Source organism: Episyrphus balteatus, chromosome 4 (assembly GCF_945859705.1).
Source record: "Episyrphus balteatus chromosome 4, idEpiBalt1.1, whole genome shotgun sequence".
In the NCBI taxonomy this organism is placed as follows: domain Eukaryota; kingdom Metazoa; phylum Arthropoda; class Insecta; order Diptera; family Syrphidae; genus Episyrphus; species Episyrphus balteatus.
The window spans coordinates 54042601-54114689 of NC_079137.1; positions in this window are offsets into that span (position 1 = coordinate 54042601).

Consider the following 72089-nt stretch of genomic DNA (forward strand, 5'->3'; position numbering starts at 1 on the left):
CTGCAAATGCTTCTGCTTTTTCCTGAGATGTTGTTGCTTCTCCATTGTTGGTGTTAATAACTTCCGGCATTGGTGACTTCTGTCCAACAATTCGGTTGATATTCTTGAAGGCATCAGGTCCGGGCTTTATTGACTGCAGTCTCTTCTGGAACTGTGTGTTGTTGAAGTGTTGAATGGCGTTACGGAGCATGATGTTGGTGCACTGCAGCTCACTCCACACTGTCCGGTAGTTGGCATTTGATGTGTTTAAGTCCCGCTTGTGGATCCTTTGGAGGCGTTTTCTTAACCGCTGTCTGTGTGCGTATAAATTTTGCACGTGTACTGGAAGATGTTGGTAGCGGTCCTTTGATGTCTTCGGCTGTTTTTGATTGTCCAGTGCACTTGTGATTGCCGTTTCCAGAGAATCAATAGCAGCATCAATTTCAACATTCTGGAGATTTCTGTTGTGTGGTGGGAAAGTGATGGATTGTTCAACCTCTCTCTGCAGCCTGTCTATATCCAATCTCCTATAGTTGATGAAGTGTTCCGCTGGTTGTGTCACTAAGTTGATGGGCTGATGAAGCTTAATACTGAGCTGAACTGCTTCATGGTCCGAGTCGCTGGATACTGTTGAACAGATAAAGTTGCAGAAATCTGGATGAATATGCACAAAATTTGATGTTACTAAGAAGAAGTCCAATGTTGAAGGTGTTCTTGGGTAGGTTGGTTTCGGTTGAGAAATTACAACTAACGAGTGTTGGGCACTGTTGAAATCCAACCAGTCGGATATTGCCTTCCCTTCAGTGTTGATTGTTGTATCCATCCAAAGGTGATGTCTAGCATTGAAATCACCGCCGATGAGTCCATAAGTGCTTCTCGAGAGTGTGCCGTTGAGGGTCTGTAAGTCGCTCTGGATGTTTTTGGCCGTGGAATTGCATTTGAAGTACACGCTTATTATGGTGAGTGTCTCATCTCTTCCTAGGTTTAAGATTACGGCAGTAGCTTCACTGGTCGAGAGTCCTTTGATGATGGTTTCACTGGTGCTTATATTTTTCCTTACAAAAATTGCAGTCCCTCTTCGGTTCTCGGCTTTGTCCTGTCGGAAGGTGTTAAATCCAACGATGTCAATGTTATTTTTCCGTGTCACGTTGGTCTCGCTGATGAGGGCGATGTCTGGGCTGTTGTTCTTCAAGAACAAGTTGAATGATGTCCTCTTCTCCAGGCTGTACAATGAATTGACATTGTACGTCAGTATGCGGAGCTTCTTTAATGACATAGTGTGTAGATGAAGGTGGCTAAGGCCGCGGACTTATCTTTATCACTCAGAAGCCCATAGTTAGACGGAACGGCACTCCGGGCTTTCTGCATCACTGACAAGAGGTCACTTCCGAAGAGGCGCTCAACTTCGTTGTTGAGATTCATCGGTGGTGGTGCTGATGTAGATGCTGGTTTGGTCGGCTTAGTTGGCCCTGTCTTAACTGGGATGCTCTTTGCTGGAGTCCTGGTTTGCCGTTGTTGTGTTTGGTTCTTCATTGGTGCTATTGGCTTGGGTGTTGCTGCCTTTGGTGGTTGTGCTTTTAGGGCCATTGCTGCATAGCTCACTGCTGGCCGGGTAATGGTACATGCTGACTTAGCAGCAACTGTACATTCACTACAAGCTACATAATGTTAAATTAAAAAACTTGCGAAATACCTCAAAACAATTGTGGAGATCTGTTGATCATGAACATCCACCAGTGTGAGAAGTACCGTAATCTAAGTTTGGAATCTCGACATGGTTGGCTTTAAAAAATTCTAAATTTTTTTCTAGGCATCGCGGAAATAAGATTGAAACGTCGTATGAAATTTGAAATTATAAGCTTTTACATGATATAAAATTTTTAATAGGTTGTCCAAAAAAAAATTGATTCAATAGCGTGAGAACATAAAATTATATGTTTTTTTTTGCTTTTTTTGATGAAAATTGATCGAGTTCAAAAAATTCTAGCTCCTTTTGTAGATGCCTAATAGACATGATCTATATATATATATATTTTTTTGAGCTGAAGCAATAAGCTTTCAGGTGGTATAAAATTTATTATAGGTTGTTATATCAAAATAATGAATTTTTGGGTGATGGAAATGATTTTTTCACTTTTTTCATAAGAAATGATTGTTTTTAATAAATTATTTTATTAATTTTTTCGCATTGTAAAAATTTAAGGGGGGAAATCCCTCTGGACCACGGGTTTTTCAAGAATTTTTTTTGGAAAACTGAAAGCATTAATTAAAGTTTGGAAAAATACATGATGTTATTGACATCATGAAGTGTTAACACAATTTTTTTGAAGTAATAAAAAAACAAAATGGCGGCTCTACAGCCGTTTAAAGTTGATGCCTCGCATTTGCGCCGTGCAATGCCCAGGTCCAGTTAATTATTTATAATCAAAAGAGAATTTTTTTTCCAATAAAATATATTTATACGCATTGCATGAACCTAAATTTAGCAAAAACAAGTGTAAGATAAAAATTAGAGACCAAAAAAACGAAAACACACAATGTTTTTTTATAAAAAAATTGTTAAAAAAAATATTTATTGTGAAAATTATATTAAACTTTTAGGTTCATGAGTAAACGAGTAATTTGCACTTTATTTCAAGTCGATAGCTTCATTAGTTTTTGAGTTACGTTGCACGGCGCGGAAAAAAACGTGTTTCGAGAAAAATTCTTTTAAAGTTTTCATTTTTGTACTGTGGTAGGCTCGGAACCCATGGGTTTCAGGACTATCTGGGGATTTTTGAGGCTTCATTTAAGGCTAAGACCACTAAAATAGTTTTTTCGGTTGATAAATTATTTTTTTAGGCAAAAAATTTTTAATGTAAAAATAAAAAAATTCCAGAGGGTTTTCCCCCCTTAAAAATGGTTTTACATATTATTTAGAAGAAATATTTGGCTTTTGAGAAAAGAAAAAAGGAAATTTTTTCAGCTTTTTCTTGTAAATTATGATTGTTTGAAATAATAATAATAACTCAAAACTCGTGATTTTTGAGTTATGACAGTATTCAAGTAAATGAGCGATATGTAGATGTGCTTGGCAACATAATAAATACCGGACTTGCTGGGAGAATTTGAAGTAAAAAATCGTCAGATAACGCACCAAAAATATCAAATTATGAAGACCAGCAAAAAAAGTACCAAGGGGAAGGGACTACCAAAAATGCCGCCACTGTTAAGCTGGTTTTAACTTCGCGATCAATAAAAAATCGAAGATTTTATAAAAGTATAAACCATCTGCACAAGTGTACCTACACAGCTTCGAATTGAAGCCTATCGTGATTTAACCGAGAATTTGGTACGACCTATGTATGTATGTACGTTAGGGTGTCCGTTATTTCCCAAAATGACGTTTTCGGGGGAGACACCCCCCAGATCGAAAGTTTAGGGCCTACATAAGGGGAAATTAGCAAATTCAAAAATTTGTGTATAAATCAAAAATTTTAATTTTTTAAAATTTTTGCCGTTTTTATACGTTTAAAGATATGTTTACAATATTTTTATTGAATTTTGTTTAAAAATTATTCACCTAAAAAATGACATCAAAAAAGATGCAAACAAGAAAGGGTAAAGTATTTAATAATATTTATTTAATATAGAAACGGCAAAAATTTCAAATAGAAATTCAAAAAAATTAAAATTTTTGATTTATACACAAATTTTTGAATGCAATATTTGAAAAGAATTAAAAATTAATAAAACTGCATTTAAAATTATGTGATAGGTGAAAGCAAAAACTACGAAAACAGCTAATAATTTCAAAAACCGAAATAAAATATAAAACATTTTTTTAACGGGAAATTTTGAATGTAATCTTTTAAAGAAACTATTTTGCAACCAGAATCAACAAACATTTTAAAAATACATGATTTAACTCGAGAGAAAAAAAATTGTATGTATGAGTTAAAAATTTCCCATACAAATTTGTATGGTTAAAGTATGACCTTAGAGGCACGGGTTAATGACCTCCAAAAATTTGTTTTTGCTAAATTCCCCGTGTTTAGGCCCTAAACTTTAGATCTGGGGGGTCTCACCCCCGAAAACATCACTTTGGGAAATAACGGACACCCTAATGTACGTAGACGGTGCTGAGGATATAGAAATAACACTTTTTCAACCTGCTTACCAGCGAAAACAGCTGTATGTGGATGGTTCGATGACTACCGTAAAAATATCCGTTTTCCTGACAAAGTGGAAGAACAGCCATATTATGTTTTGAACTTGGGAACGCCCTAGATTACTTCTAGCATATTGTTCAAAAAGCCATTTGAAAAAACATCCCTTACTTAAAAAAAATGTCACTGAGTTTTTTCATAGATCTGCGTGGATATTTGGTTGATGGTGGTTTATTGCCACACTACCAGGTTGTTTCCCAAAGGCTTCAGACGTTCAGACATAATAACGGCAAAAGGAATCTTATAGACGATCTTAAGCAGACTGCGTCCTCTATAGGTAATTGGAGCAGTTCAGAGGGTCTTTCTTATGGATCGACTATACAATGCTGAGGTTAAATTGGCTACTACCAGGTTGTGATCATAATCAATGTTGGTTCCTCGGAACGTTCGGATATCCATTGTATTATAGGTTAATCTGGTTGACCGTTGATTGATCTTTGGAGATTTCTAATGAATGTTAAGATGCAAGAAACGCTTGCTAGGTGTGATAACATTGGCCACCGCAACAAAGGCGAGTAGCCTCCAGTACAATTTTAATGTCATAACTTGGGATGTGCTCGTAGGTTTTTTCGAGGAGCTCGTAAGTTTTTTTTTTCGATTAGCTCGTTAATATAACAATTCATCATTTAAATTGACATTATTTCTAGATCCCTAGTAAGGATTCCCTCTACACACATTTTGAGGACATCTCCTATTCTCCATCATTCAGGGGATCGTTCGTCTAGTACTTTTTTTCGTGTAAAAGATAGAACTTTGAGCATGGTATTGTAAAGTTGACAAAGGTGAATTCTCAATACTTCGGACCTAGACATTTACTCACCTCCATGATGATGAACCAAATAGCTTAAACAGGTCTGCTTGTAGGATCCTGGTTTCAACTCTTGATATTTCATTTTCCATTTTTGATAAAAAAGTAAACTTAGATATACGTTGAAAATGAAAACGCTTAACATAGCATAATTCACATTGATATTTTCAATACCTGTTCTAAACTGTATCTTCATCATGGCAGGTATCAACGCTTGATATACATTCCTTTTATAACTGTTTCGTTTGCAATGTTGTTTTTCGTATTAACTTGTCCATGCATCATCTTACACACAAGCTGAAAACTGCTTACACACGTAAGTTTTTTTGAGAGCGTTTCATAAAAACCGCAAAGTATAATAATACCTGTACTATATCATCAACATACGAACATACAACAAAATGTTACATGTCACACTTTGTAATATTTGTGACAGTAAAAGAGTTGTATGATGCTTGCTTATACCAAACAACCATCAAGCGGGTAATGTTTCTACTTTTAGTAACTTTTATTTATGTTGTTTTTTTTCTGTACCTGTACTACCCCATCTTTATTTCATTCAGAAAAATATTTTTTATTTTTATAAAGGTAGGTATTTGTATGTGTAGGAAAGTGTGCACATTTAAGATACATGAAGGTACCCTACAATTGTATAATATGTTCGTTGTGTATATCACAAATCTGTCTAGGAATTGTACTCTTTGAGATAAAAATGAAAAAAAAAGAAAGGCTCTTCTTTTCAAAGAACTTTGTGAAAAGATGTATGTTGGAAAAAAAGGAGCAGTCCTTATTGTTGTCTGTATGTAGTAGAGCTAGGATCTACTGCTCGTAAGGAGCAAAAAAAAAAAATAATTTTTATGCAGTTGATTACCTAGAAATGGTTGTAGCTTGTTTTGTAGCACCGGTACCTAGCAGGAAGGTATTGTATTGTTAAAAAATGTTTGAGGGTTTTTTTCCAGTTTCTTCTGTTCTTTTTCTGTTAAGGATTGTATAGTAGTAGATTTTTGTACAGCATAGGTACTAGAGGTATTCTGTATAGCGAATTCTTTAAGAGTGTTAAGTATTATATCAAATCTGATTAAATACTTACTCTATCGGAAGTCCTTATTAAATGTTATTTTTTCTATAGGACCTACACAGTGTTTGCTCTGAAGATTTTTAATGGAATATCATATAGCCTATAACTAACGCAGCGGTAAACACTTCTACCAATAGATATCTCATTTAACAAATCAGTACTTTACAAGTTATAAGGTACATCCCAACTAACACAAAATTTGTAAAAACTTGCTTCAGAAACAAATTGCTTATAGAAGTTCGAACTTGTTTAACAACTTCTTAAAAGGTAACTGTTAAAAAAATTAACCGAATTTTGGATAAGCTTCGGTTAATGTTAAAAAAAGTTTGGTATTCAAAAGACTAAGTTAACCACCTTTTATAATCTAACATTTTCGGTAGAGCTTCGGTAAAGCTTAGTTTGAGTTTCTTAAAGAGCTTATAAGGTAATTGTTATAAAGGGTCCAACTTGTATAACGTTCTCTTTTCCATTCCCAACGACCTTACTTACCAGAAGTTGAAATGTAGCTTCGGTAGGGCATACCTTTACCGATAAAATGTTAGTTGGGATTGGAACGTATACTAGAGTGGCGCTTATTTTGGTACAGTTGGAATTTCTTTGCAACCAAGATACACCTAATTTTACAAACTTTTACTTAGGTACAACTTCCGTAAAACTGTTAAAATCCGTGCAGCGCGCGGCATCGAAGCAAAATAATTTTTTTTTCTCTTAATCAAGTGATTACACCGGCACACAAAAAAAAAAGTGTCAGGAACCAGAAACCAGACCTATCTTTCTATATGTTTTTGGGACCGCTGAATCCGAATTTCAAGTCCGTTTGGCCCTGTCACCCTCCAGTTTTGAGTAATATGCAAAAAACTAAAAAAAAGGTAGTTTTTGGGGTCTTTTTTACACTTTTCTCAAAACTGGAGGGTGACCATGGGCGTAGCTAGAGATTTCATCTAGGGTGGGCCAGATGTTATCATCGACCTGAAGCCATAACCATGAGTGTGCAATTTTTTTTTACTAGGTCTATATAAGGCAAGTATTGGTTTCGTGTCGAGGTGTTAATCAAAACCAACATTACGATGGTGGAGAATTAAGAAAAAGTGGATCTAGGAATTCTGTCCGTGCGTCTGTACGTCCATCTGTACATATTTCCACAGCCATAAGCCAGTGGACTGATTTTCTTCAAAGGAGATGGCACATTTTTGGGCTCAGTGTGTTCACTTACGAAATGGGTATCAAATGAAAGGTGACGGTAAGCACATTACGTGGGTAAAATATTTTCAAATTCGTTAGTGGGGTTTTGGAGATATTTGAGTTTGAAGTTTCGGATTTCAAAATCAAGATTTCAGCTATTTTTGCGATCAATTAATCGTAGAATGCGTAGAAAGGACTTTTTAGATTGGAAATTAGTTAATCTTTCTTTTTGTAGTACATCATTTTTCTCTAGGAGTTATACTTTCAGAGTAACAGAACCGCAAAGTATCTCATTCTCAGTAATTCCGCACTTAACTCTAAGGGTTGTTTAAAATATTTAAAATATCAAAAAACACACAATTTTCGGTAGTGTAACTCTGAAATTATAACTCCTAGAGAAAAATGATGTACTAGAAAAAGAAAGATTAACTAATTTACAATCTAAAAAGTCCTCTCTAGTTTTCTGTCCGACCAGTCGTTCTCGAGATATTGAGACAAATGCGTTTTTCAAAATGGCGGTCGCCCCACAAGACCAAACAATACGCAATCTGAGATTTGTACTTGGGATAAACCCCTCTTCAATACTGCATTCAAACTTAGCTCACGTCATAGCTTTTTCCAGATTTTTCCCCATTGACTGAACTATAGTTTCTATTCTTATTATTTAAAAGGCATATTTCAGCGCGTTTTTGTGTATTTTGCTTATTATAAGGTTTTTGTATGTTTTATAGAACTATTTTATATATAGAATTAAAGGTAACACATTAAGCTATCGAAAAATTACAAAAAAAAAGTGCATGTCACCACTGAATATTTTGATATTTCGATGTGCCAAATGCCTCGCTTAAAAAAATCACCTTTTGAGAAGTAAATACCTAATATGTATTATTTTTTTTAACAAAGAAAAAAACTTTTGATACAGATTTATAGACAAGAGAAATACCTTTTATTTGATACCAATATTATTTCTGTACACCCATTATTACGCATTCTACGATTAATTGTTCGAAAAATTAGCTGAAATCTTGATTGTGAAATCCGAAACTTCAAACTCAAATATCTCCAAAACCCCACTAACGAATTTGAAAATATTTTACCCACGTAATGTGCTTACCGTCACCTTTCATTTGATACCAATTTCGTTAGTGAACACACTGGGCCCAAGCTCCATAGAAAAATGTGCCATCTCCTTTGGTACATCAACAAAATTTCTTTGAAATTTAAATCTGTAAACTAACATAAGTGTTAGTTTACAGCAACTACGTGACACAGTCGTGCATTTTATTTAATTTTCGGCTTTATTTGGCAAATAATTTGCCACTCTCTGTTGTTTTTAATAACTTAAAATTTGCCAAAAGTTTATTTTTAATAATATATTCGATCGGTAAATGCGTTTTTTAAAATAATAGTGGGGTAGCTCATTTTTTTTGAAAAATGTGTGTTTTTTGCTCAATGGTATCGTATGTTAATATCTTTCAATATAAAAAGTTACTGGTTTTTCTTTTTATATTGTGTAGTGTAATATGGTATTCCGTTTTTTAAAAGCTTGATATATCGAAATGCAATTGGATTGAGTTACATCAATTTTATTTTGAGCTACACAAAAGTTGAATTCAGTCGCAATTTATGACAGCGATTGGCTTTAAAAACTAACCTTACCAAGTTTTCAATTTTATTTGCTTTATTTTTTTGTTTAAGGTGCTTTTGAAACTTAAGCCAGAAGTGTATGTATGTACATATAAAAATAAAAATTTGTAAATAAAAGTTGTTGTATGCGGTTGACTATGTGACTCTAAAGCCATATGTTAAATATTTAGCAGAGGATACATTTTTGACATTTGAATGTATGGTGAATAAAACATTATCTTTGGCTCAATTTAGCTGTGTGAATTTGGATACATTTTTAACGTAGATAAATATTTTTTTTTCTGCAAATCGAAAGAAATAATGATTTTAAAAAAAAGTATAATTATTAACAATTTACAAACTTCCAACACGCGTTGTCATGTGAATTTTATTTTTGTGTTGCCATTAATGGGTAACTAACAATTTTTTTCATCATCAATAAAATGAAATATATTGAAAAATATAAATTTTTCCTAATAAACACTCATAATTTTGTACTACTTTTTCAATTTTCTTTCTTTATTTTCAGTTTTTGATTAGATATTGAAAAAAATACTCCAAAAATTCTGCAAAAAATTTATTCTCTGAAAATATCTAAAAATTAAACCGGCTCCTAGAGCAGGATAAATTTTTGACAACTGAAATTATCCTTTCACCTCAAAAGTATCAAAAATATATTCTCGGCTTAGTATTTAACCCGATTCACACACGGTCTAAGGCCGTGTGTGAATTGCGTTAAATAGTTAACACCGTGTAAAATTTTGACACTATTGAGGTTAATTAAAAAAAATTTCAGCTGTATGGATTATTGTTTAGAATTTTGTCTGCCTTTTTTCTGCCATGATACTCCTTTTAAATAAAAAAAAAAGCATCAGCAAAAAAAAATTTAACTCAAATTTAACCCAATAAATTTTTAACAGCTGAAAATTTTTTATTAACCTCAATAGTGTCAAAAATTGTACATGCTGTTTACTATTTAACGCAATTCACACACGGCCTAAATTGAAAAAGCTAATTATTGAATCCGACCTTTTAGACTGCTCATATAAACGGGGTATTTATACATATCGCTGACTAAGAAAAATATACATAAACACAAGGCTGGTTCAAAAAAATCGAATTTTTTTTTTGATTTTATGCTCCGATAGATTGCCAGACATCTCTAGAATATACTCACCAAATATGAAATCTTTGTATTAATGGAAAGGTCCTTCGCTTTGCAATTTTGCATTTTTTATATTATCCTTCTACTAAAAAAAATCATGTTTTTATAAATCGGCTTTTTAGCAGGTTTCTTTACATATTCTTGTATGAAATTGAACGCTCTACAAAAAAGGCCTTGGACACCATTTTCGTTTCTCTAACCGTTTAAAAGATATTTGACGTCCAAAAATCTTAATTTTGTAAAAAATTAAATTTAATTGAAAAATTAATTTTAATTTAAAAACTAATTAAATTTATTAAACATACATACAGCCCTATAATTCTCAGCAAGCGATATTTTAAAAAAAAATGTTATTGGCAGCTAATACCAGACTAAAGGTTCCGTAGAACTTTCTGTTTTTCTAGGGTGGGCCATTGATTTTCTAGGGTGGGCCTGGCCCACCCAGGACCCCCCCTTCCTACGCGCATGAGGGTGACCGGGCAAAACGGACTTGAAATTCGGATTCAGCGGTCCCAAAAACATATAGAAAGATAGGTCTGGTTTCTGGTTCATGACACTTTTTTTTTTGTGTGCCGGTGTTATTATTATATTATTATTTTCAAAAAAGAAGATGATAGGTCTGGTTTCTGGTTCATACAACTTTTTTTTTGTGTGCTAGCACTGTCGCGACATGTCGCTGTCATACCCGGCACACAAAAAAAATAGTTTCATGTACCAGGAAGCAGACCTATCTTTCCATATGTTTTTATGACCGCTGAATCCGATTTTCAAGTCCGTTTTGCCCGGTCACCCTTCAGTTTTGAGAAAAATGCAAAAAACTCCAAAAAAGTCATAAAAATTCAAACAAAATGCATTCACAGCTCAAAACTGGAGGGTGATGGGGCCAAACGGACTTCAAATTCGGATTCAGCGTGCCCAAAAACATATAGAAAGATAGGTCTGGTTTCTGGTTCATGACACTTTTTTTTTTGTGTGCCGGTGTTATTATTATATTATTATTTTCAAAAAAGAAGATGTTAGGGTGGTCAATTTTTTTTTATGGGAAGGGGGTCTATTCCCCTCCCCGTTTAGCCGGGAGGGGCAATTTTCTAAAAAATTTACTTAATTTGAAAAAAAAAAAAATAGTTACAAATCAACGGTTACACCTAAAATGACGTGCTATACCTTTTTGTAAAGCCAAAACCCTCGTCTTTTATCTTGTATTTGAATAAAACTGATTTATATTACAGTTATATATACAGTATAGAGGAGTTTCCACACAACGTAATATATTTCGATGTTTGGTGGGAAAACAACAAAATTCACAAGATTTAAGTCTTAAAATGGCAATGAAGCAATAAATTTGCATAAGACTAAATAAGTTATTAACTATCAAATAATAGATATGACCAAATGAATTCATGTTCTTTACCAGCATTATATCACTTTAGAAAAGAATTTTAAATTAATATGATTTCAAAGGTTCATTATGTAACACCTGCTCTGTTCACCATATCGCTCTGCGTTTCTTTCCAAAATTTAAGTGTCTCTATAAAAATCGAAGACAAAAAAAATGTGCGGTCTTTTGAAAAATCATACATATTTATCCTTTTATATTTTTCACCATAACATATTTTTAATTTAAATCATAAATTATATTTAAATTAAGTAGAAGCTATGAATCCTGACCGCAATTTAACAATCCATTATTGAAACATCATTTCAAAAAAAACCTTCCTTACCTTCCTCTCTCAAAATAGCAAATATGAAAAATTACATTAAAAAAACACACTTATAAAAGGCAGGTAGGTACCCTTAAATAAAAAAAAAGGAGGAAATTTTAATAATTCGAATTATTCCATTATAAAATCTACTTCTCTGGTATACCTTTCGAGTCAGGAAATGTACCTCTATTCTATAACTTTTGTAAATGAGGCAATTCAATTAAATTTTCGAATTGGAAACGAGCATCAGTAATAGCTGCTATAACAGCTGCTCTATGATTTTCAAGGTATTTTCAGTAGTTTTCGCATACTTCAATAAATGAGAGAGAAGAAGAATAAGAAACACCTTGCAGAATCATCGAAACAATAAAAAGGGAATATCCTTGACGAAATTTCAGGAAAAGGTGTTAAAAAACACACCATCGCATGTCCTTGTAAGGCATTGCGTCTCTATTATACCATTATTTTTTCTTTCTTTTGTATAATTCATTCAAAAGATGATGAAAAAAGAAAGACAAAGAAAGGGAGACAAAAAAAACTTTGAAAAAGAATTTCATATCATTCTTTGAGTTCAAAGAAGATATTTTAAATCATTCTTTGTATCAAAAGAATAAGGTTTTCTCTGTTCTTGTATGGAGCCTATAAAACAAGACGATGGCATTTGGCTTATACTTTGACAACTTTAGTCGAGATAGGTAATGCAATGACCTAGAATTCTCTCCCTAAGTAAGAAGGACAATAAACAATTCCTGTCGCTAATGCAGCACTTACATTCTTTACCTACTTAAAAAAAAATTTGCGAAAGAGAAAAAAAGTGCGCATTTTTTTTTTTTCTTATTATCAAAACAATTTTTCTTTTATCATTTAAAGAATTTTAGAATACAGAATTTTGAATTTACAGAAGTTTAAAATAAAAAAAATTCGGAGTACAGAATTTTGGCACATTTAACATTTTGACCCTAACCCAATTCGATATTTCTTGCAACTTGTATCTCAGCTTAGACTAATCAATAGAATAAAACCATTTTAAAATTTTTACAATGCGCAAAAAGTATAAAAATAATTTATTGAAAATAATCATTTTCATCAAAAAAGCAAAAAAAAAAAAAACATGAATTTTTATCTTCTCACGTCATTAATTCCATTTTTTTCCCTTACAACCTATACAAAATTTTATACCATCTGAAAGCTTATTGTCTTAGCTCAATATATATATATATATCGTTGAGGTCTAAGAGACATCTACAAAAAGAGCTAGAATTTTTTGAACTATGGAATACATTTTTTTTGTTTGACAACCTATAAAAAATATATACCAAATGAAAGCTTATTATTTCACCTTTCATATGACGTATCAATCTCATTTCAAAGATGATTACAAGACAAGTTAGAATTTTTTAAAGTCAACCATGTCGAATTTCCAGACTGAGATTACGGTACTTCCCACACTGGTGGCTGTTCGGGGGGCAACAGATCTCCACTGGTGTTTTGAGGTTTTTCGCAAGTTTCTTGATTTAACATTGTGTAGCTTGTAGTTAGTCTAACGTTATGTGTGACATACTAAATGAAAGGTAATTGTATCAGAATACTCATAAAAGTTTAATCAAATTTCTATCTGCTCTTGTTCAAAAGTTATAACCTGTTAAATTCTAAAATTTTATTTTACAGTTATCTCAAAATTGTGTTTACGAAAATGATTGAAACTTCGCACACACATAGTCGTGGTCATGGTCTATCATTACTCCATATACTTACTTTATTAGTGTATCTATTAAAGAAAAAAAGATAAAAATAAAAAACGATGAAAAGAGGTTAAAAACGGTAAAAAAAACGTGTTTTTTAAAAATTTGTTTCTTCCGTTATTCAGTCAAAACTCACTAAATGATTCCAATTTTTTGCACATGTATGCAAAACCTACATGTCCTATAAGTTTGAGATTTTTTGAACGCTCCAAAAAGAAGCTAAAAATCAAAAATACCCCTAAAAACCAAGGTGTTTTTCAAAAAATCATATTTCGAAACGCAGAGTGTTGGAAAAAATCCGTATGAGACCCTAATTTTTGTTCTCTTATCTTTCACCTCATTTGTCAAAAAAAATTTCCCCTACCCAAAATCATCATTTTGTCATAGCCCCTACACGTGTCATTACATTCAAACAAAAAGTTATAGCTTAGTTTCAAAATTTTTTAGAATTTTTTCTGAAATGCAGTTGTTCTTAAATTAGTCTCATCTATCTATAGCAAAAAAAATCAACTCTCTGCAACTGCGCGTTTAGATTTTATCCCAAACTTCATCTCTCCGTTTTACTCCTGTTTACCCTATTAAATGAAGGAATTTTTAAAAATCCTTCATTTGGATTAAGCTTTAGGTTATTATCTTTCAAATAAGCTATAGAAGATTTTTGTATCTCTAATAGTTTTTTTTTTAATTTTGAAGAAATTTTTTGCCGCACTGCGAAAGTGCGAGAGTGTAACGTTAGAAAATGGCGTCACTTTTTTGTGGTGGCTGCTATGGTTCATCGATTTATAAGACGTTATCACGTCAAAAACCTGTACTAAAATGAATATAAAATAGCTTTTCAGTTATATAAGTGATCTTGCAGACTTAAATGATTACATAGTTCTAAAAAATACAGATTTAAAACAAGTTTTATAATCCAAAGTACAAGTATGTACAATGTACCTACATAAGTACATATTTTGTTCTCGAAAAGCAACCAATTTGTTTTTTGTCCATTGAACTAAATGTTTTATTGCTAGGATTAGGAATTTAAAAGTAATTGGGAAGCAAAACATTTTACAGTGCACTGGAAATAAATCTGTTCTGCTGTTTTTCCATTGGATCAGAGCAAACACAAACGATGTTATACCTAACTAACCGGGATGCATTAATCTTTTAAAAGATTTGCTTAAGCGCCGCCATTTTTTTATTCTGCCTGTTTTTTAATGGTAACATCTATCACCTTAAAAAAAACTCACCTCTTTAATCCAGCGCACTTAAATTTAAAAAAAACGAAAACAAACTATGCCACTATAGTGTCACAGATTTTACAAACACACCAATACTCGCTTGCAAATATTTCTTGTTTTCATATAGAGTACAGAACTGTGTGTACTCGTCGTACTTTATCCAGGATACGAAATCAATTTGTAGGTACATTTCACACGCCGACTAAGAGTCTGCAGCACAGGTATTATGTAGGTTTTGGTTTTTTCGCTTTTCTCACAAACCATCCATACACACAGGTATCACACAACCTAGATTGTAGAGATTGGAATATCCTGACTACCGGAGCGCTCTGGTGTGCAATGGTGGTTACCTGCCATAACATTAACATTTCTGTTAGAGCGAAAATTCTAAAAAAAAAGCGCGCGATTAAAGGCGTTGCAAATGGAAATAAAGTTTTAGTATCTCGTACGTAATCATCTTTGGTTCATCTATATATTTTTTTTAAAACATTTTTGTTCAAAGAAAATACCGGCAAAGTTACACCACACCACCGCATCGCTGCGCTTCGCCACCGACCGGTAACGAACTTCTTTGAGTGATAAAGCCACAGGTCTTAGTGGACTCTGCAACTATTCTGATGCATGCATCAGCACTGGGGTGACCATTCGTTGGTAGATATTGTTAAGGAGATATGAAGTTTTTAACTTGAAATAAAAGAGGTCTTAAGGTACTTTTTAGAGCATCTTCCAAGAAGTCATTTTTGAGCTAATAAAACGGTTTTCGAAGACTTCTGAAAGATTCTGGACCATTTTGGACCGCCAAACGTTTTGGACTTCAACATTTTTGAAGAAGACTTCTGAAATTTTCTGGACCATTTTGGACCCCCAAAAGTTTTGGACTCCAAAATTAAAAAAAAATTTTTTTTAATGGTCTAGAAGATTTCAGAAAATCTTCTGGACCATTTTAAAACTCCAAAAGTTTTGAACTTCAAATTTTTTTAGAAGACTTCTGAAATCCTCTGGAAAATTTTAAAACTCCAAAAGTTTTGAACTTCAAATTTTTTTAGAAGACTTCTGAAATCTTCTGGACCATTTTGGACCTCCAAAAGTTTTAAACCTCAAAATTTTTGAAGAAGACTTCTGAAATTTTCTGGACCATTTTGGACCCCCAAAAGTTTTCGACTCCAAAATTTTAAAAAATTTTTTAAGCTATTTTAAAACTCCAAAAGTTTTGGACTCCAAATTTTTTTTAGAAGACTTCTGAACGTTTCTGACGCATTTTGGACCTCTAAACACTTTGGAATTAAACATTTTTGAAGAAGCTTCTGGACCATTTTGGATCTCCACATGTTTTAGACTTCAAATTTTTTTAAGAAGACTTCTGAAAGCTTAGGACCTTAAAATTTTTTAAGAAGACTTCTGAAAGCCATTTTGGACCTCTAAACGTTTTGAACCTCAAGCTTCTAAACCAATTTGGACCTCCAAAAGTTTTGGACTTCAAAACTTTTTTAGAAGACTTCTGAAAGTTTCTGACCCATTAAGGACCTCCAAACACTTTGAAATTCAAAATTTTTGAAGAAGCTTCTGGACCATTTTAAAACTTCCAAAAGCTTAAGACCTCAAAATTTTTTAAAAAGACTTTTGAAATCTTCTGGGCCATTTTGAACCTCCAAAAGTTTTGGACTTCAAAACTTTTTTAGAAGACTTCTGATTGTTTCTGACCCATTTTGGACCTCCAAAAGCTTAAGACATCAAATTTTGTTTAGAAGACTTTCTGACTCATTTTGGACCTCCAAACACTTTGGAATTAAACATTTTTGAAGAATCTTCTGGACCAATTTGGACCTCCTTTCAACTTTTTTTTCATAAAAAATATCAATCTTTTTAGTCTGCATGGTCACCACAATGTTTTCATCAAACGTTATAAAGCAAACCTATCTCACTTCTTAGAGTTTTATTCCTTTTTTTATGTTTCCATAACTTCATTTGGTTCGTCGGCTAAGGTGTAAGGGACATTTGAATTTTAAATTTGTAATGAAGTAAGGCAGAAATAAAATAAAAAAAGTAAAAATAAAAAAAAAACACTTTCATATCGCATGAAAAATTACAAAGCGTGACATGATTTTATCTAACGAGAGAATTTGCACAGAACTCTCTTAACGCAGACCTTCGTCGCCAACACAACTCACATAAAAAAAAAATAGCTCGTCTATTCTTCATATAGCAAAAGATACAAACGACATCACGGAGGTTACGTCTATTGGTCAGTTTAAATTGTTTAATTATATATTTTAACAGTCTTGAAAGATAAAAAGGAGCGATGTATTGAATGAAGAAAAATAAAAAAAAAAAATAGCTCTAATTAATTCACAATTTTCTGTGTTAACATGAATAGGTAAAGGTTTCAAGTTTCGTTTAATAAAAAAAAAAGAATGCCCAAAAATGTTATGGAGAAAAAACTTATCATCAATTAAAACACATATTGCTTGAAAGAATACATCAATCGTATGAATTTTTGAACCGATTTATTAGACAAGTCATATATGACGCCAAATCTAGCTTAAGACAAAATCTACTATAGCTTATTTGAAAGGTAATAACCTGAAAGTCAACATTATAAGAAAGGATTTATAAAAATTCATTAAAAAGGGTAAAGAATAGAAAAAATGAAATGATACCCAAAAATTTATTTTTGAAACGATAATTTGTACAAATATGACTTTTTTTTACTTGTTGGATAAATTTGTTAGAAGAGTGGCAGAAGTGTAGAAAAACTATACTAACATTTCAATACTCAGTTATGAACCGTAAATTTTCCAGCGGTGTATAAAAGAAATGGAACAAAGGTTATTGGAAGTAAAACCTGTGTTTTTTTTTACATAACTGAAATAATAAGCTTCTCGAAGAAAAACAGTTAATTATGTTCGCTTTTTTTATGAAAAAAAAAATAAAGTTTATTATAATTTTTCAGACTTGAATAGTAATAATTTTTTTTTTAATTAGGTATTAGACTTTTAATTGTGTTTTTAAAATGTGTTTTTTTCAACTCTGAAATAGTATTTTTAGAACAAAATTTTCTGCATTAGACATGGAAACGATTTTTCAGAAAGAATAAAAGCTGGGGTAGGTACCACAAGGCAGTGTTTTAAGTCCAATTTTGTTACCTACGTATTTTTTTATGGCCCTATTTATGCACTCTCTATTATATTTAAAGTCTCCATTAATAAAAGAAAGAAATCTGTCAATAAGTATTCAAATTTTAAATTTTTAAGACTTTTTATATAGAAATTTGAGAAATGTAGGTAGGTACAAAAAAAAACATAAAATTCGTTTTTTAAAAGAATAAAACAAAATCTGAAATCGAATTGCCCTCCAAAACAAGTAAGTAATACAGTAAAATAAGGAGAAAAAAGGGGTAAATCTCGGAATGAATGTTAGTAGAAATTTTTTTTGCTCAATATCTTCCTTTTACCATTCTATAACATATCTCAAAAGTCTAGAAAAATCTCATGTCCGCTTGTCGCGATTTCAAGGTCAAATCGCGAAATGGAGATTTTCAAAATTAGCAAAAAAAGGCTATGGTATTATATACACATATGATACATGATTTCAAGGTATTTTTTAATGCTGATTCCAAAAAATCTAAATTCAAGACAATCTGACGTCTCTGGAAAAAGTTATACCTGTTTTTCATCTGTCAACTCATATTATTATAACAGTTGCAAACTTACTGCCAAAAAACCCCTAAAAGTTATGGTAGATGAACCAAATTTTGCATGAAGATTTTAGAATCCATCATTATTAAAAACCAAAACAATCCATTACAAAAAATATATATACCTACGAAATAATGGTATTTTTTGATGGAGGGGCAAATTTTAGGATATGCACTAAAGAAGATTCTTGTTCATCTTAGGAATAAGTGCTAATAGGCTAATTTTTTCATTTTAATCTTTGTTTGGATATTCTTTAACTATCCTCAAAAATCTAAAAAAATCTCATGTCCGCAAGTCCTAATTTTCTTGGTTTGAAGATAAGGTGCAGATTTGAAAAAATTGAAAAACAACTCTTCAGATATTTGTGTCAGATCAGCACGAATAAGGTACATTACTTTTCAGGGATGGTCATATTGATTTGTTTGTGGGTTTTGTTGGAATCAGCGTTAAAAAATACCTTGAAATGATATGGGTTATGTTGGTATACATATAAGAATCTAAAATTTTCTTATTATTTTTTTTAAATCTGCACCTAACTTAGTTTAACCTGGAAAATAAGAACTTGCGGTCATGAGATTTTTTTAGATTTTTGACATAAGTTATAGAATATCCAAACAAAGATAGAAACAAAAAAATTAGCCTATTAGCACTAATTCCAAGATTGTACCAGGATGTTTTTTCAGTGCATATCCCAAAATTTCCCTTTTTCTCAAAAAATACCAATTTTTCATAGATAAATGTTTTTTTGCATTGCATTGTTTTGATTCTTAATGATAATGGATATGAAAACCCTCATGCAAAATATGATTCCGCTACCATTACTTTTAAGGGTTTTTCGGTAGTAAGTTAGCAACTGTTATAATAATATGGGTTGAAAGATGAAAAACAGGTATAACTTTTTTCAGAGACGTCAGATTGCCTTGATTTTAGATTTTTTGGAATCAGCATTAAAAAATACCTTGAAATCATGTATCATATGTGTATATAATACCATAGCCTATTTTTGCTAATTTTGAAAATCTCCATTTCGCGATTTGACCTTGAAATCGCGACAAGCTTACATGAGATTTTTCTAGACTTTTGAGTTATGTTATAGAATGGCAAAAGTAAGATATTGAGCAAAAAAATTTCTACTAACATTCATTCCGAGGTTAAATCCTTATTTGACTGGATTAAAGCAGTTTTATTTGATATATTAAGGGGCATTTTAAGAAAAAAAAATTTCAAAATCGTTTGAGCCGTTTTTTAAAAAACTAATTTTTTTATACCTAAATAATTTTTTGGAAAAAAAGTTAAAAAAAAAAGTTGGTCTTCTACATTGGTTCGTATGGTCGAATAATACATAAAAATATTTTTATTATATTTTTGGAACCCTCCATTTTTTTTTTTTATTTACAAAAATCTGTCAATATCTGAGTCATTTTTTTTAACAATTCTCAATATGTTATATGTTTTTGGAAAGAGGATTCCCAGACCTTTTGAATGATGTATATAAGTCTATTGTTTAAACAAATTAAGTGTAGGTTTTCATCCTATAAATCTTGAAAAGTGATTTTTTTCTCAATTTTTTCAACTTTACCCAATTTTTTTTGCAAAATAAAACAAACAAAAAAATAAAGTTAGGTTTATATAACCTAAAATTTTGTTTTAAATTTTTTGAACAAATGATTTGGCTGGAATATAAAATTGATCGAACTAGGTAATAATTATTAGTAGTTTCAGAGTAAATCGGATTTAAAAAAAAACGTACCGTTAATAATGATTTTCAAAATAAAATTTTTTTATTGAAAGATAGACCTTCTTTTTAAACTTCTACTTGAATTTTTTTTAACAAAATCGTTTGAGCCGTTTTTGAGATATTTCAATTTTACTAAAATCGGTATATGACAACGACAAGTACCGTTTTTTTTTTGGTCCAAAAAAATTAATTCCAAAAACCCCTCTGGAGAGTCGCCAAATGTAGCAAGTTTGACATCAATCGGTCATTCCGTTTAGGCTGTAGCTTTGTTTACAGACAGACAGACTGACAGACGGACGGACTTCCGGGACCCACTTTTTTGGCATTCTCTATCATCATAATGTCATGGAAAAATGTTATCTCAACTTTTTTTTTTGTACGAATGCATAACTTGATATATAGTACCTATATCGCAAGTAAAAATTGGAAAGAAAGAAATGACAAAATGAGAATATGCAAGAATTTTATGACAGTGTCTTTTTGACTTCCTTTTTTTCCAATATTTTCAAGTTCTAAGAAAAAATTCAAACATCTATGTATTTAGAAATATAAAACGTGTAAGTTGAATTCTGTAACGTTGCATATGACACCACTTGTCGTATAGGATAACCACCGACTTTCAAGTACTCTGCGGCAAAGAAAGAATGTGTAGGTACCTACCTGTATTAATTCCATTTACACATATACACATGTACACATGTTAACATTTGTCTGAAAACGTTTCAAGAAGTCGAAGTGAGAAAGGCACATCAAAAATGATGAGTCAGCCGCAATAAAACCTTTTTTTTTAGTCTTTTTTTGATTTTTTTTCGTATCTTCTTTAAAAAGAAAAAAAAGTCAGCATCAGTAATTTTTGCCAAAATATTGATAAAGACTGAAGAATGCAAGTTTTGTTGGATGGAACCTTGAGTTTTTAATTTGACGAAGAAGACGAAAGACGATGATGCTGATGATGATGGTGCAGTTTTTCCTTTTTTGCGTGCTTTAGTGAAATTAATTTTCATTTCACTTTCATACTTGAATACATTATAAATGAAATGATGCGCACTGGGTAAGTATCGGAACAGGTGAATTGCATTTTAAAAGTTCATGTGTCATCACCGTCACAAAGTTAAACTTTAGTGCAGGCACTCTTTTTGAATAAAAGAAGCTCCAAAACTTACACACACTTAGGTATAAACTACTTAGTTCCAAGTTGCGTACCTACTACTTATAATTTGGCTTCCAATCTGGCAAAGATGTCAATATACTATTAAGTCGATGTAAGGCCAAAAAACTAGTTTCCAAATCCATTAGCCAAGAAGACAAGTCTAACGGGTCAGCCAGAGTCAGAGTCACCACCAACTTTAAAACCTACTCTGGTAGAGCATTGAGCTGCTGGCTGCTGCTATTGATGTTGCAAAGGCTGTTTTCTGCTTCCTATATCTTTGCTACCGACATCACCTGAAATTAACAAAGTGCGGTTTGCATCCGTTGTATACTGTCTCATACATAATACAGTGAATCAAATTTTAAATTGAAAGGCTTTAGATTAATTGTCAAGAAGATTCAGCTTTCCTTTTTAGGGCTTGGGTATGGATGATTCTCTAGGATGAAATTAAAAAATTAACGCCAAGACCTAAAAACATAAAGATGGGCCCCAAAACCCGATCCCGCCGTACCACAGCCGCACCACTGCTGTTTTGCGAAAAATTTCACCTCAGTGGGAATGAATTAAGAAGTGTCAAACCAAAATTATGCTATTTTGTGCCGTTTTTCTGTGAATATTCATCAGAATGAAGTTGGGGTCAAAACCCTAGAAACCGAAATCCCGTTAACCCAAAATCACAAAAATCCAGAATACCGATAATCCAGAATCCCGAAAACCAAGAAACCCGAAAACTCAGAATCCTGAAAATCTAGAATCCCAAAAACCCCGAATCCCGAAAATCCAAAATCCCAAAAATCCTAAATCCCGAAAATCCAGAATCCCGAAAATCCAAAATCCTGAAAACCCAAAAACCCGAAAACCCAAAATCCCAAAAATCCAGAATCCCGAAAATCCAAAATCCTGAAAACCCAAAATCCCAAAAACCCAGAAATCCGAAAATCAAAAATCCCGAAAACCCAGAATCCCGAAAATCCATAATCCCGAAAACCAAGAATTTCGAAAATCCAAAATCCTGAAAACCCAAAATCCCAAAACCCGAAAACCCGAAAACCCAAAATCAGAAAAATCCAGAATCCCGAAAATCCAAAATCGAGAATCCCCAAAACCCCGAAATCCGAAAATCCAAAATCCTGAAAATCCAGAATACCGAAAATCCATAATCCCGAAAACCAAGAATTTCGAAGATCCAAAATCCCGAAAATCCAAAATACCAAAACTCAAAATCCCGAAAACCATGAATCCCGAAATCTCAAAATCCCGGGAGACGGACGGATGTAGATTCTACGGTTTTCTTTCTATGTAATCTATCATTTTGACTGACTGTGTTAAAAACTCCCCTTCCTAACTACCCACTGACTGTTAACCATGTCATTGCGAGCCGTCCTCGTACTCTTCATCGTATCGTGTCGGTCGTCGTCGTCGTCGATGTTGTCGGTCGTCGTTATGGTCATGTGAGTGGAGTATACATATAAAGAACGTCTGTTGATTCGACCCGTCAATATCATTTACGATGCAGATGCAATTAGTCACTATTAGCGTTCTTTACTATCATTTTGGCGGATGAAGGCCCATATGGAGACGAAGAGGAGCATCAAGGTAGACGCGCAGGCAATTGAAAGAAGCAACTTTACACAAAAAGGTATATTAACTTTTATTTCACGGCCAGAATGCAGATCCAGTTTGACATCCGCACGCTCTGGACACTTTGATGCCGCCGTCATCATCTTCGTCGTCCGTTTTGCCGACTTGTCTAATAAACAAGTTTGTTGTTTTTTTTTACTTCTTTATATCTACATTCATTTTGTTATTTTGTTTGATGGGCCTTCTCATTGGCCTAAAAGATTTGCTGCTGCAAATTCCTCTGAAGCAGCTAATGTTCTGAGAATTTAAAATGGGGAATAGACAAAAAAAAATAGGAAGGAAGATAGAAAAGATTGGTTTGGTACAATGTGAACAAGCCTGTAATTGTTGGAATGAAGTGTGTGCATCATTGTATATATATTTCCATAGTACTATCATGAAGTAAAACGATCTTAGGAACTCTAGTGGTGACTTGAAAAAGCAGAATTTGTATGAAAAAAACACACTGAGCGCCACCTCAAAAAAGTGGCGACATCAACTAATACTAAATTCGACTTCATGATAGTACTATAGAAATATATATACAATGGTGTGCATATCAACATCTCAGGCTTCATCTAGTTTCAGAGCTCAACTCAATTCAACTTAGAGATAGATAAACGATGATGGCCGACAAGAAAAGTTAGCCGAAGACATATTTTAGTTACCGACATAAAAATAATTTTACAGGTGCTTGTGTTTGATGAAATTTTCTGAAAATGAGTGTTCTTTTATATGGACATTTTTTTGTTGTTCTTTTACATTTTAATGGAAACACAAAGTTGTTCGCTTAAGATTGAAGTTATTATAAGTATAGAGTTCTTCTCTGTGTTGCAGATACATATTAATGAGCTCTTTTCTGTAAGAGTTGTTGATAACAAAAATTACCTTTTTTTTTACTTTAACTCTGATGAGGTGTTTTTCAAAAATGTATTCGACTTTTGTAAATAAACTGTTAAGTAGTTTTCTTTTATGTAAAAAAAAAGAGATAAGCCTTGAATTAATTTTAAACTTTTTATTATTATGGTCGAGCTTGAAGATATAGAACCATTAAAGTATGAATATTGCAAAGTAACAATTAGTATTTTTTTTAAAGAAGGAAATTTTTTTTATTATTGATAAACTAAGTGCTTACCAGGATTCGTTTGTGTTATAAAAAATTAAGTTAACATAGTTTGTTAAAATTTAAAATGCAATCAGATTATTTGTGAGTGAATTTAGGTTAAGATGGTTTTTAACGCAGTTTTTTTTTAATTAAAGTTAATTTGTTGTCTTTTTATCAAAAAACTATAGGAGTAACTTTATGCCAGCAATGTGTTCTAGCTGAATATGGGACATAACTCTTTAATATAACAGCTTTAATTATTCACCTCAACCATTTATGTAGCACAAAAAAAGTTACAATTTTTTAAAGCCAACCATGTCAATATATTTTGGGATCGAATTGATCGATGAAAACTTAAATTTGAATACCTAAAAATATAGGATGGACCTTTGATGTCAGAAAATTGTGTCCAAGACGTTTTACTTTCAGCCTTCTGCTTTCAAGACGCATTTTAACATTTTATTTGATGCGTTTTTCAACTTGATTCCTTAAAAACTTTTTTTCCATCATCTAGAACCAAAAAAGGCAGGACGACGACGTCTGCCGGGTCGGCTAGTGAATCATAAATTTTTACTGTCGCTTTTTCGTTTCATCGTGTTTCACAACGATACTAAAGAAGTCCATTCCCAAATTGTGCTGGCAAGGAGCATTTTCCTATTGAAATTACAGACACATATTTCTTATCATTTTAAATGATGCACGTATTCAAATTTTCAAAAACAAAAAAAAAAATACACGACTGGGGGTCGCACGTACTTGCTCTGGTAGGCCACTTTTGAAGAAATAATTAATTTACTCATGAAAACGTAATTTCAAAATTTTTCACAAACCCGTTTTAAAAATATTTGATTTTTCAAAAAAAAATCTTGAAATATTTTTTAAAAATCCAAAAATGTATTTTTTGAAAATTTTCTAAAATTTTAATATTACCTTTACTTAAACGCTGTTGTGTAAAAATTTTGGTTTAAATCGGGTTAGTTTTGTACGAGATATTTAGAAACAAAAAAAAAAACGTTCTATGGCGGGTACCGTTAATAACAGTACAAAAAATATTTTTTTTTATTTCGAAAGTTTGCTCTTATATGTAATAGATACTATACACAAAAATTTTAAATAAAATCACCATTTTCGAAAAAAATTAGCTTTTCTATTTCCGTTATATGACAGGTACCGTTAGTTTTGGTCCTAAAAAAAAAATGTCAATTTCCCCTCTAGAGAATCGCCCAAGACTGTTAACTACCAAGTTTGAAGAGAATTTCTCTAGTAGTTTAGGCTCTAGCTCGAGGTGCATACAGACGGACAGACAGACAGAATTGCCGGACCCACTTTTTTGGCATTCTCCATTATCCTAATGTCATGTAAAATTGTTATCTCGAGTTCAATTTTTTTTTTCGAATCCTAAACTTGCCCTATAATACCTATATCTATATCGCAAGTAAAAAATTGGAAGAAAATTTGAAATACAAATATTTTTTTTTTCATGTGCATTTTTTTCTATGCAAATGAAGTTATACATTTGTACCCATGAAGTTTTAATCTAAAACAAAAATGCAATTTTTATGTTATCAGATTAGAGAAGACGGGAGTTTCATTTATAATTTGGAACTTTAGTTTTAGTTGAACATTTATAATTTTATTTTGAGAATTGTTTTTATATAAATTACTAGCTGACCCGGGCGGCGCACTTCGTTCCGCCATTTCCTGTATTTATTTCTAATTTTCAAATGATAAAGAGGATCAAAACTCGAAAAGTTCATAAAATGAGTTTAAAAATATTCACTTTTAAACTTTTAGCAAAAGTGGCCTATGCCGAATACTCATTCATGCGCATGATTAAAACCTATATTTCCTATAAGTTTGAGATTTTTTGCAGACTTTTAAAAATTCCAAAAAAATAAAAGACTACTCAAAAATGTCCCTAAAAATTTGTTGTTTTTCAAAAATTTGTATTTCAAAATACAGGGCCTATGAAAAAAATCCGTATTAGACCCCTAATTTTTTTTTTTAATATCTTTTGTCTTTTGTCGAAGATCTATAACTGCAAAAAAAACCTTCATAACTTGCTTTTGAAATTTTTTTGAATTTTTCAATTCTTTTTTAACTATACAATAAATTTGTGTATCATTTAAAAAAAAATTCAATTCTTTACGACTTACCGTTTCGAAAATAGCCTCTTTTTTTAATGTCGTATTACCCCTATTTACCCTATCTTAAATTTTTTTTGCCTTAAACCTTCTCCTCTTATGCCTCTTTGATTAAAAAAAAAAATTAAGAAAATAAGTCAGCCGGTGTGGCCGGTTAGCGAACGTACACAAAACCAAACTTCATTATATGTATATAATAGATATAATAAACAAGTACTTTTTTTTGTTTTCTATATAGTAAAGGCATGGTTTGTAATAAAAGAATTCAAATTTCATACTTTTTTCAAGCCATAATTCAATGAATTGTCCTGAAAATGAAAAAACCATAACCATACAAATTTGTAATTTTAAATGTAACTTGTGGCCTTCAATTTTACTCTTTCCATTATGTCTTCCTAACTTTCTTGAAGACCTGCTGTAACAATTAAAAATTTGTAATCATTTAATTCCTACCTCAATAACGTGTGCCATCAAAAAAAGCACTTAAGAAATTTTTAAGTTATCGACAATTTATTTGTAAAAAAAAGAGAAAAGGGGAACTATAAACCATTCGTATCGGTGGTATGGATATAATGAATATCAAAAGTATAAGCCCTATATAATATAGCAAATACTTGTCTCTTCTTATCCTCAAAGAATATACAAATCAAAGAAAAGAAGATTTGTAATTATTGTTATTCGGGATAAAAAGCGACTTGTTTCAGTTGGTTTGTGTCTTGTGTGTGTGGGAAATACTCTTTAATCTGTTGGAGAAGTGAGGTTGAGTTGAGTATAAGCTAAACCGAGCGAGAATTGCTGCTCCTGCTTCTGCTGCTTGTTCTGTGTGCTGCTTCAGAAGCATTCTTCCAGTATTTGTGACTTAGAGTGGAGACGAAGAGATAGATGTAGTCGATAAGTCAAATGTGACAACTTAAGAAGATTAAAAATTTTACGTTTTATTATACAAGTTTGGTAGAAGAGTGAGACAAGGAAAGATACAGTGAAGGTATTAATGTTGAGTTGCATTTGCTATGGCATTACCTTTTAAAGTCCGTAACAGATATTTTGTTTAACAAAAAAAAAAAAAGCAGATGTTGGGTGTTTATTTGTTTGTTTTTCTTGGCGTTTTGTCCTTTTCAACCTTATAAATTGGCTAAGAAATGCATTGCTTTCGCTTACTTCTTTAAGGTACTTTTTTGTATGTTGTAGAATGTAGAAGGTGTTAGCAGCAGGTACATTATCAATGCTATTAATTAAAGTTGAAGAAGGTCCACGAAGATCCTTAATGCATTTAATCCTTTGACAGAGACTTTTAATTAAAGATAATTCTTAAAGTTTGGAGTTCCACGATATGAAGGTTTATGCTGATGCTAAAAGCTGTAAAAGTGACCTTTGCAGTTTCAAAAGGGATTATATCCGAAACTCACTTGAATTTCTTCCTAAACGTTTATCCACACCTTAGCCAACAAGAAAGTATTGATAATATTTTATCTTAAAAAACAAACAAAACAGTGCGCCATCCACTTGAAATTGTTTGCATTTAGAAAAGAACAAACCACCAACAATAATTGAACATCAACTCGTCACTTTATATCTTTTATTTAAATTCAAAAAAATGAAACATGAAACTGTGTTTATAATATGACACATTTTTTGTTTCCTTCCTTCACTTCAATATTTATAAGCAAGCACTTAAAAAATAGTTTTTCATTTTCAACTGATAGCAATCCATTTATCAACAGGCACAGAGAAAAAGAGAGAAAAAAAATTATACCCAAAAGAAACATAATACCAATATTTAACCAATTTTTATTTTTATTTTTTGTTTTCGAACGCCGAGGGAAACCCTTTTAAAATCTCAAATTTCTATATCAAAACATAAACAATATAACAAGTGACTCGTCGTCGTTTACTCTACACTCCCAAACCCTAATTGTTCTTGAATTTATCCACAATCCAATTAGTCCAATAAATGAAGCTAAAAAAAAGGGGGTTACCCTACAAAAGGTCCGGTAGTTCTAAATTTTTGATATGTTGTTAGGTATGGTTAGTAGATAGAAAAACCAAATTTCCACAACCACGCCCCCTCCGCCCCCTTCAGCATCACCGAAAAACCATAGAAATCTGGCACTTTTTTCACTTTTATGCCCATAACTTTCTTCTGGTGCATTTTATTGAAAAAAAGTTGTTGGTAGACTTGTAGAAAACATAATTTCCTACAAAAATGATCTTGGTAGTATTTTTATACAACCAAAAACAACGAAGTTATGAGGCTTCCAAAAACATGTAAAATTTCGGATTTTGCAATATTTTCAGTTTCTTGTCACTTAACAGTGCTATAACTCTTTAACAATTGACTTTTACGCAAAAGTCTTCATAATCAATCTTATAGACAATTTAATTACCTAAAATAAAATGTAAACCACTTTGATTTTGTGAATCAAATAACCGAGTTAGGGCTAAAATAGTAAAAAAGTATTTTTGATAGTTTTCGAAAATTTTTTAACTATCCATTAAATGAAGGATTTCTATCCCACAAAAAGTCGGGTGGTTCTTATTCTATATTTAATCAGGGTTTAATGGTAGATTGAAAAAAAAATTCATAGCCACGCCCCCTCCGCCCCCTTAACCATACTCCAAAAACCAATTCTGCATTTTTTCAGTTTTATGAAGTTTCATACATGAGTTGATGAGTTGACAAGTACGATCGAAGGAGGTTCAGCCTTATTGCTACATACAATAGGGTGCTCCTTAGGAACAAAAAATTGGGGACGCCCCCTAGAATGGTTCCAAATCAGGAAAAATAAGTCCTAATTTTTTCAAATTTGTATTTCTAACCCTTCCTGACCATATTTAATTAAGAAGTTCATATCAAAAATCCGCCATTTACCCAACACTGGACACAGAATATCGCCCCTGCTATTGTAACTTCTTATCAAAATAGGGTCAGGAAGGGTCAGAGATAAAAATTTGAAAAAAATAGGGTTTTTTTCTCGATATGGAACCAATCTAGGGGGCGTCGCACTCAATTTTCGAAAAAGAGTAAAATAAGGACCACCCTAATATACAACTATCAATCGATAGTTGATACAAGTTTAATTTTAATATCTTATTACTTAATTAAAAAAAGTTTTGAAAGCAGATAATGGTCCTAGTCGTTATACAGAAATCTAATTACAAAATTCCAGTTGACCAGTTTTATTATAATTTGGTTTAAAAATCCCAAATTTCAGTATTTATCAAAAATCGATTGACAGTTGTAAATCACAATACGGGTGATTATAAAATTGATAACAGCACAGTCAAATCCTGTTTTCCTAAGAAGTATGGAGAAGGTTGAGAGTATTCAAAGCAGCACAGTTTTGGAAGTCATTCGGTCTAATACAGATGAGAACCCATCCTCTATTTTTTGCAACTGTAATACTGAAGAATAAGAGTGGCCCTTTGGATAAATGGAAAAGGAAATGTTTGGCCTTATCCCATGCTGTTATAGCTGCTGCTCGTCCCCGATCCTTCCTTTCCCCCCTTCCTAAGCTTCTCATTGATATGATTAAATCCCTTGGCTTTTCATCAAGTCACCACGAGGCGCAGCTACTTGAAGTTTCTACTATCATGCAACCACAACCACCCCTGATTCAACTCGAACGTACGGATGCTTTCTTCCAGTTGCGCCAGAATTAGTATCTAAAGCAGGTACCATAGAGCTTCAAAGATTTTTGAGGAAGACATCGACTTATTATACCTAGGGCCGATAACATGTACCTTCGAAAACCTGGGAGGATCAATTTATCTGATGAATTCTCATTTTTCACATTCAATTCTATGGAGAACGTCTTACTCATTCATGCCATAAGTGAATGTGACACCACCTCAAACATCTTTGTTTTCGGAAAAAAACAAATTTTGCAAAATGTTTCAAAAACCCCTCTGCACTTGAAGCTGCAGAGAAGTTAAGGACCCAAATGCCAGAGTGCAGAAAGTATCGGAGGCGGAAGAACATATCTTGTTTATATTATATGGAGAGGACAGTGGTCAATCTCTAAGCTCTCTACGATATTTCAAATTTATGAGTAGTTCAACAAAACTTAATTTGTGCAAACTACCGCCTACAACAGATGCAGCACACTCTCATTTCTTTCGGACTTATCACCAGATCATGGCGTGGATGGGTATTGAGAAAAATCTTCTGGAATGGGGCTGGACGAGAGGATGCCACGTATTGCAATCCATTAAAACTGTGCAAGATCCTGCTCCCCAAAAATTGATGAAAGCTGTGTCATGCAAATACCTATGTGCCTAGATGCATGGGAGCTGGCAGATGCAGGAAAGAGGGACTTAAATGTTCACATTCTGTAAGTTTTGCTGTGGACAATCCTGCCAAAATCGTCCACATGAATTTTTTATGAAGACGACGACGAAGAAGATCAGATATCATCGATCAATTTGAAGAAAAATTCAACGAAGCCAAATTTTCTCATAATTCACCATCTTCAACTCCACCTATTACTCCTATATTTCCCCACCTGCTACCCCTGCCCCTCATACCCCAATTCTTTTACCTTCGTCCACTCATAGCCCACCGCTTTATAAGCACATGAGATATTAAACTAGGTTCTTATCAAAAGATAAAAGTTGTATTCATGAAAATGAATTCCCTACAAAAGAATTTTTGGCTAAAAATTAAAATTAGGAAATTATAGCCCTGTAAACAGGTAAGAAACTGAAAAAAAAGAAACTAAAAATAAATAAAATCGGAAATTGTTACTTTTTTGAAAAATTCTTAGTTTGGTGGATATTGGATGTGCAAGTTGTAGAAAATTTTGTGTTCTACAATTTTGCACATTAATTTTTCACATTTAAATGACCAGAAGGAAGCTACGGGCATAAAACTGAAAAAATTCAGAATTGGTTTTTGGAGTATGGTTAAGGGGGCGGAGGGGGCGTGACTATGAATTTTTTTTTCAATCTACCATTAAACCCTGATTAAATATAGAATAAGAACCACCCGACTTTTTGTGGGATAGAAATCCTTCATTTAATGGATAGTTAAAAAATTTTCGAAAACTATCAAAAATACTTTTTTACTATTTTAGCCCTAACTCGGTTATTTGATTCACAAAATCAAAGTGGTTTACATTTTATTTTAGGTAATTAAATTGTCTATAAGATTGATTATGAAGACTTTTGCGTAAAAGTCAATTGTTAAAGAGTTATAGCACTGTTAAGTGACAAGAAACTGAAAATATTGCAAAATCCGAAATTTTACATGTTTTTGGAAGCCTCATAACTTCGTTGTTTTTGGTTGTATAAAAATACTACCAAGATCATTTTTGTAGGAAATTATGTTTTCTACAAGTCTACCAACAACTTTTTTTCAATAAAATGCACCAGAAGAAAGTTATGGGCATAAAAGTGAAAAAAGTGCCAGATTTCTATGGTTTTTCGGTGATGCTGAAGGGGGCGTGGTTGTGGAAATTTGGTTTTTCTATCTACTAACCATACCTAACAACATATCAAAAATTTAGAACTACCGGACCTTTTGTAGGGTAAAACTCCTTTATTTACTGGACTAAATCCAACTGAGCCGTAGCCGGTGTGTTGCACTGGGAGACCTATTTACAGAATTTCTTTCACAACACCAAGACTCGAAAACTATCCTATAGAAAGTTAGGTAGAGAGGTACACCATATATATCTTTTGTCAATGGAGGAATGAAGTATCGACACGTCTCGCCGTCGTCTTTTACGTTCATCCGTCGGGGGTCTCTCTGGGTTTTGAGCTCCGAGTCTAACTTTCGTGATCGCCCTTTATTCATTGAACCGTATGGAGAGAGGTATAAAGATGTCCTTTTTTGAAATTTGATACTGAAAATATTTTGGTACAGGCACCAGGAATAAACAGAACAGAGTTAACAGGTATGAAACCCAACTAAAATTCGGTTTATTTTTTTTTTTTTAATTGTGTTTATTGTTTTATGTCGTGTTGACGGAAGACTGTTGAAGTGGTAAGGATTAAATTCGCCTGTTGTGATTTTTAGCGCAAAGTCTTGTGAACTGAGGAGGTCTCAGGTTGTTGTTGTTGTTTTTTTTTTTGTTTTTTTTTTTTTTAAGGGTGTAGCGGCAATTTTTTTTTTGTTGCTCGTCTGAAGAAGACTTATGATTAAGCAATAAGATTGGCGATAAGTCGATATTTCTGGGATGTTCGATGATGCAAAATAATTTTAGGTAACATTTTGGTTACCTTACAGACTCGTACCTACCTGAGTTTTAGTCTTGTTCAATAAATCATAATTTTTTTTTTGTACAATTTTGTCTGAGATGACCTCATGAGACGAAGGTATAATAGATAGATAGTGATGGACTGTGAAAATTTATTTCCGGAAGCTGAAGTGGCGCTATTGAAGTTACGTATTTAAGAAGATGGAAGCAGCGTGTAATTTTCTTTTCTAAATCAACTGATTAGGAACATTCATTAGTAATATAATGGAAATACGGTTAACATTCTACTCTTGAACCTGAAAAGTGTGCATATCAAACTAACAATATATCATTTTGGTAAAGGACAATGTCGATGTCGCCCATTGGATTAAGATAGTATAGCTAATTAGGGTTGATCTGATGCAAGTTCAGTCACCGTGAATTATAGATATAGCTAATTGTAATCCATAAATGTTCCTTCGAACAAGAAAGAAATTTTAGAAATGTGTTATCACTGGAGAAGGATTTAATTGAAAAAAAAAAACATTTTCAATGTGTTTTTGTTTTGGGTTCCATGATATTTCATTAGTTTTTTTTTTTTTGAAAAATCTTTAAAATTTTGTTTTCTAAAAATGCTAAAAATGTTTTGTATACTAGCATAAAGGCCCAATTTATTTATTTATAACAAGAAATTTTTAGAAAAAAAAACTTTCTAATATTTTTCGAAAAAAAGTTGGTAAATAACTCGTAAAAATAAAATTTCGAAATATTGTACTAAGTCGTTTTCAAAAAATTGATTTTTCAAACAAAAATTTTGAAATATTTTTTAAAAATCCAAAAATATGATTTTTAAAAATGTTCTCAAATTTTAATAATAAGATTACTTAAACGCTTTTACACAACATTTTTCCTTGAAATCGTGTTTGTCATATACGAGATATTCAAAAATCAAAAAACGGTTCTATGGCATAAATAAAAGCAATTATCTTCTTCTTCTTCTGATTTTTTTATTCAAAATTCAGCTAAGATAAGTTAGCGGACGGAAATAAAAAAAGTATTATTTTTGTATGTTAAAAACTGCTTATTTGCAATGCAAAAATTAATTTTTTAAGTAATTTTTGCCGGATTGCTCAAGCCAATGCAAAAATTTTACCAAAAAATTTCCTTTGACAAATTTTTTGCAAATAATTGAAACTTTTCATTACAATATTTTGGATAAAAAAAACTCCAATTTAGAAAAAAGATTTTCCAGCTGGTTTATAATTATTAAAAAGGAGATTTTTTGCATTGACCAATTTTAATTATCTATGAAATCTAACAAAAGTTATCAAATTTTAGAAATTGTATTGCAACATAGTAAAATGCCTTAAAAGTGTGTTTTATATTGGTTTAATGACTTTTTACATCTATAAATTCAATAGCAGCTCAATTCAAAATTCAAAGCCCCATCTATTTATAGTGTTTGTGAACTCAAATGGTCAATACCAAAATTAGAAATAAACATTAAAATAATATTTAATAGTCGAGACTGAATTTTTACCCATCATTAAGGTCACATAATATCAAATGTTAGATTTTAATTTCGTCACTTTTAAGATCTAACTTCCACTTAAAATTAACAACAACAACAACAAAAAACTAAGACATCCCAATTAGAAAATAATTATCAAGCTTATCTAAATTTTCTCTTCTATACCTTTTCGGGTTGAAAGCTTTTGTCATCTTTTTCGTCATTTGTCTATCTTATTTTTAACTGTTAAAAAAAACAGAATTTCTTCCCAGATACATGAATAGATAGAAGATAGTCTCTCTTTTCTCTTCTAACAGGAATGGTTGCCCAACGGCAGATGTAATTTGTCTTTAAGAAGTAAAGCGGTAGTTTTTCTATCTTTTCAAATGGACCTTAATTGCTTGTCTTCAGCTTTCATTTCATTTTGTGTGTTTTTTTTTAATGGTTCTCTTCTTTCGTGAGATTTTCTTTATAATTCTGTTTCTCCTCTTCCTCGCGCGTAATAGGTTTCTTTGCTTCATTGTAATAAAAAGTGTATAAAGCACTTATATACATCACACTTTATGATATTTGTATTAAGTAAACTCATTGTTAAGGGCTTTATGAAGAATACAACAACAACAAAAATAATTTAAAAAAAATATAAAGGTGCTACTGGGACAGGGCTAATCACAGTTACATAAAGTCGAATGAATGTTTTGTGTTTTTGGCCTAAATGTGTTTCTGTTACGTTTTATGTGAGTGGGTCAGTTTTTAATTGGAAAAGTCGTGGTTTTTGTATTTCTCTGCGTCTCTGTCTACCCCCGACCTCGAAATTACTACTCTTGAAAATGTGCTTTGTTCATAAAACAGTCCAAGTTTCATAACATGAATTTTAAAAATGGATGGGTTTTTAAGAACTGGAGAGAGAAGAAAAGAACTTAATTTGAAAAAAAATAGTAATCTGGATTCTAACATTCCAAATAAAATACCATTTACTAAGTCGTCTCCTAACTATCTGTTCAATGTGTCGTTAGACAATTACGTCACTTAAAATTTTTTCATAACATCTTTTAAACTGGGCCATTTATTGCTGTATTATAAACATGCAATCCTTAACATGAGAAACTATTAAACAATTTGAAAATTCATATTTAAGTTTTGAAAATAGAACATATTTGTCATCATTAAAAAAATGTTACACATACACCATGTTGACCCTCTTCGTTCTTTCATATTTAATCGCTGACTTGGCAGTGAAATAATTTGAATTTTCTTTTTTTGAAGTGAAAACTTCTTTAGTATCGTAGTGATTTGAAACAAGATGAAACGAAAAAGCGACACGAAAAATCAATTGATCATAACTTTTTTGTTTTAATAGATAGCTGAATGAAATTTATACAGTAGATAGATAATAGAATAAACTATAATTGTACAAAATTTCAATTCATTTCATATTCAAAATTCTGAGATAAGGGTGAAAAGATGTTCTTTTTCTAAACACATTATATCTTTTGATTTAGGGCACATAAAAATGTTATTTAACTTTAATACCCATGCTGATAATATGACCTTTCATTTAAAATACCACACAATCTCAAACTGAAAAATACTTCAAAACACCTATAGAGATTTGTTGCCGATGACCAGCCAGCAGTAGAGGAAGTAACGTAATCTCAGTTTGAAATTTCGACATGGTTGGCTTTAAAAAATTCTTACTTTTTTTGTAGGCATGGTAGAAATATGATTGAAGCGTCATATAAAAGGTGAAATAATAATGATATAAAATTGATTATAGGTTGTCATTTAAAAAATGGATTTAATGGCGTTAGAAGAGAAAAGAGATTGATTGTTTTGCTATTTTTTGTGAAAACTAATTGGGTTAAACATATTCTAGCTCTTTTTGTAGATGTTGTATAGACATGGTCGATATAAATATTTTGAGCTGAAACAATAAGCTTTCAGATGGTGTAAAATTTATTGTAGGTTGTCATATAAAAAAAGTGATGGAATAAAAAAAAATTATGTTTTTTCGATTTTTTTTTTTTTGAAAGAACAATTATTTTTAAGGTTTCACTTCAACACATGATTTTTTCTTTTGAAGAATATGTCATATGTAGTTGTTAATTGAAAATTATAGGGTTCTAAAATCTTGGATTCTTTAATACACGCAGGGCCTTAACGTTTTTAGTACAAGTAAAAAAGCCATGAAACATGGCAAAATTTTGCTTTAGAAAAAATAATCAAGGATGAAAAAGTCTTTACCAAAAATTGGGTTTAAGGATGTTTTTTTTTTTTTCGCCAGATAGAGGGTATGAAGGTCGACAAAAAAGTGAAAAATTTGTTTGTGAAATATAATCATAAATATGACACATGTTTTTAGGTTATTTTTTGATGCTGAGTCTATTGAAATTAAAATCAAAAACCAATCAAAATTTGATTGGTGATTTAACGAAAAGGTGTTTGTTTTTTGACAAACCCGTATATATGTGCCTATGATTATGAAAGTGGACTAAGTCACTTTTTGCATTGGTTGAAGAAAAACTTACATAATAATTTTCTTATAACGATTTAATTAATTTTTTTTATGAAATCACTAGAGGAGCAATAAAGAAGTCTATTTGCTGCAATTTCGCTTTCAAATAAACTTTACCTCTTAAATAATAATTATTTTTAGGCTAGATTTGATGCCATTTTTAGGAGTGACTTAGTCCACTTTCATAATTAAGGGCACATATCCGAAACCAATGTGAAAAACATGATACAGTGATGAAATTCGAAAAATTCTTAAAAATATTTTTGATGAAAGATTGTTATTTTAAGGACTGAGATATGTGTGAGGAAGTTATCAAAACAGCTGACATACATTTTTTTTTTTAACAAGAGTCTACAAAAATGTCTTGAGTGAAAGGGTGTTTTTTTTAATAGAAAAGATAAAAATCCTAAATAGAAAAAATTACACTGGTTTAAAAGGATTTTGTTGCCGAAACAAAAATATACTTTTCTGAAGGTTTTCGGTTTGCTGAACTCGAATCCGAAGTCAGAAACAACTAATCAGCTCCCGTTTGAAAATGCAAAAAAACGTTCTTTTGAGTTCTTCGGACCTTATTCTTTTGTATAAGGAAAATTGTTTGAGCATATTTAGTAACGGTTTCTATAAGAACTGTTTTCCATCTTTCGATACCTGTTTAAATCTTTGCAATATCTTTTGTATTGCCCGAGATATCTTAAAATGAAGTAAGTGGGTTTGGCTTCATATATCATAAAGGAGATAATGACGTTATACAATTTATAAAAGTACCAAACAACTGAGGATATCTCGGGCAGTAAAAAAGATATAGGAAAGATTTAAACAGATTTAAAAAGGTGGAAAATAGTTCTTATAAAAACCGTTACTAAATATGATCAAACAATTTTGCTTATATAAAAGAATAAGGTCCGAAGTACTGCATTTTCTAACGGTTATATTTTAAAAACGGGAGCTGATTAATTTTTTTTTTATTCGGATTCGAGTTCAGCACACCGAAAACCTTCAGAAAAGTATATTTTTTGTTCGGCAACAAAAAAAAAGTTTAATTTTGTTAACTAGTGTTATAATATATGTAAATGGCATAAAAAAGGGACCCTTACGAATTTTATTTAAATTGTTGTCTTTGCCATGGGAATGACGAATAAAATAATTCTATGATTGTGGGTTTTCAAATTTTGGCTTTTGATTAACTTTTTGGAATAGCAAAACTTCTTAGTGTGTCATTTCAAAGTTATATTGAACAAATTGTTGTTATAATTATCTCGCCAAATGTTGGAAAGTTTGTTGACACAAAATTATGTTCTTTGGTTTAAAAACAAATTATGATTCTACTTCAAAGGAGGCAGAACTCTCCTGCTCCGAAATGAAAATGAATTTATTGAATTCGAAAAAGCGTGAAATATGTATATTTTGAATTCTTGCAATCCCATTTTTTTCATTAATATTTTTTTACATTTTAAATAAATTAATCTTGCAAAATTCCATTAAATTTCAATGAAAACGATAAGAATGTCCTTTACCTGCCTTTAAACAAAAGAATTCAATAAAAAAAAAAAAACAAAAATATATATTTTATTTTGGTGTTAGAAAATGAAATAAGCACAAAAACAAGAGAAAATCAAAACAAGAAAAAAACCAGAGTTGAGAAATTTTGTTTATGTACCTACTACCACCACCTACTACACTGTTGTGGGGTGAAAACAAATCGACGAAAATACTTTACAAAGATGCCATTAATTTCCACCTTCTTCGGTGGTATTACAGAAAAGTTAAAGAAGACGACAAAGAAGACAACAACAGCAGCAACCCCTCAAAAATATTATTTTGCCACAAACTTTTTAAAAACAAAACAACAATTTTTTTGTTTTAATTTTATTTTTGTTTGTTTACTTTTTCATTTTTCGCCAATGAACGAAGGATTTTTAAAAGTACGTTTATATACGACTGGATTTGGTTGTTCTTGTTCTTCTTTTTTATTTATCCGATGCAATATAAAAGGAACGAGGACGAGAATGCTCCTGGTTTAATGGATTCCGTATAGAATTATATATTTGGCCTTTTGTTTCTTCGAGCACAAAAACCACCTACTTCATACCAACCGGTTGTTTGGTTAGTAAGAAGCTTTTTAAGAGAATTTTACACAAAAATAATTAAAAGTTTTTGTTTTTTGGTCCACCAACGATGACTACGATTTCAAAGAGGACTTTCCATCACATTCTACGATGACGACGGACGGGAAAAAGACAGCTCAAAACCGAGATTGATAAGCACGAGTTCAAAGTATAAAGTCAAACTTTAGATATTTTTTAAAAGACCAAACTTTGACTTGACTATGCTTTGGCTATTGAACACAAAGTTCGTCATATTAAAAAGAACAAAGTCTTATTGTTTTTTTTATTAAATACCTTTTTTTTCCAGCTTAGAGTGAAACAAACCAGCTTTTTGGGTGAGCATTTTGTTGATGGAAAAAAACATTTGTGTGTGTTTTAAAGGGAAGCTTTCAGATTCAAATGCAGCCACTTTTTCGAACTTAAATAAAAACTAATTTCACTATAAGAACCACCACAAAAACCACCAAGTTAATTAGTTGGATTTTTCGGCAAATGGTCTTCAAACAAACAAAGGAAGAAACCCAAATTTAAAAACTAAAGGAGTACGGTTTTCAGGATTGAAAAAAAAGAAAACAAAATACAGAAAGTTCAGCTTAAGGTATTTGCACTCCAACGGAGATCACTAAGACTTTGTATGGCAAACTTAAATCCAACACACTTTGAGGGGATATCCTTATGGCACTGGAAGAAAAAAAAAAAAAATAGAGCAGAATTGCCAAATAACATGCTTTTAAAAATTTAATTATATTTAAAAAATAGATAAAAAAAGAGGTTAGCCATTTTTAAATTTTAAAAATGCTCAAAAAGTATTAAAATAATTTATTAAAAACAATTATTTCTTATGAATAAAAGTGAAAAAATCATTTCCATCACCCAAAAATTTATATTTTTGATATAACAACCTATAATAAATTTTATACCACCTGAAAGCTTATTGCTTCAGCTCAAAATATATATATGAATTATCTCTGCAAAAAGAGCTAGAATTTTTTGAACTCGATCAATTATCATCAAAAAAAAGGAAAAAAACATATAGGTAATTTTATGTTCTCACGCTATTGAATCAATTTTTTTGTTTACAACCTATAAAAAATCTTATATCATGTAAAAGCTTATAATTTCACCTTTTATATGACGTTTCAATCTTATTTCTGCGATGCCTAGAAAAAAAGTTAGAATTTTTTAAGGCCAACCATGTCGAAATTCAAAACTGAGATTACGGTACTTCCCACACTGGTGGCTGGTCATGGGCATGAATTTTCATATATCAAATGAAAGATAATATCATCAGGATGCTTAATAAAGTTAAATCAAATTTGTATCTGCTCTAGATCAAAAGATATTATCTGTTGAAAAATAGTACTGAAGTTTGTGAAATTTGGCACAGATATAGTCCTGTCTATTATCTATCTACACTGTAAATTTCATTTCACTCATTTATCTGTTGAAGAAAAAAAGATAAAAATAAAAAACGGTTAAAAACGGTCAAAAAACTTGGGACAAAAAAACTTGTATTTCCCCTTATTCGGTCAAAAATTTATTTTAAAATACCACATATGTATATGCGCACACTTATAGACTACATGTTCTATAAGTTTGAGATTTTTTGAACGCTACGAAAAATTTAAAAAAATAAAAACTCACCCAAAAACATCCCAAAATAAGTAGGTGTTTTTTAAGAATTCATATTTCAAAACGCAGAGACTTAAAAAAAAATTAGTTTGTGCTGTTAGTTCCGTGAAGCTTTTATAGAGGGCTCTAGTTTCTTTAAGTTTTTCGATGAGTACATGCCTCCATTTTATTTTCATTAGATGGCTGTCATCAACAAGAGTGTTTATTTACAGCTTCGGAACCAGACTCGCACTGAAAAACGAAGGCAGCGACCCCTATCCATGCATAATGGCGTTACAATGTATTAGTTATAGGAACAAGCACTCCATTATTATATCCTCTAAGATTAGACCCCTAATTTTTTTTTTATTATCTTTCGATTGACGTTTTTCAAATTGTCAAAAAAAAAATTCCCCTACCTATAATAACTACTTCGTCAAAGCTCTACTTCATGTTTTAGTTTTAGAAAACCATTTATTACTTGGTTTTGAAATTTTTCAGAATTTGTTTGATACCATTGTCAGTCTTGCAATAAATTTATCTATCGATTAAAAAAAATTCAACTCTTTACATAGTCGCGTTTAGGAAATAGCCAATTTTTTGCAATTTTGTGTTACCCCTATTTACCCTATTAAAAGATAGAATTTTTTAAAATCCTTCAAACGTATTCAACTTAAAGGTATTATCTTTCAAACAAGCTATTGAAGATTTTTGTATCTCTAATAGCTAGTTTATTTTTAATTTTTAATTGAAATTTTTGCCTCACTGCGAAAGTTCGAGAGTGGAACGGGAGAAAATGGCGTCACTTTTTTGTGGTGGCTTCCATGGTTCATCGATTTATAAGACGTTATCACGTCAAAAAAAAATTTTGGTATTTGAGAAAATCGTTTTCTCGATTTCTGATTTGCCAAGAAATGATTTTAACGAATTTAAGAACCTGTAAGAATTTGTTTAAGTGGCTTTTTTTTTTTAAGTTTGGCTGAACAAAATTTTCGAAAAAATAATTTTGATAAAAAAAAGTTTTTTATCGTTATTTTTTTTTTAAGTTTGTTACCTCATAACTTTGGACTGAGTGAACCAATTTTGATAATTCTTTTTGTATTTGGCTGGTGCCTGCAGTGTGGTCTCATTTAAATTTCGTCCAGTTTTGGTTTTAACATCTATTAGAAAAAAAAAAAACAGTTTCGGTCCATGGAAGTCGGCTTTGTTTTTTTGATAAAAATGATTATTATTTATGTCTATTAATATTTTCTTTTATGGCCTACCAATATTGAATTTGAAAAATTGAATGGCATACTTCACTTTGTCAAAATTAATAAAAAAAATTTGTTTTTAGTTTTAAAATCAAATTTTGTATATTTATTCAAATTCTTTAAAAAGATTTTTAAGAGCATGCATACTTAAGAAATTATTAAAAAAAAACTTAAATTTTCTAAATTAAATCGAATTACTATAATTACCTAAGGATTTGGATCTTATTTATTAAGTTAGTAGATGTTTTGTTCTTTAAAAATACCTTTTGAAGTTTAATGCTTGTTGATCACATCGTTCATGTTGAAACCTTCTATTTTCTTAAGCAATATAATTAGAATTACAGAGCGTCAATCCTTTGCCGCTTCCTTAAAGCCTTATACAATACATATAAGATTTTTGTCAAAGTAAAAGAAAAGCCATTTGAGACCTGTCATGTAGATATTTCAAAATATCCTAACAACAATTCCTGCAAGGCTGAAAATTTTCTCAAAAGTTCAACCCATAATTATTTTCTTTAAAGACCTCAAAAGACAGTCTCAATTGAATACAAAAAAAATCAACATATTTTCTTCAATCTTTTCTATGGTTCTTAATGCAATAAAGAAATGTGTACAATGTACTTGTACATATACCTTTTTGACCTAAAAAAATAAAAAACATTGATAAGAGCTCATCATCTCTACTAGCTGTGTTTGTGTAGATATTTCATTCAATTGCGAACCCCATTTTATAAAAAAAAAATCTCAACTTTCTTACTTAACAACACCTCAAGTGCAGAAACCTGCAAATAATAATATAGAGGAAAATATGAGTACAAAAAAGGAATTCTTTCTTGTTTTTTTTTTTTTTTTTATTATTATTTTTTAATGACAAATTTCTGAATACATGGTTAATAAAAGGCTAAAGCAGAAAGAAAGTTACTTCCAAAGGACAAAAATGAACCCTAGGGCATTTTACTGTCAAAGAGATGTATAAGCTGTAATGAAATGAATGATGGTATCTTGTAAAATTGAATGTTCAAGTAAATATAAAGGGGAAGTCCGGTTTAAAAAAAAAAAACAAAGTTATCGCATAAGGAAAGGTTGTACTTTTGAGGTTACTTACACTTTCAGCTTTTATGCTGGTGTTACAATCACCTGCATTCAAAAAGATAGGGGGTCTGTGTTGTTTGTTTTCCTTCGAGTTAAAGAATACAAAGGTTTAAGTGGTTGGAATGATATTTTTTTTACAAATCGCAAAATTTGTAAGAAGCAATTTTATGCACGTCAAACGATACAGAGAAGAATTTTGCCCTAAAATGGAGTCAAGACATTCTTTTGACACATATCTCAAGAATGCCATCTTGAAAAAAGGCCCTTCTATACAACTCAACACCCTTAGGGAAAATTAAGACGTTTGGGGCTGTTATTTTCAAGAGTGTTAAAGTTTTCGTCAAATCGGGAAAATAGCTCACACAGACTTGGACTATATTTTCATTTCTTATTTTCCGTCAAAGATATTATTTGATTATATAAAAAACAATCTTCTTCTCACAAAAAACAAAATCAACGAATGCCAAATTCAAGTCAAATACTAACTACCTTAATTTTTGTAAGAAACAAAAATAAACTGAACGAAGAAGTAGGTACGCCAACAACATTTAAATTTTTAACGAAGTTGTTACTCGTTAATCATTCAAGTGTTTACCTTAACAAAAAAAAAGTAAGTAGGTGAGAAAAGACTATATGTCTACACCTTCTTTTTCTTGATTATTATTTGTGATTTTAGCACTTTTACCCATTCTGGGGGGATTTGATATACCTCATTTATAATTGATAAAGAAGTTTAGGCTGAAAACCGTTTAAATAAGGGCGAACACGAACACAAAATAGAAACTCCTCACTAACTTTGCAAGATAATTTTTGCATATTAAATAAAGGTGTCTCGTCAACTTTATCTTGGGGGAGTTAAGTGTCCCATAGGTCTTGTATAGATTAGTTTATTATAATTGTAATATCTCCTTAGATTTATGTCAGGACACAGAGATTCATGTATTTCTTCTATTATTACTACCTATATACTTTTGAAAATTGTCTGGATAAGCTTTTCTAGGTTTTTATATATGGCAAATCAAAAAAAAAAAATCAATGATTTTTACACTTGAAAAAATATTTGTATGTCGTGGTTTTTAAGGTGAAATGTCAACTTAAGCTTCTTTACAGGAATGTTATACGGACTACATTCAATTAAGTAAAAATTCTAAGTCAAAAAAATAACATGTAGAGCGCAATGCAAACACCAGTGGATTTAATTGTTCTTAATTATAAATTTAAAAAAAGGGTCACTGTGGTGTATGCGTACTTTTTTGTGGTGAATTAAAACTAATTCTTCTATAATTTTTAAACTAAGCGTAGGATAGCGAAAATAAAAATTGGGCTAACCTAAGCTTATCTTGGGTAAACAACTAACGATTTTATCAAAGGAAAAAAAAAAAATCACTATTTTTTCGGTTTCTGATATGAAAAAAGTTTTTTGTTGTATATTTTGAAAAATAGTGAAAAAAAGGTGGGATATCCAGGGCTTACGTTGGCCATCGAACCACAGTGCAAAACCAACAATTTTTACACTGAATGAAAAAAAATTATTTTTTTTGTGACTTTTTGAGGTGAAAAAAAAGTGGGATAGCGAAAAAAATCTTGGGCTATTCTGGGCTAACCTTGGACATTTGGGGGTGCCAACTTCACATAGCCGTTTTTAGGGCTACCTTTCTTCTAACTTTGTTATATTTACTATTTACTGCAACTTAAAATATTTTGCATCCTAGTAAAAATTTTTTTCAATGACAAAAAAAAAATCAATGCAAATGTAATGAACACATTTTGCATTCATTTTTTTTTCCAATGCAAAATATTTTTATTAGCAATAAAAATATTTTATTTTTTTTTTCATTAGCGATAACATTCTTTTATAATGCAAAATATCTTGAGTTGCAATAAATTTATTTTTTTCCAACGCAAATATTTTGTTGTTGCAATAAAAATTTTTTTTTAATGAAAATATTTTTCAGTTGCAATAAATATTTTTTTATGCAATTTTTTTTGTGTGCAATTTTTTTTTTTATTTGCAATAAAAATTTTATTTTAAATTTCTAATGGAAAACAAATGCACTAAAAATTAAATAATTTTTTACAACGTTGTTGGGAGTCCTTTTTTTTTCTTATGTTTTTCTGATGCAATTTTCTTTATAGGCATTAAATTCCAGGCAAATTGATTGCTTGCCTCTAAGAAACTTAACAGTAAGTTAACAGTTTCTGTTTTATTTCAGCTAAACCATAACATCGTAGGTAAGTATAGGTATTTCCTTGTTGTTGTAATTTATTACAGTTACATCGAATGATGAATAAGAAATTGCAAGGGATGATAAAAATAATAATACCGGTTAAAATAATTTAAAGAGAAAATAATAACAACAAAATACATAGGAACAAAATAAATTGGAACGAAGGAAATCTGAATCTCAAATTCAAAGATGAGTTTATAAGAAAAAACAAATGAAAATGACATTTCAATTTAACACTTTATGAGGAACAGTTAATCTCTTAATAACATAACCATTTAAAGAGAGAGAGGTAATTTTAAAGAGAAATTGCATATACCTATTTCCCATAGGAACAAAATTGAATATTTAAACATAAATTGCGGTCCAATTGAATTTAATGGAAAATAAAATTGAAAGAAAAAAAAAGGAAGTAAAGCCGAAAGAAAAACAAAAAACAACAAAAAGATGGCCATCTTTGATAAGAGACATTTACTGGTTGTTGTAATTATATGAGTCTGTGTGCATACTCTTCAAATATACATACTTAATAATGTAGGTAATTGTAGGTAAAATGTTGTTTAGTTGCTTTTTGCTTGCTATGTGACCTTTTAACCAAATAGCGATTAGGTCAAAATGTCAGTCATGTTTTTTTTTTGTGTGTTGAGTTGATGTATCTTTTTTGTTTAATCAAAGAAAAATTTAAAAAACCGTTATCAGTTTGTTGGTTATACCGAAAAGTTAGTAAATAAATAAATCATAATTTAGAGTGGGAAAGTCGGTAAAGATAATTAAAGTCCTATCTAAAAGTTAATATTGATATTGCATTTAGATAATTTCAATTTTTGCAAATTGTTTTTAAAAAATGTATCTAGAATCTAGGTAATGGGATGTAAATAATAATAAAAACATTTTTAATTACTGTTCTAGAGGTATTTCTGCCTACTTGTAGAGAGAAGATATCAATAGCTTTTAGGAAAGCCATTAAATAACAATCCATTGATAACATATTAATGGATCAGAAATAGAAAATTATATGGATAGGTAAGTACCAATTGGAACGCGGACGTTTCCCCAGCAGAGTTCATCATCATCATCATCATGAGCATCATCAACATCAGATGGTTGGTTTCCATTAGCAGCATCAACAACATTGTTTTGGTTCGTGCGGACGGACGACTCTCGTCTCGAATCTCGTTCCTATTCTTTCTGTGTGATCATGATTGTGCCAAATAAAATAAACACAAGAGTCAGTCAGAGAGCCTCAGCACTCAACAATATTAAGTCAGCAAGCCGCGTCGTCGCACAGTGGGGCAGAATAGGTCGATTTGTGATATTAATTACTTCTACTAATAATAAGACATTTTTTGTCACTTTTATTTGGTTTTTTAACCAAAGTTAGCAGTCTTCTTGAAATTTATGAACTTTTTTCCATTAAAATATTAGTTTTTCTCCAGGAAATTCTGTAAGGGGACAAAATATTAATAAATTTGAAAAAAACTATATTTTTGAATTATGTTTTTTTGTATAAAAAGTGAACTTTATTTTAAGAAATAGTTCTTTAGTTTGATTTAAGAAACAAATTGTATGGGAAGAGGGCTGTATTATCCTTCGTTCCGGTTGGAGGGGAAATTTTCTGAAAATTTAACCTTAATTAAAAAAAAAAAAAAAAAATACATAAAATCAAAAAAAAAAAGACCTAGAATACTGTGCAATATCTTTCTTGAAAGCTTATTTTGCATTCTTTCAAATGTTCTTCGATTTAAGTAGTTTTCGCCTATACTTTTTGTGAAATAAAATTTCAAAGTCAAAACTTTGAAACAAATTGTCATTTGATGTTCAAGTTATTTTTCTTTTTAAATTTGCTTTGTAAGGTGGGACTTTTTTTTTTTTTAAAACTTTATAGTCGCATCAATTTTAATTGTAAAAAAATTAATAATAAATTAAATTAAAAAATATTTTAATAAAAAAAAAAGTAAAAAACAAAAGCACTAACTTTATATAACAAATCACCCTGTTTCACGAAACTTCTTATAATAAAAGAAAAAAAAAAAACAACTTTTAAAAAGAAAAAAAACATTGTTTATAAGTAATCAGTGCATTATTGTCAAAAAAGAATGATTTTGTAATTTATTTTAATAAAAACAAAAAAGAACTTTTTTTAAAAAAACAGTTTTTCGAAGTTCAAAATTTCATTAAAAATATTTTAGGCAAATATTTAGCAAAAGTGCTTATAGAGTAATTACTTATCATGCTTTCTCCATTTTTAGACTTGCTAAATATTTGCCTCAACAGAAGATTTTGAGAAAAAACTTTAAGATGCGTTTCAAAAAATTCATTATTTTCTCATTCAATTTTTAAATATAAGAAATTTTTTTAAAAATTTTTTTTTCAGAAGAATAGTAATTTACATATTTTTATCTATGCGAAAAATTTGTATTTTATTTTTTTTCTCAAGTAATTTTGAGTTTAAACAAACAAAAAACAAAAGAACACCTTTTTTATTACTTATTAAAAACTGAATTTTTTCTCTACAACTCTCAACTTCAACCGTATGAATAAACAAAAATCAAAGACTTTGGACAAAACAAATCTGCTCTTATTAATTTTACTGTTAAGTTTAGAACTTCTGATCTTTTTTCCCATAGCTTTAGTTTAAAAAATAACCTTTATATCACCACACTATATGGGGCTGTCCCACTGTGCGTTGGTCAACCGCATGTGTAAGTTAAAATTACTCAGAAAGTATCTTTATTATATAGTATTCCCTCCTATGGAAATGAAAGAACATACCTCTACAAGTTATACAAGAGGAATTACCATAATTTAGTAAATGCGAGTAGTTTTTGTTTGAAAATCATTCAAAAAAAAGAAGATACAATCGTCTTCTTCAATTTTGAATATTTTTTATTTTTGTTGCTTTTCTGTACTTTTTGTACGTTAAAAATGGAATTTAGGTTGCATATGAAAAAAATTTGAAGTGGAGGGAAATTAAGTATTTTTTTAGTTAGATTGTCGTGAGCGTGTGGATGACAAATTGTTTGTCGTTCTCACATCCAGTAGCAATTTGAGTTGCAAAATAAATACAAGAAAAAAAAATATTATTAATTAATGTGAGCAATTAAGAGAATTGCGTGATAGTTGGATTAATATAATTATTTCTTCTAAAAAAATCGAATGAATTTAACCTTAAGGCTTTTAGTTTGATTTGTTATTTTGTTTAAACACATTTGTTCTTTATATTCAAATTAGTCATATCTTCAATTAGTTTTAGGAATAACACTTCAAGCATTGAAGTTGGATATATACTCTTTTTTAGCGGATCTTTTTAAACGACTCGACTCGTCTACATACCTACCTATTAATTATATTGATGTTTTGTTAAAGAAAATATAGATGTTTCATCATATAATTCAATGTTTTCTGAAAAGGTTATCCAAACAAACACTTTCTAATTAAAATTTTGGATTTTTTTTTTTTTTTTTCAAATGAAAAGTGAAATAAGGGACATTTAAAAAAAATTAATAGCAATTCACAATTCTTATAAATTATTATGAATTGACATCCAAAAGAAATAAAATGCAAGACTGGGTCGCACGTTTAAAGTTTTGATAAATAAAAAAAAAAAACAATTTTATTTTATTATTAATTATTATTATTATTAAGAAATGTAAAAAAGCATTCAATTTTTTCCACTTAATTTCTTGTATAACAAAAAATGTTTTGGAATTTTGTTTTTTCAAAAATTGTAGAAACGGTTTTTTTGTAGATAAATATCTTTTTTTTCATACAAAATTTAATAAAGTTTTTCAAAAAATGAAAAATGCTTTTATGAATAAATAATTGTTTAACATAAATCATATACAGTAAAACCCGGATAAGTACCTCACCTTAAATGCCCCATTTTGATAGGCACTAAAGCGGGTAAGGTACTTACAAGAACCCGCTTAAGTGCTCATAGGCAGTTATCTCTTTATTTATTTAATATTAAAAAAAAAAAACATGTTTGATTACTAAAAACATAATCTTCACAAAACAAAATTACTTTGAATGTTTAAAATAGCTAACTAACTAATTTCTACCTATGGTAGAATTTTAAAGCGGTTTAGGAAACGAAGTTTTTCTTACAGTTCAAATTTGTTTCAAATGTGTACTTAAAAGAATTTTTTGCAAGTAAATTCAATTATAAAATTTGAAAAGCCAGGCAATTAAGCGGGGAAGGTAGTTAAGCGAAAGGTACTTAAAAGATCTATTTTATTTGAAAAAATGCTTAAAATTTTGGTTCTAAGAAAACAAAGGTACTTATGCGGGTTAGGCACTTAAGCGAGAGGCACTTATCCGGGTTTTACTGTAATAAAACGGCAAACATTTATTTTGTGGTACAAAATACGCGGCCCACAAAAACCGAAGGGGCGTAAATTATATACCGAACGATAGGAAATTTTATCTAGATGTGCAGAATGTATACTTTGTTTATTTTTTTTTACCGAAATAGATAAAAAAAATAAATTAAAATTGAGGAAAAAAACAAAAAAAAAAAATGTGCTGAACCACGCCCTCTCCCTTCGAAGACATTCTCGAATTTCGAATAAAATTAAGTGTTGCATATTCTTAGTAGTAAATAAAGTGATTTATATAGTGTGCTTATTTGAGCATAAATAAGAGTTACAATTGGCACTCGAATTTTGAGTGCGGGGTCGGCTAGTAAAAATAAATTTTCAAAAAAATTTATCAATTTGTTTTCAAAAAATTTATTTTTTTTAAGAGATCCAAAAACAAATTTTTCGAAAATTTTTCTTAATTTTAACATTGAAGCTACAAAGATGTTTTTTTAACAAAATTTTTCGTCGTAATCGGTTAGACAGGTATAAAAATTGAAATAAACAATGACCAAAAAAATAAAATCCTGAAAAAAAAGATACAAAATACAAGATTTTTACAAATCTTATATTATTTTATATAATTTTTCGGGATCCGGTTTTTGTTTTCTGGATTGTGGGCTTTCGAGATTTTTAATTTGTTGGATTTCGGATTTAATAGATCTTTGATTTTGCGGATTTTAGATTTTCGGAATTTTTACCCACCCCAAGACTGATAGAATACCAACAGCAGACACAAATTTTCAGCAGTATCCTGCAGAAATCTGTTTTTGAAAATTTGAGATAAAACAGTTAAGAAGCTCCTATAAAGTGTTAAGTAGGTCGTCCATCCTGACTGGAACTGTAAGTGCTTCAGTTGATTTCAACTAGGAATCTCTTCCACTGGCTTCTGGATCCAGTCGAAAAGAAACTTAATAGTTTGGTGACACCAACAACTTGCCTGATGGGTTGTTGATATTATAGTGACAAATTGAATGCAATTTGAAATTTTTAGTCTTATCTGAGATAATTGGAAGTAAGCAAAAATAGATTTGATTTTCCCCAAGTTCCGAACCACTAAACTATTGTGATATTATCAGATCTATTATTATATCATTCTTAGTTAGTTAGTTAGTTTGTTTGTCGTCAGTTACAAGTGAAGCTAATAAAATCTTATTTAAAAGAACACCATGATAACAAAGATGTTGCAAAAATTAAAAGACTCAATTTTTATATGAAAACAAAATTTTAGGTTCTAAGATCATTTTTTCTAAAATTTTACAGAAATTAAAATTGGATAACTTATTCTATCGATTTCATCGACTTCATCGATAAAAATTAATTCTATTATTGAAAGCTTGCCAAATATCTAACACCGATATGCAATAGGCAAAGAGCACATAGTGAATAGTAAAAAAAAATTAAATTAAAAGAAAAATAATATAGGTAACATCATGTTTTACTGCACTCACGGACGACTCACGCAATCAAGCTGAAGTAATTGGGGTCAGGCCAGTGAAATAAATTGATATGAAGAAAAAAATAAAAAACCATATTTCTCTAGACTGTTTGACGATGCCTTTAATTTCCTATAGATTCTATAAGAGTCGCCCCTATATAATACTGTCGCATGTGCATTGCCAAAGTAGCAGTATAGGTATATCCCATCTAAGACTGAGTACGTTGCACGACATACCTCTATTTCAATAAATGGCCAGGGAACCGGAAATATTAGTAGTTTCATTTTTTCCATTCAATTTGTTCAAATTTCTCACTTAGAGAAGAGTCTTCTATACATTCAAATACAACCACGATAATAAAAGGACAACCCAACTGACATAAATAAAAAATTGAACATGGAATAAAAAGCGGGACATCTATCATCTTGTCTCGGCCAAAAAAACTCAACTAAAGTATAGTTACTTTGCTTGATTTTATTGACAAAAGACACTAATGCGATGTGCTGAGTGCATCTTATGAACTCACAAAACATATATAAAGATATTTTCTATGTCGAAAGATGTACATAATGCCAGCAGATCACAACAGAGAAAGGTTTAATGTTTAATGAAATTAATTTTTAGCAATCAAACGACTAATACTCGACGGGCCATAGAAGACAGATATTATGTTACTGCATTTGCGAATCCAATCAAAATGAGCATCGCAATAATACAAAGAAACGACAAAAGGGGTCGCATCACAAACGAACCATGTTGATCGCAATAAATTTATTTTATTTATAAAATTACACACCATTAAATGTAATTAGTTTCGTAGAAAAACCCTTTTTTCTCTGTTTGGGGGAAATTTAACCTCAAAGTAATATTTATTATAAAAAATAAAAAAAAAAAAGAAACACATTACCAAGGTTCACACTATTTGACGATGATGGGGGTCTCTTTTTTTCTTGCTGTTTACATCAGGGGAAATTTAACGTTTACCTACTTTGGTGCAAGTAACAATTTTGTACCTACATTTGACATATTAGTATCCGACCGAAAGAAGTTATTAGATTTTTTAAATACCTACAACACCTCAATTAGAGCTTTGTAATCTTTTACATGTGCCTACAGTAATGATCTCTATTTTTATGTTTCTTTTGTTGAAAATTACAAACATAAAATTAACTCTTTTTTCTGAAACGCTGAGTCATGAAAAAAAAAAAAAAAAATATTAACTCAGTCATTATGACAAATTACATTGGTCATACTTTGTTTTCAAAATGTAGTTCTTTTTATGAATTCAATATTCTCACTTTCGGTTAGAGCACTCCAGAAATATTTCAAAAATTTAACTATGAAAATTAGGGTATTTAAAAGGGGTAGAAATATATATTGATGATTTTTAGTGCATTGTGAGATTATTGAACAACATGACACGAATTTACAATGAAATTCAACAAAACCAGGATCGAATTTCGGCAAAATGTTGTTAATTATTTCGGTAATTTTTTTCCGAATATGAAATTAGGCCATATGACAATCGTGTAACTGCCTTACAAAATTTGAAAAAATCCATCTTCGGAGTATGATTGGATTTTGTAAATTCTTTACGAAATTACATTTCGAAACTTTCGTATTAGGTGGAAGTTTTCTTTGTTCAAGCTTAAGTTACTCGAAAACACTTTATGTAAGTAAGTTGAGTCTATTGAGACTTTTTTCGGCACGTTGGCGTTGTGAGCTGCAGAAATTTCATCAAGTCTGGCTGAAACCAAATTTTCCTTTTACAGGATGGTTGGCCAAATTAAAAAATGAACGATGGAATTTGTTATTCTGAGAACTCTTTGCCATTTTTAATTTTTAAATAAAATTTATGTAAAAAATAACCATTTTTAAATATTTTATTTATTTTGTATTTATTTATTACTTGTATTTATAAGTACTTATATTATTTATTTTCATTTAACTGACGAATCGTTTATTTCAGAAACAACATAAGTTCATATTTCACAACAAATTTTTTTTTTGGAAATTTCTCATTTGTTTATAGTTATTCATCTTCTGGAAACAAATTTGGTAAGTTTGTCAGACCCCTCAAAATACGAAAAATGTTAAATACATGACTTTTTACTAGTGTTTGGGAATTTTAACATAAAAAAAAAACAGTTTTTGCTCCTGAAAAGTTAATGCTCATAGACTTACCTATATTGTTTCTGAAATAAACGATTCAATTATGATCCTGCCCTATGCAGACAATTTGTCCTCTGAGCCACCAGAGCCGCAAAACTAGTCCGATTTTTTAAAATTTAACGTTAAATGCTTTGTTTGATAAAAATCTAGGGGCAATACCTATTGTCTTAACAAAAAAGTTATATTCAAAAAACGTAAAACAAACAAAAAAAATAACTTTGGACTTTCGTTGTATTTTCCTCTCTTAACGTCAGCAAAGTTAATGTTTTTAGCTTGCCCTATCTATTATTATTTTTTTTTAAATATTTGCACGGTTCGATTGTTCCATTTTATTTTATCACTATAAATATAGGCATTTTTATGTTCAGGTGGCGATGATGGTGGTATAGGTAGGCTAAGTACACGGTTAAAAATTCTGGAGTATTTTTTAATACAGCTCTTGTATTAAAGCAATTTTCAATACAAAAAATATTACAATTTAATAGGTACTTCCAAAATATTAAAATTATTTTTAATCTTTTTGGTATTAAATTTCAATATTTAAGTATTAAGTTTACTACTTGTAATACAAAAATTATTAAAAAATAATGGGTTAAATTCTAATCTTGTATTGAATTTTAATACCGCTGTATTGGATTTTAATATTTTTGTATTATATTTGAGTGTATTGTATTTCATTTTAATATAATTATATTACATTTTAATATAATTGTATTAAAATATAATACAAATTTATTAAAAACTAATATAAAAAGTATTAAATTGTAATACGAGAATATTAAATTTTAATCAAACGTCAGCAGCCACAGTACACATAATAAGGTTATTATATTCCGAACGTTGTCAAAATTTGTTTGTCAAAAATGGGCACCAATCTGTCAGGTCGGCCTTTAATATTTATATTTTAATCGCAGTAAACAGGAAATTTGTTTTAGTTTAAATTTATAAAGTGTCATTTGAAAAAATTATAAATTAAAAAATAACAAATTTTCTTCGTGTTTCCTTGCGGAAAACGGTGAATTATTGTAAACAAATTAGTCGTGTGCGTGGTTTTTCAGTTTTTGTGCGTTTTCCGTCGCTAAATAAAAGAAATAAGAATTACGGTAGCTGACATTGGTTTGGAAGATATTACCTTTTATGTGTACTGTGGTCAGCAGAAGTCATATTAAAAATGAAAAAAATCCTTTGTTTGAGGTACCTTTTCTAAAAAAAAATTTAATTAAAATTTGCAAATTTTTACTAATTTGAAGGCGCTTTGTGTTTTTCGAAGCAAAATACATACATTACAGATAAATTTTGATCGGCAATAAGATTTTACATGCCACAGTTTGTGAAACAGAGAAAATAATATCACCATTATTATATTATTTATGATTAATATATATTTTCAGTAATGAATTAAGAAAAAGAATATATTTTATTAACTTTAAATACATTTTGTATTGAATTGAAATGTATTTGTATTATCTTTTAATAAAATTATTAGAAATTAATATAAAAAGATTAAATTTTAATATACAATAATTGAAATTTAATACATTTGGTTTTAAATTCTAATATAAACTGTATTATTTTTTAATACAACTGTATTATATTTTAATACATTTGGTATTAACTAAAAAATTTTAATATTTGTCTTGTATTAAATTTTAATACATTTCTGGTGTAGACCTATATGTAACCCAAAAAGTATTGAAAAATACTCCAGAATTTTTAACCGTGTACTTATAAAACTATGTGCATTTTTGTAGTACATATTCCACCCTTTTTCCATTGACTTCTTTAACTCGAAACTATAGGCAACTTGAGTTTTAAGTAATTCCGCAAACCAGCCAAACCAAGCCACCACAAAAAAAGAATAAAAACTCGATAGAATACATTTAATATTCACTTCAAATGCACCGTGTCGTCGTCGCTCGTCCTCGGCAGCCAGAAATAAACAATTTCACTCCCACACTATCTACTCCAAATCACAAGCAGTTGTTTCCATTTAATGCGATTCACATAAATCCCTGTTGAACGATTTTATACGAAAACCATATGAGACCTTCAGAACATCGAAGAACGAACGAAACACACAACCAAGCTAAGGCTAGAATATATAGCAGCTCCCTCTGCGCCGCATTTCGTGACTAAAGCTAAAGCAGCGGGGTTGGATTGCCCGCAACTACACCGCAAGGCATAGCATTATCCCTTTTCACTTCAGACTTCACATCATCATAAGAAAAATATACGAGACCAAAAATATTGGGGGAGTCGTTCGTATAGCTCGTAGCTCGGAGAATCAGCAGAGGAATCGCAAGAGTCAGAATCAGAGACATGAAGTGGCAGCAAAGGAAGAGACATTGGTTCGGTTCGGTTGCACTTTATGTTGAGGGGGCAATTGAGCAGGATTAGTCCTTCACAGCTAAAGAAATAAATTAAATTCACGCAGTTGAGTGTGTCGGTTTTCCAACATAACACCATCACACAGTAGACACAGCAGCACACAGTGGATATATTTTATAGCACACAAAATGCATTACGTTACGACCGACTAGGATATACCAGGCTCTATAAAGGGTAGCAAAAAATCTATCTACAATAACGGTACTTTGATAAATTATTCTGATATTTTATTTTGGGTGCATGTAAACACTTCCATTACTGTGGAACTTTCTAAAACTGTTCTTTGCCTTGCTTCGGGGCTCTAAAGAACTCGCAAGCTCGATGCACGCTATCGTGTTTTCTATTGAACACGGAAATTATTAATCAGCTGATTCCCCCAAAAAAACGAAATACCCAAAAAAATTCAGTCCTTCAAGGATATAGTTTTGGGGAAGGAAGAACTTATGATCGCCATTTTTATAGAATAGAACCCTTAAATAGACAAAATATATAGCTGCTATCTGGAGAGCTGCAAATTGCGTGGTTAACGTTGAAGCCTTCGTGACCACACCAAAAAAAAACCATGGCTGCTGATATAAAATTATATTTTTCTCACAATAAATAGAAATTAGTCCAATCATGAAACAATAAATTAGTCATAAATATCAACGAAAACGAACTCTCTTAAGAAGGGAGAGAAAAGATATAGTATTATATCAGCCATAAAACAAGATTGGATAAAACGTTAACATCGCACATTAAGGGCCAAACAAATTGAATACCCTGTTTTGGTTGGGCTTCACGCCATCACTTAAACTAGCTACTTGCTACTGGTTGCAGTTTTTATTTTTATCTTCTTCGAACAAATCCCCCTTGACAATAAAAGCAGCCATTTGCTTTTGTGTCCGAAATTAGAATCAATTTTGTCTATGGGGCTAAGAGAGCTAAAACTTTGCACACAAATAGTTAGAGCTGGCGCCCGAGAAGTGTCCACATTTTGATTATATTAAACAATATGATGGTAATTCGGGGGGGAATTCAGTGGAAGTGGGGAAACACAAAAAAGGAAGTATCATTTTGAAAATAGTCGAAACAATAAAACCAATCAAGTTTTGTATTTTTTTTACTTATTTGAGGGGTAAGGAACAAGAATAAAATAAGAAATAATGAGTTTCCTTTTAGTGACTTTGAAATCGATTGTAAAAGACTCGATTTTTTTTTCGAAATTTTGAATTATTTTAAATTACATTTCCTTGATGGAAGTGAAACAGCGACGCTGTGTAGGTATAATTTTCTTAGAATTTGAAATATATCTCGAGAGTTGTTATTATTTTCACGGCTCGTGTGGAAGAAGAATTGAGCGTTAATAGACTATTTCTTTTGATCTGTAAATATAAATGGGTTTCTTGCAAACACTTTTCAGAGTTAATTTTTTTCCTCATAGCATTTTAAAATGTTTGAATGTCTCAGGGATTGAATTTTGTTACTTATTTTGTACATTTATTGAAGGGATTCAACATTATTAAGGAAATGGTTGGGGAAATAATATTTTTTAGTCAAAATTTACCTAGGAAATGGTAATGGAAAATGGATATGGATTTTGATTCTAAGAAATAATATCCTTTGCTGAGATTGTTTCTGAAAATCAACATCAGCTTCTAAGAAAATTTTAAAATTATTAAAATTAAATTAATTTCGAAAAAAGTAAACTCTAGTAAATGATGGAGAGTTCCAAAAAAGTGGTTTTCATCGTGGCGTTCTGTCAATCTTAACATCTTTGAATTCATTTGTAGACATTTCTCAAAAATTTTCATTTCTCAAATGATTTTCATGGAATTTTCAAAGTTGTTTTTATTTTTTTTTTTTTAATAATGAAAACAAAAACAAAACAGCTATCCAGAAAAAGGATTGCTAGGCACCTCTTAAACATACACATAAGCTCCTAATATTAATGGGAAGATGGACTTTTGAAAATATTTTTTTAAGTATAAAAAAACATTATTAAGAAAGTATAATTTTGTCAAAAACGACTCCTACGACTCCCAAAAAAATCAAATTTTACTTTTTAAACAAAGTCTACCTTCTTTTTTTTTTTGAAAATCATTATTTACGGCACCGACATCCTTTTAACCCTAGTTTACAAATTGGGGTTCGTGCGAACCCCAACGCATGTTTAAATGGTTATAACTTTTTTCTAAATCGTTTTTTCGACTTGGGATGAAAACTCAGTGAACGAAATTCATTTTTGTTTACGTTTTTTGTCTTTTTTCCATAAAAGCGGTTTTATATTATTTTTTGGAATTTTTTTTTGAAAAAAAGTCACAAACCAAACTTGGGGTTCGTGCGAACCCCAACGCATGCTTAACTTTTTTCTAAATCGTTTTTTCGACCTGGGATGAAAACTCAGTGAACGAAATTCATTTTTGTTTACGTTTTTTGTCTTTTTTCCATAAAAGCGGTTTTATATAATTTTCTGGAATTTTTTTCTGAAAAAAAGTCACAAACCAAACTTGGGGTTCATGCGAACCCCAAGACTTTAAATGGACTATTTTCAACAATTTTTATTAAGTATATTTTGGCAAAAATATACCTGTTATATATACGTGTTATCATAAAAAGACACCGCAACTGTCACCTTAATCAATAACAGAAAGAGACAATGCATCAAATTGTTGATAATGAACAATTAGAGGTGCATAAAAGCTTTGGGGTTCGCGCGAACCCCCAAGTTTGGTTATTGCATTATTTTGCGTGCGGTAAACTAGGGTTAAACGGTATTTTATTTCTAAATTTCTCCAAAAAAAAAAAATACAATTCAATTTCAACGAAATTTTATACACAAAAGCATTTATAAAACTTTCTGATAAAAAAATATTTTTATTTAATCATCGAAAACGACACATTAGTTTTTTTCAAATGTTGGTTTCAGGTTTCGATTAATAACACCGGCCCAGAAAAAAAGTGGTCTATACTTTTGACTGGACCTACCTATCTTTATATATTTTGACAGTCTGAATCCGAATCTTAAGTTAGTTTTGGCGTTTTATTCTCAAAATTTGAAGTAAATTGCCAAATTTTAGATTTTTTTTTTTCAATTTAATCAAAATTTTGAAGCTGCAAAATAAATGCAGATTGGGATTGAGCGCGTTGAAATACATAAAAACAGTTAGGTCTTGTCTCAAAAGTACGTAATCTGTACTTTTGACCGGTCTTAAAAAATTGAGCTATGCGTTCAAAATAAGATATTAAAACAATAAAAAGTACCAACCATCTGTTTAGGCCATAGAGAGAAGAAAAATGACAAGAAAATGTAAAATAAATGGTTCGGGATTAACAAAAAAAATTTAAATTTAAGCAAAAAAACTGGCAGCGCCATTTTTTCGTTATTCTAAGTTTTTGAGAAAACTAAAGACGCAATTGTTATTAGAATCACTAAGACCATTGTATGAATAAATTAATTTAATCAAAATTATTAGGGCTGAATGTACTTACCCCGAAAATGTATTTAAAAGAAGATTAAAATATAAAAAAGGGTCTTGGATATCAAATTTTGCCCACGATCAGGCACGTAGCCAGGATTTCGTTTCGGGGGGGGGGGGGGGGGGGGGGGCTTGGTTCAAAATCTTGTGAACAATTTTGTTATAATTTAAAGACTGCCTACATACTACATGCTAAATGTAATAAAAACAGTAGATAATCAACATGATTTTTTTGTTCATAAACCATCCCAGAAAGTTGCTATGACGATTCTTAATTTCAAATTATGAATAGTGTTTTTTCATGCAAAACTCATTTTCAGGAAATCCGATTGTCTTGGTTTTAGTTCCATGAGATTCATCATCGACAAATCGACATGCTGTTTTCTTGTTTTAATGCAAAATACACATGAGACATGATGGACTAAGATAAGAACCCACAGCCATTATGTGGATCTGTTGATAACATAAAATAATTTCCATCTTGGATGGCTCTTAAATTCGGATGTATAAGATGTGAAATACTTGCAGAGTCTAGTCATCTAAGTCCAAAATAAAGTGCACTAAAACTGCACTTCCTTAAATAAGGATGATTCCAGAAAAAAAACGATACCATATGATTGAATTTTCTTCCACAATACGAAAAGTTTAAGTTCAAAACGGTATAAATACTGCCTTCTGTACGTAAAATGCACTTGAAAACGCATACTTTAAGTGCATATTGTGGCAAGATGGATTCATAAAAAACATTCATAAACCAGAAATTTTGGTAAAAGTAATTTTCATATTATTATAGTTTTGCGTCTATTGAAGATAACTTTTTGTTTGAAACGGCATTTTAAAGGTTAAGAATAGTTATTTTTGAATAAATATTAAAAAATTACGTATTACCCCGAATCATAAACAATTTTCGAAATTGCTGCACAAGGAGTACATCTTTCGAGTTGGTTTAAGATTTATTTTGTTGAAAAATATCTATATTTAATATTTGGTAAGTATAAGCCTCCTACATATCTATAATAGCCAAGGTTCTGGAGCCAGTCAATGAGTCAAAAGCCATGAAAAATAACCAAAATAACAGTTTTTCAAAATTTCAAATTCAGGTAAAATTAGTAGGTACATGATTTTTTAATATTAATTCAAAAATTTATAATTTCAAGCTTTAAAATGCCGTTTCAAACAAAAAGATATCTTCAATAGTCGCAAAACTATAGTAACATGAAAATGACGTTTACTAAAAGTTCAAATGCGGGTAGCGGGGAAACCACTCAACTTAAAATTAAATCGTCATGGATTTGCTTCCTTACAGTCCTAGAGAACATCCCTACAAAGTTTGAGCAAAATCTAAAATGAGACGGCAATTCCGATTGAACGATTTCATATCATTCAGATGTATTTTTTAAAAATTGTTGTAATCGAGAGCTGTGAAGAGAGGAGCTCTATACTAGTTTTACAGATTCATCGACTTATATTTCTAAAATAGGATACCATTTCAAATCATTACCGTGACTAAAAGTTTAATTAAGTATATTAATAGGTAACAGAATAGGCTAATGTTAAATTTTTTAATGATGTGAAATTTTTTAAATGGCGGTGTAGTTCAGGATGATGGCAAAATCATGTGCTTCCATCGGGCGACCAGCTTACTTTTACAGTTTTGAACCTATCGGACTGAAATTTTTTGTGAAGCCTAATAATACTATTCCCTAGTGAAGTACGAAGGATTTTTTTAAAATATTAATTTTTAAAGAAATGGCATTAGTTTGAAAAAAATTATTTCATTCCAAAAAACAAAATTCGTTAAGAAAAAGACCATAAAATCGTTAAATTTTAATATTTCAAAAAAATCCTACTTACTTCACTAGGGAATAGTATTATTAGGCTTCACAAAAAATTTCAGCCCGATAGGTTCAAAACTGTAGGAGTTAGTTGGTCGCCCGATGGAAGCACAGGATTTTGCCATCATCCTGAACTACACCGCCATTTAAAAAATTTCACATCATTAAAAAATTTAACATTAGCCTATTCTGTTACCTATTAACGTACTTAATTAAACGAAACAAACACCAAAAGAAAATAATATTTCTTCTTTGTTTTATACGCTGATGAAAATGACGCTCGATTTCGTGGTTTACAAGGTGTTATTACACCTTAATGTAGTAATAATAGGTAATAGTAGTAGTACCTACTTATATGTTTTAGACATAAGATGTATTCTTTATTACGACTGGGCTGAATTGGACAAAAAACGCAGTCGGGGCTAAGTAATTTACTTGTTAAATACAAGATTCCTCAACCGAGGGGCTAATTTGAGGCCAGCTTAGCCCCTCGGCTTAACTAAGGCCAAGGGGCTAAGTTTTTGTTGTATTTAAAATGTAAATTGCTTAGCCCCGACTGTGTTTTTTTTTGTAAAATTTAACCCAGTCGTAGTAAAAAACACACCTATTAAAAGAAATTGCTTTTTAGTCCTTTTTATAAAAAAGGACGAAGAACATTACTAAAATTTGTATATTTTGAAAATCATTTCGGGGGGGGGGAGGGCTTCAGGTATCTAGGTATTGCAGTTTTTAAAAGTCACGCATTTTTCATTAACTTTCAATCAATGTGAGGGCATTTTTAGAAAAAATTGCAAAAAAATCCAAAAATGAAAAATCCAACTGGCGATTTGTTACGATCCAGTTAATTTTTGAAGTTAGCTTAACCCTTATAATCAATTTCAACATCACTCATTTGGCCTTTAATATCGACTAAGTTGATTTTTTTTTTCAAGTTAGTAAAATACAAAAGTATTATCTACTGTCTATAATTTTTGTGATGTCAAAATTCAGTTTGACTGTACTAAATCTTTAAGAATGAGTGCCTACATTGAAAACATTCATGTAATTTTCAAAGCCCGAACCATCTCATTTTGCCACTTTGGCCTACATACGTTTTAACTGGGATTTCCCCAGATCAAAAAATTGAAGTTTTTGAGAAAATGCCATTTAAGTTTGATTAATAATTTCTCGTAATTTATAATTTCAATTTGATGACCTCTAAGAAACCGATATCAGAACATTTTAACGTACAAACCATTCGAATAATAATACTCACCACATTCTCATTTTAGGTGATCTTTAGTTGTTACGCTTACGTTACGAAACCACCACAAACTTCATTCTTCACGTTGCATACTTTCAGTCAAATTCCATGCAGAATTCATATTTTCTTGATGACAATGAAAATACTCCCACAACTATACTTTTTGTTCATGCTACTTATTCAATATTTCAGAACTATGGGTCAACAACCCTCTTTTTTGATTTTTTGTAATGATATGCAGGCGCGTTACAACCTCTTCTCGAGATCATTTTTTGTATAAAAAAGAAAAAAGTGACAACTTTCCATTATTTTATTCATTTATTAAGGATTTCTTTATTTGTTAACATTAATTTTGACATATGGTTTTATTTTCTAATTATTTTAATGATTAAATAAAGAAGTTTTAATAATTCTTCAGAATAACCGAAATTTTGAAATTCACTGCAAGTAGGGTTTACATTACTCAGAATATTCGTTATGTTATTGTTTTTTCCAATAAATCAGATTTCTGTGGATTTATAACTGATATTGCATATCAAAATGCATTTTTCATTTTTTAATAAATTAGTTTCCGTGATAATTTCGAATGAATGACATATTGATAGCTAACCTACAGTAAAATAAGAAAAAAAAAAAAATGAAATACTCATGAGTATCTGGAGAACCACTTGAAAGGGTTGAAGAAAGGTATTGGCCAACATTTCATGCTCAGTACTTCTTTGACTACTACCAATACCTTTACATTGGTATATTTCTATATAACAGTTATAAAGTTATAGTTATATTGTACACAGTTATATATTTATGTAAATTTCTATATAAATTCTTGTTTGAATTTTCTATATCTGAATGATGCGGTGCATTCTTTTGTGGGATAAGGTAATGCTCCTTAGAGAATAAAAATCTGCATAATAGATGATGCATTCTAAAGTATATATTCCTGGTCGATGATGATGATGATGAAACTGCCACGTTCTACCACAGAAATAACTAAAGTGTTATTGGGTTTCTTCCGATCTGATCCGACTACTAGGTACCTACAAACTTCAAGATACTGGCTGGGTACTGTGTTATAAGGTACATTCAGACTTTACCCGCAAGGATTTCTTCCATTACTTCTCCATATTACAGCCATTATGCAGATATCGAAAAAGAAGAAGAGAAAAGAGACTATACAGACTTTTCTTCAATACATCGTCGATTTGCTAGCTAGATATATTCGTACTCACTTTTCTTTTTGCTGCTTTAATTTTATCGTTTTATATTTTTGAGATATATAGATAAAAATGTATCTTAAAAAAAAAAGAAAACATCTATTTCTTTATATGTATTGAAAGCTTTAGGATATTATTCTTGGAATAAAACCAAACCATTTGTAATAAAATGAATAAAGTTTACTACACACAGCAGGCATCAGGAAATTGTTGTTGTATATTCAATTTAATATTTTTTTGAATACAAAATGGTGATGGCGAGAGATGCTGATGGCGATAGTAATGGTGTACACTGTACAGTTTTGTACAAATATAAAAATTGATTCGAGAGAGTTTTTCAAGAAATTTGTTTTTGGTTCTCTTTTTTTTTTTTTAATTTTTCATAAAAGGAAACAAAGTCCATGCGGTAGTAAGTTTCTTACTTTTGGTTTTTTCTTTCTTTAATATTTTTCAATGATGTTGCCTAAGATTAGTGCTGTTGTCCTTCTACGATTTGACTTTTCTATAGCAGTAAGAAAAGTTATATGTGAATACGAGAACAGTTTTAGTTTCTTAATTGGATGATGACCAAATCGCGCAAAGGTATAAAGTTAAAGAATCTGGAAAATAAGATTGCAGCAAAGTTGTTGAAAGTTTGATGTTTTTTTTTGATAATCAGAGCATGTAATGATAGCAACTTTATGAAAATAGATACATGCAAAAAAAGCAGTCATAAGAAGTAATATATAAGGGCCCATTTAGGTTTATACCTACTTTTATCATTTTGATTTTTTTAATGGAAAAAGATGGAACTCGACCACAAAAATACAGAATGTTTCGGAGAATATACGACTTATTTTGGTTAAACGGAATATGCGATGTAAAATTAAGAAAGTAAAAGAGAATATTTGGGTTGAAAATTTGATCATATCGAGCGATAATTTAGCGGAAATGGCTCGATATAAGAAAATATGTGACATTTTGTTTAGAGCATAGAAACTTTACAGCTTATGACATAGGAAACTATGGCCGAACAACGACGAGAAAAGATCCAATAAGATCTTACTTATCTTAATAAACCTTCCTTAAGATTAGTGATGGGAACTATCGAATACAAATTATCAAACTATCGATAATTGTAAAATATTCATTCATTTGATAGTTTTAAATCATTCATTCATTCATTTAGTTACTACTTTATCATTCGAATAGTTTTTTTATACGATATTTTTGTCATTAAAATAGTTTTTTTTATTTGGTAGTATTTTCTTTTGAACATTATTCTTATTCGATAGTTTTTTCATTCGAATAGTTTTCTTAAACGATAGTTTTTTCATTTGAATAGTTTTATTAGATAGTTTTTATTCGAATGAATGAATTGAATGAACTATTCGATAGTTCAAATCAATCGATAGTTCCCATCACTACTTAAGATCTCTTATAGTTGTCTTATTGGGACATAACATACTAGGATACCACTGCGGCAAATTTTTAGGAAACTACTTCTTTAGTGAACTAGAAGAACTATCAGAACTCTCAGGCAACAGCCTACATAACTTTGTCAAGTCCACCAAGTGGCTCGACCAACCACAACCACAGGATTTATAGGTTTTCATTAAGTTACAATACTTCAGGCTATCACAAATGAAATACATTGATCTAAGTGTGACGGTAACAAAATCAACTGTCAGTCCATACAACCTAACCTAACTTATGACAGATCTAAGCACTTCCGCTTTCGGACCGAAAAAAAAATACTGTCAAGAGTCAAAGGTGAAAAATTTGTCCAGTAGTCAAAATCTCCTCCTCCTCCTTCTTATTTTTTATCCAGCATTATTATAAGGGAGGGAATTAGGGTTTTTAAGAGTTTCCCCGTTCAACATGTCAATTTTCCTAACAAACCAAATCGAACCAAACAAACATAAAAATTGTACTAACAAATCAGATGAAGAAAACATCCAATTTTCATTTCTAGTACAGTGCATTTATGATGTTAATATATGGGTGACCCAGCAGTTTGTAACACCCGCAATTTTTTTTTCCATTTGATAGAGATTTGGCCAAATATCATAACCCTTAGTTTTTTCACTCGTGAAATTCACCTTTAAGCCACCATCTGGAATTATAATTTTTTTTTTTTTTAATATCTCGAATTTTATTCATTCTAGTTAAGTTGTTAATACAATCAATATACAATAAATAATGTAGACAATAAAAGTTTAAATCTTTAATGTTAAGAACGATTTTTCGCTATTCGGAATAATTAAAAAAGTTACAAGTGAAAACAAGTTGGTAAAAAAAATAATTTTGAGCACTTTTCATCAAAACATTGAAAAAAAAAAACATTTTTTACACAACTCTGCTGTACAACTTTCTGTATCGCTATAAATTCAAAAGTTATTAATATTTTCACTATTTCGAAAAAGGATTTATCTTGGATTTATATAGAATAAATAAGTCTGATTCACTTCTGTGAAACCTTAGTAAAATATTGAAAAATTTACGGCTCAGCAAGAGGACTAAGCTGTAACCTTTAGGGGCGGTGCTTACATGCGCTTCTTGACGCCACACCAGGAATCATTTACAAGTGTGTTGATACTGCGTCAATTAATTGATAAAAGTAACCACTGTGCGATGACGCTGCGTAACATTTTTACAAGATTGACCCGATTTCGAAAAGTTTTTTTTTTAAGTTTGTCCTCGAATCCAAAATTAAAAGACATTAATAAGATTCAGAAATGAGTAGGTACACATTCAATAAACTTTAAATGTACTCTATTTAGGTTTTGAAAACCGACATTTATCTCAATGTACCTATAGACACAAAAAAAAAATCTAAATTCAATTGATTTGAATTGAGAACTTGATAACAACTAGTAACTAGTACACAGTTTCCAACAAACTGATATACGATTTCTTCTGCATTTTATTATTTTGATATAAAGAACGTTCGTTTTGTTTCCATCATAAAACCATTTTTTTAAATATTAAATTTCTATTCTAGGTTTACAATACCTTCAATGCAAAAAAAATAAAATGCACGACTGGGGCCGCACGTACTTGCTCTTGCAGTTCAAAGCACTTTTATGTTAGCTTACTTGTAGGTTATTAAAGCTGCCTCTATATACATTTTTAAGAAATTTGGTTGATGTAGGGGAAGAGCCTACATGGAGGCCAAATGTTAGTTAAATAAATTTTTTTTTTTATTTGACTTTTTTGAGAAAAACTTAAAACGCAGTTTTACTGCAATGACTTTGAATATTATGTATGCAAAATTTTATCAAAATGAGCCATTTTTGAGAAAATTGCAATAACTCCATAATGATGTACGGGAAGAGCCGACATCCGCGATTTAAAAAATTGTAAAGACCATATTTCCCCTATCCGTATCTTTTGAGAAAAACTAAAAACGCAGTTATGTTAGAACTATATACAGCATTTCGTGTGTTAAATTTAATCAAAATCGTTAGAGCCGTTTTCGAGAAAATTGCAATAACTCGAAAATTATGTATGGGAGGTATACGTTTTAAGCGAGATATTAAAAAACAAAAAAAAATCAACCTTGGAAATTACGAAAAAAACATCCATACCAAATTTCAAGAAAATCCGTCCACCCGTTTAGGCTGTAGCTACTTGTACAGATGGACGCACGGACGCACAGACCGACGGACGTCATGACGAAACCCACTTTTTTGGGCTTCTCCATCATCGTAATGTTAGTTTTGATTAAAACCTCGAACTTTTTTTTTGACACGAAACCAATACTTGCCCTATTGAGCAAGTAAAAAATATATAGAAACTTTGCATAAATGCAAATATATCGGTCAGTTTGCTTGGCGCATATTCATCAAGCCAGCAAAACCTTTATTTTTTGCTTCAACTAAAATAACACAACACAACACAATTCTGTCAAAGCCAAAACCATATCGTTAGTCAAAGTCAGCCTTGCCCGGTTCTATTTTCCTGTTAATAAACTTTCATAAGAAAGTGTTAAAAACTCAAGAACAATTTATAATTTTTCGTCCTGTTTTTTTTTTTAATAATTCAACAACTTACCTTTTGCTGACAAAATGCGCCCGATTTCTAACAATCATTAATTAGCGACCAAAACAAACGAAAGAACGTTGCCATCATTGTCAATTGTTTTTTGTTGTTGTTGGGTTTGTGTATTGACGATGGGACTGGGAAAAAGGACTTTTATGACAGTTCATCACGAAAACCAATTACTTTGTGAGCCTTTTGTGTCGATGTTCGCCTTCCGTTTTCCATTCTCAACGAATGAGTTACGAGAAATGTCGATGTCGATCCAAAGAGAGAACTCCAAAGTCGAAGGCAAGAAAAGTCAAGTTCTTTTGTTCTTTGCAATGGCTTTTGTTATTTTGAAAATCCTTTTGACATTGCATTGACTTACCCTACATAAACTAATTTCCAAGAAAACTATTCAACTTAAAATTACTTTTGTTTTGTGTATATAAAGTTTTCAGTGCCATTTTAGTTTAAAGAGCGAGTGAGAGAAAGAGTGCATTGTTGGGTTGGTTAAAAAGGGGGTTAAATATGTATATGAGTAATTTTGTAGGGTATCCATATAAATATGCACTCTCTCTTGTTCTTGTTTGTTGTTGACGACGAAGACGACGTTTACCTTTTGGCGGATATAGATGGTGCTGAGGTGCCGGAGTGTCGTTATGGAGGGTAAACGGATGGTATCCTTAATTCCTTATCCACTTGCAGTGGAGTCAAATTAAACTTTAACTTTGCCAATTTGACTATAAGTTTCTTCTATGAAGCTCCATGACAAGAATTGCTTTATGTTTGGCTCTTCAAAAGCTTGTTGTGTGTGTTTTATTAATACCTTTATACCTATACTTTATCCATTGTACCACCTCTTCTTTTATACCTAAGTTACGTAAGAGATTGTTGTTATGTAAAATGAGAACATTGTTGGTACTTTAAGTTTTACCTTTCTTCTCTACTATACATCAGAAAAAACACTTTTATCAAGCATATTTGACTTGCAAGAGTTGCAGCAAGTTGCAACTTATGAAGAAGAATACAATCAAGTTCTTTGCTTTTTCAATGAAGTAAAATAACATAATATCCCCACCAACACTTTCAAGGAGTTTTGTAGTAAACTCTCTTCCACTTCTATTTTATTGAACATGGACAGGATATCCTTTTACATAACAAGATTGCTGGTATTTTTGATCAATCACGTCAAGTTGGTTTTTATATGGTTATTTTGCTTATCCGGAGAGAGAAAGAGAGAGAGAGAGAGATGCTGAATTAAATAAGTTCATTGGCTTTATATTGAAAAAGTGTTTTATAGATTTTATTGTTATAGTTTTTTTGTTTCTTTTAACAAAAAGTAGTAAATTTATGCTTAAAGTAATTTAAATGAAAAACTTTGTTAATTCAACAATTTTGCATATTTGGACATCAATTTCAATTTGATGAGTTGTAACTCTAAATTATTCTTGTTTATGATCAATCGAGAATAAATTGAAAATGTATTATATTGAAATTAAAAATTATTATTGGAACGAAAATATTCATTAACTCATTCCACATTACTTAAAGAAAAAAAATTTATTGAAAGTTCTGTCATTTCCGTGATACTAATTGTATAGCATATAATTAACATTTTGTAAGGATTGTAATATAAAATACATATATCGTCGGTTCAAAGGAAAAGATCATCTAACTCCTATTGATATCGTATGAAGTTAGTGAGTTTTTCCTTTGGACTGACGATATAAATAAATACAATAATTAAATAAATATCCCATGCAGAAATGAAAAATATAATATAAAAAAAAAAAACAAAAGAGCTGAGTAGCGAACTTCATTTAGTGTTTTAATTCTTTTTATTCTCTACTTGAAAAGAAAAAAAAACTTCAGTGCTAAACGTCTAAATGAATGCTATAATAAAAACAATTATGTGTACATAAATTTGAAACACATTTTTGGATTTAAAAAAAAAATATATTTAATTTTTTTTTTTTGAAAATCAATTTTTTAAAAACGGGTTACTGAATTATTTCTAACTTATACTTAAAAACAAAATTAAGAAAAGAATTTAGAATTTAGAAAAAAAATATTTGAAAATCGTTAGCGCCGCCCGCCCGTTTGGCGAAATAATTATAAATAAGAGAAACAAGATGGCATACTTTGTTTTGTGATCAAAATCACTTAAAACGGTGTTTCAATAATTAAAAAAAAAGAGGTTGTCTGTAAAGCCGGTTTACGGACTATGATTTTGCGTGATAACGTAACAGGTTGTGTGCTTTTGTTTTAAATTAGTCAATTGAAGCGTTTACTTATTTCAAACAATCATAATTTACAAGAAAAAGCTAAAAAAAAATAACTTTTTTATTTTCTCATTATATTAATTTTTTTATTTTAAAAGCTTAAAAAAAATTATGCAATTTAAAAGCCAAGTATTTCTTCCTAAGAATACAACCATTAAATTTTTACAATGCGCAAAAAGTATAAAAATAATTTATTGAAAACAATCATTTTCATCAAAAAAATAAAAAAAAAAACAAGAATTTTTATCTTCTCACGTCATTAATTCCATTTTTTTCCCTTACAACCTATAAAAAATGTAATACCATCTGAAAGCTTATTGTCTTAGCTCAAAATATATATGTATGTTGATCAGGTCTATGAGACATCTACAAAAAGAGCTAGAATTTTTTGAACTCGATCAACATTTATTTTTATGTTCTCAGGCTATGGAATCAATTTTTTTGTTTGACAAGCTATACAAAATATATACCATGTGAAAGCTTATTATTCACCTTTCATATATATATCAATCTCACTTCAAAGATGCCTACAAGAGAAGTTAGAATTTTTTAAAGTCAATGTGGAATTTCGAGACTGCGAGATTACGGTACTTCCCACACTGGTGGCTGTTCTTGTCGCAACAGATCTCCACTGGTGGTATGATGTTTTTCGCAAGTTTCTTAATTTAACATTGTGTAGCTTATACCAAATGAAAGGTAATTGTATCAGGATGCCCTTTAAAGTTTAATAAAATTTCTATCTGCTCTTGTTCAAAAGTTATAACCTGTTGAATTCTAAAATTTTATTTTACCGTTATCTCAAAATTGTGTTCGTGGTCATGGTCTATTATTACTCCATATACTTTATTCCTGTATCTATTAAAGAAAACAAAAAATAAAAATAAAAAACCATGAAAATCGGTTAAAATTGTCAAAAAACGTGTTTTTTAAAAACTTGTTTCCTCCGTTATTTAGTCACTAAAAGATTCCAAGTTTTTGCACATGTATGCATAAGGCCAAAACCTACAAAAACTACCCAAAAATACCCCTAAAAACAAGGTGTTTTTCAAATAATTATATTTCGAAACGCAGAATGTTGGAAAAAATCCGTATCAGACGCCTAATTTTTTTTTTTCTCATCTTTCACCTGGCACCTTTAAAATTGTCAAAAAAATTTTCCCTAGCCAAAATCATCATTTTGCCATAGCCCCAACACGTGTACAACGTTTAAACAAAACGTTATAGCTTAGTTTCAAAATTTTTTAGAATTTTTTCTTAAATGTAGTTATTCTTAAATTAGTCTCATCTATCTATAACAAAAAAAATCAACTCTCTAGAACTTCGCGTTTAGATTTTAGCGGAAATTTTATCTTTCCGTTTTACCCCTGTTTACACTATTAAATGCCGGAATTTTTAAAAATCCTTCATTTGGATTAAGCTTTAGGTTATTATCTTTCAAATAAGCTATAGAAGATTTTTGTAAATCTAATAGTTTATTTTTAATTTTTAATTGAAATTTTTGCCGCGAGAGTGGAACGGGAGAAAATGGCGTCACTTTTTTGTGGTGGCTGCCATAGGTCATAGATTTATAAGAAGTTATCACGTCAAAAAACCTGATTTTATATATTTTTACATTACTGGTGAAATTCCTTTATTAAATTAAATTATGATTTTCGTTAATTTTTTTCATAGAAAGCTTTAAGATAAGAGCTACTTTTATTATTATGAGAGCAAGTACGTGCGACCCAGTCGTGTATTTTATTTTAAGGAGTTTTAAAATCACTTTTAAACTGATAGTTAAAGTAGATATATCTTCCTTTATCTTTCAATTACACTGGTCGGCAAAAAACTAAAAAAAGTCGGGAGCAAGAACTTTATAAGGTGATTTTGATTGACTTTAGTGTGCTGAATTCAAAACTCTTTACAGATTTTTTCTATCACGTCTAGTTTTTTAGCTATACTCATCACTATTTCAAAAACTAATTTTTAATTGAGTTTTTTTTTTATGTTTAGTCAAAAATATATATTTTCCGTAATATGTTGCTCTTTATAAGTCCAAATCAGAAGACGCAAGATGGAATTTTATTCAAAAAACCATTAATTACTTTGAAAAAAATAATCAAGATTTTGAGATATCTATCAAAAATTTCTTTTTTCAATATCTTTGAGAAAAAAAATAATTTTGAAAAAATATAAATACCTTTAGGACGTGTTAATATGGCGTTTTGAGATTGCATAAGTAGTTTTACAAAAAAAAAAAAAAAAATTAACGGTGATGTAATTCATCAAATGTACCCAAAAAAACGCGTTTTTGACCTATTAATATTCAATTATTTCAATAACGTGACGTGCCAGTGAAATTTTGACTTCAGATTCGGACTCAGCACATAAAATTCCTCTCGAAAAGTAGGGTTGGGTTCTTGGTCTATATCCGTTGCCGACCAGTGTTATTAAGGTTTCATTGCTTAGAAATGATGTGCGAATGATGAATTTTCTGATTTTAAGCCAGAGGTGTTCTATGTAAGTTGAAATCAGTTTAAATTTAAATGTTCACATGAAATTACATGTATTAACTTCTGTTTCTTAAATTCACATAATATTTTTTCATTTCTGTGATTTTTGTGTATTCCAATAATTTGCCCACTCTGTACAAAATCTACACATTGCTTTTGCTTCAAAATCCTCCTAACTCCTCTCACCAATTCTGTAGCTGCATTGCACCTTAATTGTGAAAACTCATGTTATGGATGATTTTGAAGCGGTATATCTGGTGGCGTTGCCAAGTAGCAACAGTAATAAGTAATCAATCTTTTGGATTGAGATATTTTCTACCTATAGTTACGAGTATATTTAATACAATAATACGAAATACAACCTAATCAGTAAGAATGGTATTCCTAATTATGTTACGGAGACAGGAAGTTTCATCTAATTTAATTAATTAACGGTACGATACGGAATATGTTGCCAATCGAAAATCTATTTTATCGATAATAGAGTAATTTGATTACTGCGTCATACATTTTCATGCACATTTCATTTAAGGAAGATATTGCAATT